General features: G+C 32.5%; 4 protein-coding genes, 2 long non-coding RNA genes and 1 pseudogene across 15 annotated transcripts; 4 read left to right on the top strand and 3 right to left on the bottom strand.

Annotated features, from left to right (window-relative positions):
• Positions 1–4,720: 4,720 nt before the first annotated feature.
• LOC107922208 (uncharacterized) lies at positions 4,721–6,783 on the top strand. The gene is made up of 3 exons (XR_001691202.2): positions 4,721–5,031; positions 5,373–6,142; positions 6,222–6,783. It is a non-coding gene; the product is annotated as an uncharacterized lncRNA (long non-coding RNA).
• Positions 6,784–6,892: 109 nt separating this feature from the next.
• Positions 6,893–9,551, bottom strand: LOC107922207 (transmembrane protein 245). Its single transcript, XM_016852110.2, has 2 exons — positions 7,385–9,551; positions 6,893–7,298 (listed from the first exon to the last, which is right to left on the bottom strand). The coding sequence occupies exons 1-2, from the start codon at positions 9,248–9,250 to the stop codon at positions 7,203–7,205; spliced, it is 1,962 nt and encodes a 653-aa protein (XP_016707599.1). The 5' UTR covers positions 9,251–9,551; the 3' UTR covers positions 6,893–7,202.
• An 11,171-nt stretch (positions 9,552–20,722) lies between these two features.
• Positions 20,723–23,165, top strand: LOC107921718 (nucleotide-sugar uncharacterized transporter 2-like; annotated as a pseudogene).
• Positions 23,166–23,237: 72 nt separating this feature from the next.
• On the bottom strand, positions 23,238–28,693 carry LOC107922511 (GBF-interacting protein 1-like). Of its 5 annotated transcripts, none has more exons than XM_016852589.2 (9): positions 28,292–28,693; positions 27,652–27,695; positions 27,299–27,347; positions 27,064–27,190; positions 26,386–26,942; positions 25,580–25,847; positions 24,875–25,163; positions 24,097–24,539; positions 23,238–23,985 (listed from the first exon to the last, which is right to left on the bottom strand). In XM_016852589.2, exons 1-9 carry the CDS (start codon positions 28,500–28,502, stop codon positions 23,682–23,684), a joined length of 2,292 nt encoding a protein of 763 aa, XP_016708078.1. In that variant the 5' UTR covers positions 28,503–28,693; the 3' UTR covers positions 23,238–23,681. The 5 variants fall into 5 exon arrangements, with proteins under 5 accessions (XP_016708078.1, XP_016708076.1, XP_016708079.1 ...); XM_016852587.2 differs by having other exon boundaries at positions 27,293–27,347; positions 28,292–28,692; XM_016852590.2 differs by having other exon boundaries at positions 27,064–27,181; positions 27,293–27,347; positions 28,292–28,692.
• Positions 28,694–30,555: 1,862 nt separating this feature from the next.
• Positions 30,556–34,402, bottom strand: LOC107922617 (uncharacterized). 6 transcript variants are annotated; one of them, XR_005909319.1, is made up of 5 exons: positions 33,693–34,402; positions 33,220–33,486; positions 32,501–32,569; positions 30,754–31,886; positions 30,556–30,630 (listed from the first exon to the last, which is right to left on the bottom strand). It is a non-coding gene; the product is annotated as an uncharacterized lncRNA (long non-coding RNA). The 6 variants fall into 6 exon arrangements; XR_001691368.2 differs by lacking the exon at positions 32,501–32,569 and having other exon boundaries at positions 30,754–30,839; positions 31,776–31,886; positions 33,693–34,400; XR_001691366.2 differs by lacking the exon at positions 32,501–32,569 and having other exon boundaries at positions 30,754–31,422; positions 31,758–31,886; positions 33,693–34,396.
• Positions 34,403–38,894: 4,492 nt separating this feature from the next.
• Positions 38,895–44,300, top strand: LOC107922470 (26S rRNA (cytosine-C(5))-methyltransferase NOP2B). Its single transcript, XM_016852519.2, has 18 exons — positions 38,895–38,951; positions 39,036–39,325; positions 39,776–39,948; positions 40,040–40,103; positions 40,187–40,320; positions 40,485–40,568; positions 40,656–40,730; positions 40,819–40,890; positions 40,993–41,066; positions 41,736–41,788; positions 42,034–42,143; positions 42,561–42,629; positions 42,718–42,792; positions 42,957–43,049; positions 43,134–43,213; positions 43,291–43,390; positions 43,506–43,825; positions 43,917–44,300. The coding sequence occupies exons 2-18, from the start codon at positions 39,043–39,045 to the stop codon at positions 43,981–43,983; spliced, it is 1,926 nt and encodes a 641-aa protein (XP_016708008.1). The 5' UTR covers positions 38,895–38,951; positions 39,036–39,042; the 3' UTR covers positions 43,984–44,300.
• A 1,309-nt stretch (positions 44,301–45,609) lies between these two features.
• On the top strand, positions 45,610–48,660 carry LOC107922651 (DNA-directed RNA polymerases I and III subunit RPAC1). The gene is made up of 9 exons (XM_016852776.2): positions 45,610–45,963; positions 46,252–46,437; positions 46,579–46,708; positions 46,807–46,887; positions 46,998–47,197; positions 47,433–47,528; positions 47,648–47,741; positions 47,981–48,097; positions 48,258–48,660. Exons 1-9 carry the CDS (start codon positions 45,829–45,831, stop codon positions 48,359–48,361), a joined length of 1,143 nt encoding a protein of 380 aa, XP_016708265.1. The 5' UTR covers positions 45,610–45,828; the 3' UTR covers positions 48,362–48,660.
• Positions 48,661–56,180: the final 7,520 nt, after the last annotated feature.

Genomic DNA, 56,180 nt, shown 5'->3' with positions numbered 1-56,180 from the left:
AATCATGCACAAAGCTATAATTCCACCTTTCAATCATATAACATAGGTGTAAAAGCTACCTAATGTCAATCATTTTCACAAAGTTTTTAACACTTACAAGCCAACTACTATATATACATATAGTCATTTACAAAAGTAACCAAAACACAACATAAGTAAAAATGACATTAAACTCTATACATACATTCTCAGATCCACACACCAATCAATCATATCAACCATATATAAACCTACCTCAAGCTATATATTACAAAGTACTTAGAAAGTGACCAAAAGATATAATCTTGCCAAACCATTATAAGTTCAAACAAACAAAATATATACACAAAAGGCATATTCATGCCAAGTTAATCATTAGCATATTCAAAAACTTTCATTATATAAAGTCCTGTACATACCATTTATAATCATACCCAAAATAACCAACAACTCTAAAATGATTGCTAGATAGTGTGATAAAACTCCGATAAGATTCTAATCTGTCGAGCTTTCAATGATCTACAAAACAGAGAAAGAACAATGACGTAAGCAAGTAGTGCTTGTAAGCTAGTATAAACTTAAACAATAACTTATGTTTTCAAACTCGAATGTAAACTATGCATAACATCATTACCATGCTCATAAGATTAAATAACTCATATTTTCATCACCAAACTCACAAGTTAGTAAGTTCATACATAATTCATATACTTTCAACCCCATCATGGAACATATCATGAATGAGTTCCCATATACATACCACCCATCACATATTTAGTTATGTCCCTTTTCATTCTAGTTGCATTCATCAAATTTACCTTTTCATAAGATTATAAACAATCATCAATTTGTATACATACCTTTCCATTAACCTTTACTTACCCATTGAACCATTTAGAATTACATCAGATACTCGGGAATGCTCACACATAGTGTGTCTTTTCATGTAACCATAACTTTTTCTTTTCATTAATGCTCACACAAGCTGTAAAATGGGCCTGCTCACACGAGTTGTGGGTCAGAATGTTAGCTACACAATACTGTTAATACGAGCTGTGGAGAATTCACAATAAATGCAGGTCAGCCATCGATAGGACATTCAAGACCAGCACCCAAAATCGTATAACCCTAATGACATGTCATTTGTATCCTAAGAATTCTTAAGGTTCAAACGGGATTATTTAATTATCAATTATTCAAAACATCGATATATTTTTGAGTCAATTTATATTTAACATAATGTAACAGATAATCAAATCAAACTATCATTAATAAGATTATAATTCATACAAACTTACCTTAATACTATGATTATTTGGACAGAATCAAAAACTAATCCAACACCTTAGTTTTGTCTCGATTTAAGTCTGGTTGTTACGTATCTTGATCATGCAATGAAACAAGCCTAGCCAAAACTTCAAACCCATTCTTCACTGGTATTTTCGGTTGAAACAAGCAAAAATGAAGAAGATGATATCATTTTAGTGATTTATTTTAGGTTTATTTAATTAATTACAATTTTACCTTTAGCTAATAGACTTATAAAATAACTAAATCATGTCCATCATTGTCCACCACATTTATAAATGGCATAATTATCATCAAAACCCATTAATTTATATTTTTAAGTCCATTTAATCCATGTAATTAATAGAAACCATCTTTTGTGTCTTTTACGGTTTAGTCCTTTTTACCTAATAACCATTTAAACTTTAAAATTTTATAACAAAAATTTAATACGACCTTAGTATAATCCTACATACATTAAATAAACATTAAAATATTTATTCATTCGTCAGAATTGTGGTTCCGTAACCACTGTTTCCAACATCACTGAAAACAAGCTATTACAGTATGTTAGTTGCAAACCAGAATGACAGATAAAAGTAATCACTGGTAGGGCATGCTAGTTGCTAACCAGATGAGAATGTATGATGGGACACTGGTAGAACATGATAATTGTTAACTAGTTTAGCAGCCACTAGTAAGGTATGTTAATTACTAACCAGTTGGCATAAGTGTTAGGTTGATAGGGCAAGTTAGTTGCTAACCAGCCTAACGATATGGGTGTTACCTATGGTAGGACATGCTAATTGTTAACCATGGCAAAGAGCTCTAAACCCACAGGAATACATAAGTGTTTGAAATGATATGATATGTAAGATTTGTTCTGATATGTGGGATTTGAGGTTCAACCCGAGGAAGGTTATGAATAGAGTAAGTTAAATTGATTCCGTATGTGATGTTTGATACGTGTACTATTGATAGAAAAGAAAGGGTTAATTGTTAAGAAATATGTTTTGATCCCTGTTGTTGTATTGGTAATGTAGCGCAATTGTAATAATTGAATATGTTTATATGGAATATGCCCTAGTAAGTCTTGAAAGTATGTAAGAATTCACCTGAAGGGATGTTTATGATATAAAGGTAAGTATGAGAAAGATTGTGTTGGAGAAGAAATATCAACTCTATTAAAGTTATAGTTCTCTTTGGAGGGAAAGACATAAGTATACCCCCAATGTTATGAAAGAAGGTATGTGCCTAATAGAAAAGTTCGCCTGAAAGGTTATCCGCCATGGTTAAGTGTTCGCTAATGAAATGAGAGTGTTCGCCAGTGTGTCTTGGCGTGTAGAGTTCAATGTATTAGACTGTGCTATGATCTTGTAGTGTAGTCCGTTCTTATTTAAGTGTTGAATTTTCTTTGCTAGAACTCACTAAGTTCTTTTGAACTTACCCATTTATCTTTCCACTCCTTCCAGGTGGACTGTCATCGTAGACTTGTTAAAGGGACTCAGCAAGTAGAAGCAATCTCTGTAGTAAGCTTCATTTGTTTCTGTGTTGTAACATGCATATGTTTTGGGAGTGGCATGTAAATCTGTTCTAAAATTGAATTTGTAATAAAGTATTTATCTTATTTGGTTACAGTTTTATAAGAATGTAACCTTTTGAGGGCTTAGATAATCTCTATAAAGTAATTTTTACTTGTGTATGCCAAATTGTCTTTAAAGGTATTATTTCTGCCAGTATTGTATTTCAATGAATTGATTTCAATTAAAAGTTTAAACTTGTTTACTTTTATCATATGGCGTATACTAAAGTATTAAATTGCGTCTTTGTTATGCATCACAATTGAGTTAAAATCGAACTAATCATATGTTTGTTTTTTGTCTAGGTAACACTTCAGTCAACCTTCGGAGATTGGGGTGTTACATAAACATATTCAATTTTTTCTTCACCGAAAAACTCGGGTGACTGAAAATTCAAAAACTCGTCGAAAAACCCATCCAAATCTTATTTTCAGCAACAAAACCTAGATTCTGACGAACTTATCTCCTTTTTAAACCTTGATTTTGATTCATTTCTCATCCTTATTCAAAACCTATGCATTATTTTCTTTAAAATAACTTTTTTCCATTCTTTTCTATTTATTTTGCATAAAATAATAAATGTTGGGTGAATATTTATAATAAAAAAACTGATAAAGCATGAAATACAATTACTAAAAAAAAGTTAAGAAGAAAAATTACGATAAGATGATTGTACCGAAAACTCATCTAACAATTAAAAAATGCACTAAAAGTAAGGAAAGAACTGTGGGAAGGCAGAGAGCATAAAAGAAATTAGAAAATTTTTAATTTAATTAAATTTTTTTATATTTTAATTTTAATTTGAATGTGCTATGTGTCACAAAATAATTAGTTAAGATTTTTTTTTAATATTTGAGGTAATTTGGGTAACGAAATATGATTTAGGTATCACTTTGAGTAACATAATATAATTTAAGTACCATTTGTGATTAAAAATAATTTAAGTACCAACTTAAGAAACATAATATAATTTGGATACCATTTTCTGATTTAACCCATAAAATTTTAACAAATAATAACACTTCGAAAGCATGTAGCTTTGAAAACTAGTATTAAATAAATTTAAATTGTACAAATTTAACTTGTACTATAAGCTATATCACATGCATAAGTAGGCTTCATCATGGGTCAGGTCGGAGGCCCACCTAAAAAGTAAGAAGATTTGGGTAAAAATATAAGTCCAAAAAATAGATTTGGCAAAAAAATGAGGCCCATTTTTTAAATGAGTCAGGCCTTATGTAAGTTTTTTTGGTCCCGACCCAAATTTTAACAAAAAACCTATTGTTTTTTTGTTGTTGTTTTCACTGTTTTGAAGTTGCTTCACTATTATATTGTTACTATTTTGTTGTTATTGTTTAGATATTATATAAATCTTATTTTATTATTAATTTTGTTACTATTTTAGAGGTATTTGCTTGTTAAATTGCACATATATTAGTGTTATTTAAGTATAAATAATTTTTTAATTTATTTTCAATTTGTTAAGAAATATTTATTTTAATATTTTTAGTGTATCTGATGTATTATTTTTGGTAAATTTATTTTTATATAAAAATACTAATGTAAAAAAATTAATACAGGTGAGCTGGATTAAACTCGGACTTTAGTATTTTTATTCGGGCCGAATTGAGTAAAATTTTAGGCTCATCCGAATCATACCTGAACTTAAAAAATGAGCCTAAAATTCTATTGAGGCTCGACCAAATATCACCCATATCACCTTTATACATAAATATTTAAAATAGAAATTTGTGTTTCAAAAAGTAAAATGTATATTTCGAAATTAATTAATAATAACGTATAAAATATAAACCATATTAAAACAAAAGTATATAAAAACTTTGAGCCTCGTCTTTCTCTTCTGACCCAAAGCTCTTTTTCCTTCAAGTTTCGGACGGACTAGCAATTCAATTAAGCTAATTTTTGAAACCCTAAGATTAAGTTTATGATTGATTTATACTTGAGTTATCTGCTCTGTATCTATGCGTCACTCTGCTGTATTTAAAACCATAAGTTTTTGCTTTCATATATATCTGAAGAAGACATATGACAACCGCTGCTAGACCCACATGGCAAACTGCCAAAGGTGGAAACGAATAAGGTGATACTCTGATTTTTGGCCCATCTCAGAAGTACTCGTCCATGGACCTTGCTGCTCATACTACTCTAATACTCTAAAGCATAGGTCAGTCTCTTTTAAGACTTCTTTATACTTCATCATATCTATATGTGCGTGTTTCATGGGCTGTTCTAACTTCAAACATCATGTTGGTGGTTTTTTGGTTAATTAGAGTATCTAATTTCTGTAGATAGAAAGGTAATGATTGAAGCGGATAATGATGCTGTGAATATGTATTGTTGTTCTTGTGTTCTTCTCCCGTGTTTACAAAGCCTTGGCTTTAGAGAATTTCCATATTTAAAATCCATGCTTCTTGGCATTTAGAGATGCGCTAAGGTCCTATGGTATACTTGTATTGCACCCAAGTTCATTGTTTATCTATTTGTTTTTGCATATGTAAAATGCAGAAAAGAGGGGCAGGACAGACAAGATGATCGTTGCAGAAGAGAAACCTCCGTGCTGAGCTTGAAGAGCGTGAACGGAGACATTTCTCATCAAAGGACAAATCCAAGCATGCTACTAACTGTTCTTTGTATATTGCATGAATTTTTTTCTATTACAATGGTTTCCAAAGGTGACGGGTTGCGCAAAGGAGCCCATGATTTGATGATTCATCTTGTTCAACTTTGGTCATTTAGCCCAACAGAACTGACACATTATTTAGAGAGACTGAAGCTCCATCTATTTAGCCTAGTAAATAGGTAAAACTTCAGTAATTTGTATTTAGAGGATGTAAGAATCTCAAGTTGTACATTGTCTTTAATCTTAACCAGTGATCTATTTTAAACTAGACCGTTGGATCATGGTGAGCTCAAGTATAAATAGAAGTCTTTCCTTCATTTATAATCATCCAGTTCTAATTCTTCAAAGTAATAGAATACTTTAAGAGCATTTATTGAAACACTTGTGCGTTTAGCTTACACAAGTATATAGCAGACGATAGAGATTATCATAAGGAAACCATCTTCTTTTGGAAGCTGAACTCTCAACCTACTCATATTATCAAATTATTGGGCTATAAAAGCATTTTACTAACTGGATAAGTCACTCGTAGGGGCAAAGAGGGAGACTGAAGATCGAATATTGATGCCGATGATTCTGATGTGGAGGTCAACAGTGATGAGTTATGATTGCATAATTTCTGGAATCTATTAAAGCATAATTCCTGCTATTGTTGGTAACTAAAGGATTCTGCTGTGTTCTACTTGTTATTTTTTATTACCATTTCATAATTTTTCTTAAATTATTTGTCGTAGTGATGATGAAGAAGCTCTATTGGCTGAGCTTGAACGAATAAAGAAAGAGAAAGCAGAGGAGAAACTCCGTCAGTTAAACAAAATATGACCCAATGATAAATGTTGTGTTGTTGCTATATTACGCTGTAGGCTTGAAAATCAGCACATCCCGCTAGTGTCATCCAAGTAAAGCCTGGTATTCGAAATGAGCGAGAAATTACTTTCCTAATTTTGTTATATATCTATACATGGTTTAGGTGGGATGATGATGTCGTCTTCAAGAACCAGGTTCGAGTTGAAACCAAGCCTCAAAAGTGCTTCATTAATGATACCATAAGGAATGACTTTCACAGGAAATTCCTGCTCAAATACATTAAGTAATTCATCACTTTAATGCCATAGCAATTAGGGAATGAAGTGGATTTGAAGATGCTGTATTTTTTTCTAGAAAACATGATGTATTTATCTCCTACGGCTATGGCTGCTGTTGTAAAAATACTAAATGGTCATTCAAATGGCAATGATGTATGCATTCTTGATTTGGTTGAGACTTAATGAAATACAAGCAGAGTTTTTTCATTGACTTTTCCCTTGTAATCTTTCTCCTTGGGATGTATTATTTGGTGCTGCCTGTAACAGAAAAATAAAGAAACAAGTCCACCACCTTCACACATTTTCTCTCAACTCAAATATTGCCTTTCACCAGTTCTTACTTGTTTAAATACAGAACTCAAACATTGGCTTCACCAGTTATTACATGTTTAAATACTGAATCAAAGAATATACGATATTGCTTTCTTTCTGAGCAAACACGAGGATACATAACCATTGCCACTGATTTCAAAGGGATATAAAAAAATGTAATAAACATAGCATGTAGATTGAAGCACTGTTCAAGTAGCGAAGAATTGTGGTTTGAAGTTGTTGGAAACCAGTGGTACTAATATACATTAGCTCCCTCCACCATGGAAGCAAACCCGTTGAAGGGTATGGTGTGTTCTTCTAGTCTTTTTTCTTAGGTTCTTCCAGAACAAATTCCACATAGAGATCTTTCAAAGCGATCACAACCGTCGTAATCAATGGTCCCATAATTGCTCCCTGTGGAAGAAGGAAGGAGACACTCATTTGAGTACTGTTTGATGAAGATTTTTAAAGATTTAAAGGAATCAGTTGTTAAAAGTTACCTCAACTGCAGAAGGGAACAATGTCATTCCACCAATGATGCTAAGCCCTGTAAGGTAGGCACTGTAACCAGGTATGCTCTCCTGGATTTCAGTAGCACCATAATCCATAAGTACAATGTGACTAATGGAGAAGACCACAGCTACTATGTATCTACTTTCAAGCACTAGCTCTATAGCTGCAGGAATTGTTGCAAACCAAGGTGGAAAGATAGGCAACAAGGGGCTGATGAAAGCAAGCACTGTTGACATATACACAAAGTGTATTTCAAACAGTCTAAACATAAGCCATGTAAGACATCCTTGAAAGAATGCAATCTCAGCTGTTGCCAAAAGCACGCCAGAAATAGCTTCATCAAGAACTTCCACGCATCTAATCCTAGCCGGTTTTGATATTGGAATCATAGACATTACTTGTTCTGTTACTCCACCAGATTCTGATGTGATAAGGTAATATAGAACCCAAAAGAACACCATCAACTGAGATACAAAATTGAACACCTCAGCAGCTCCGTAGAGGATGGAATTGCCGATGGTGAACATGATCTTCGCGCCTCCACCTAAAACAGAAGCACTGCTTGCTAGCACCCGTTGCGAAACATCTGCCCCTTTAACAGCAAACCCTTTAGCCTTTTGCACCAAATCCTCCCGAGTGATTATCAATTCTCTGAAAATCGCATCGACTTCGGTGTAAATTTGCCCCCACTCGCGATTGCTAACCCTCTTCCTCAAACTCAAAAACTTTTCCGTATAAGGAGAGGGGGTCATCAAAGCTGTCGATCGTACTGATGAACTGGTGGTTGAAGTTATGACGAAATGCTTAATTCCGGTCACAAACTCCGTCATATTATACTGCATTGCCAAGTTATCGATCTGCTCGGAAACTGTTTCATAGAACTGAGTAGTGTACTTATCCACCATTCCAGGGACATCATTCTCTTCCATCCATCTTTTAACACCCATCCTCTCAGCATAGTTACTCTCTTCCACATGAGATTTCACCGAAACCACGGCATCTTTTCCCTCAACACCGATCTTATACGAGAAAAATGTAGCTCCAGCAAAGAACCCCACAAACAAACCAATTATCAGCCCAATAGCCACAATAGTATCCAATCTTTTAAGTATCCTAGTAGTGAAATACGCACTCATTCTACTTCTCCTGAAACTGTTACTCCTAAATGATGAAACAGCAGACAATGAATCATCTATGTTTTTAGTACTAATCACAAACCCCAACACAATTATGCCTAATGACCCAACACCACCAATTCTCTCATAGGCAATCACAAACACAGCGAAAGCTACTAACCACCTAACTAGCATTGGAAACCCACTTCTCTTGCGCCTTGAAAGATTAGATTTTGGTCTTTTAAGGAACACCCTCAAACAGACATCCTTAATATCAACAAGGGTACCTATAAAAGCCTTGAAGACAGCAACAGGAACAGCAAGAACAGTTTCAGTGAGGCCTAGTCTCAAAGGTTCGCTCCAAAATCCCACAAGGGTTTCTTGTATACCTCTTAAAGGAATCGAACACAAGATAGCCCACTGAATTGGCCTAAAATACTCTTGCAAAAGCTTGCAAATCGCATATAAAATGAATATGGTGAAGGCAAGGCCAGCATGAGCCATGGCTATGTAAAGAGCCAACCGTACCTGGGGATCACCCGAGAGGCTGTTTTTGTGATCTGGGTCGGTTGAGTTCGGAGTCTGGGGTGGCGCGTGATGTTGGTTGGGAGGCGCGTCGCTGTTGCCTGGTGCTGGAGAAGGCTTCCTTACTGATGCAGATCGGAACATGTCTTGCCATGGAAGAGTTGAGGAGCTTGGTTTGGGTTTTGGTTCACTTGAATATGGAACCAACTCCATGTCCAGGACAGTTTTTCGAACACAGAAAGATCAAGTCTTTGCAGAAGAAGAGAGAGAAAGTTCCTTTGAGAAAATAAATAGAGAGAGAGAGAGAGCCAATGAAGAACTGACACAGAAGCAACAGATAGATAGTGAACATGAGAGAGAGATTGGCTGGCATCCTTTTATGGTGTCAGTAACTTCTTGACTTCCAGGGGAAAGGGCTTTGTGGGGTTGCATGTATCATGTTAATGTACCACAACTACAATTCACAGAGGATTTTGTATACCATTCTCATGACCTGTATTTGCAAATTTGCATGTGTCCAGTTCTAACTTAAGTCTTACTTTCCTTTTTTATGGCCTTTTGTTAGAAGAACTTTAAAACAAAAATGGTCATATTTCCTATTTCAGAAGTTGCATAATTTGTGCAAGATAAGTATAATTAAAACCAGAAAAGTGGGCTTTTATTTCCTTAATAACTTGTAAATAAATAACATTATGGTAATATTTTATATGCCACTTAATCAATAAATCAAGTCAAATAGTTTGATGGAATTAACAAATTATCAAATTATAGTAGAAGGACTAAATTCATAAAAAATGGATAGTACAACAACCTTTTATAGAATTAGACCAATCATTATTTGAGAATAAAAATTAATTTTGTAGGTCAACATTCAACACGTTTTTTTTTTAATTTTATTTGAATTCAACACGGATTTTTGTAAATTGAGCGTCTGGATTATAAAAGATTGAAGGAATGAAGCAGCAAGTTGTTGAGATTCCATGCCATGCAGCCATGGTGGTATTTGGTGTTCAACCCAACATCATTTTACCTCCTACCTTTATTTAATATGATAAACTATTGTTTTTATATAATATATTAATAAATATTATAATCGTCCCAGACAAAAAAAAATTCATTTTAGGAATCTAAAATAAAAAGGTTGCAATTTAACCGCCGGGGTTGCGTAGTTCAATCATTTTGATCATTCCCATTAAAATCATAAACGTTAAGATGATGTGGCAGTTAAAAAATCAGTATAATAAAAATTTTAGCTTTCATCATTTACCTATTATATTAATTTAGTCATAATTTTAAAAAATTAACCCTCAAAATTTACAAATGATCTCAATTTGATCCTAATTTTAAAAACTTCAAAAAAATAATATATAAAAGTACATAAATATTTTTAAAAAAAATTTTATTTTTATAATTTTAAATTATTTGTTGAAGTAACATATAAGACATATGGTGTTATGTTAGCATAATGTGCACATTAGTGGCGAAGCCAGAAGGGCTGGTAGGGGCTCTGACCCTCCTAAAATGAAAATTTTTTTTATTTATGCCTCTTTATAATTTATAAAATTTTAAATTAGTAATGGTAATATTACACTTTGACCCTCAAAATAATAAAAAATTTATTTAATCATTTAAAATTTATAAAGATATAGACTATTAAATTAGTAAAATTATATTTTTACCATCGTAAAAATATAGGTTAAGAGTCAAATTTAACTAAAATAATAATAAAGGTCAAATTGACAAAAAAAATGTAAACGTTAAGAGCTAAATTTATCATTATGCCTTTTTTTATGTTATCTATGTTTTTATTTTTAATCATTTCCTTTTATTCTATCAAATATAAATATAATCTACTAAATTTTAATTACTATTTAAGATAAATATTATTTTAATATGTATAATATTAATATAAATATTGTAATACTCAATTTTAGCCCGAGCTCACAAAAAAATAATAAACCCAAAATAATAAAATAAAATCTAAGTCCAGTACAAAATTATATCATTTGGCCCGATCGGAATGGTCCATTACTTGAAAAGGTTGAAGGTCCATCTACAAGCTTATGGAAACATAATCTTCAAGGATGTGCAATCTTAGATATGATATATGAAATCTTAGATATGATATGCAATCTTAGAAGATATGATTTTGTGATCTTAGAGATTTAATTTGTAGATACCCTTTAATCTTAGCCGTTGATGTAATTGATCTGTACCGTTGGATTTGGGGAGGCTCAACTATAAATAGAGGCATCTCCCTTCATTGTGGGGAGAGGAAAAAATCAACAAAAAAAGGGGGAAAACGATTGGCAGTTTTTTAAATGTGGTTTACTGTTTTTTTTTACTTACTTATTTACGATTTTAAAAAAGGGAGAACGTGACACCATTGCGAATTTTATTTATTTATTTTAGCCCTAATAAAGTGACGCGTTTCAAATGATGGAGATATTTTCCCATTCGAGCCCTGTGAGTTATTCGCGCCTTTTAATTGGGCCCTTCATTTTTTTTCCTTTAATTCTGTTTGGAGTTCAATTTAAATCCTTGTTAATTCAATGTGCTTGATTTCTTATATCACTATTTTTTTTAAAATATATTTAATTTTGAATCTAATACTATTTTAATGATTAAGCTTAGTATTTTCCATTTTATTTTACGTTTTATATGTATTATGGCTATAAGTTTATTGAATTATATGTATATATTACCCTTTTAAAAAAAATTATAATGTATCATTATTTTGAAATTCAATATATATTGCTATTATTTCGATTTATCACATTTTTTTTATATTTTAGGTAAATTCAACATAATTTGTATATATTCTTTGATATCCCTATTTTGTAATATATTTTCGAAATTCACTTTACATATTTATATGTCTTAAAGATTTATATGAAAATGTTTTTATACAATACTATTTTACATATACATATATAATTTGTAATAAATTATTTTTATTCTATATATTATTGATTTCATATTATTTTATCTATTACCTTTAAATTCTCTCTTAAATAGGTTTATGTATTTTCTTTCGAATTCATTTATTATTTATCATTCATTGTGTATGTTTTATTTACAAATTATCGCTCCATGTTGTATATTATCATTTATCGCATTCTATTCGCTTAAAAGGCTATGTTCGATATCATTCAAGCATCAAAATCATTTTATTCAAAAATTTTCAAAATTGAGATAATACTCGTATCTAGGATTTTCAAGAAAATTGAGCCCTAACGTATTGGGTTCCGATTTTCTTCGTTAAATCTAACGATCGAGAGTTGCTCATTAATCAAAAAATAAAATGAAAAGCTTGTTGTCGGGAATTTAATATGTTGTATCCTAACGTATTGGATGTGACGTATTGATTTCTCGAGACAAATATTTTTTTTAAAAAATGATAACAAAGGAAATATTCCAAGTTTAGGATTTTGAGAAATTGTGCCCTAACGTATTGGGCCGCGATTTCTTAAATCTTAAATAAATGGATCTTCTTTTAAATTTTTATTATAAGAGTATTTTGGACTAAATCATTTTTGAGGAAATAGAATGTCGTGCCCTAACGCATTGGGTGTGACATTTTCTTTCTCTGAAATGATAAGAGTCTTAATAAGTAACGTTTTTTAGTTTTTCTTAAGGATCATATTTTTAAATTTTCGACATTAAGACACTAATTAATTAACTAGGTACCAATTTTAGGCGTTACGAGGGTGCTAATCCTTCCTCGTACGTAACCGACTCCCGAATCCATTTTTCTAAAACTCGTAGACCAAAGCTATTGTTTAGGTGATCCAATCACACCTCAATAAAAAATTCGTGGCGACTCCCAATTTTTGTTTTTTTTTAAGTCGACAACTAATTTTTGTTTTTTTTCCAAAATAAAAAAATGGTTTCGACAAATATAATTTTATCATTCTCGTTATATGTACATACACTTTAATTTAATGTCTTTAATAGTCTATTTTCTATTTTTAATTAACCATCACAATGGTATTGGAATCCAAACATATCTTGTTATTCATTTTAATCTCACTATTATAGTAATTAACCTCATTACTACCATTATTTTTAATCTCATTGGAATCATCCTCATCCCGCCCATCAAAATGAAACCTTTAATCATAACTAAATGTAATTATCGTCTCCAAACCATTTTGATTCTTCTCTTTTGTTTTACCCAGCAACGATAATAGCTTCCGAGTTTATTATTGCCCGTCTTTTTCTTCCTCCCACCAACTTTTTTTTTCTTTTTTCTCCTTATTTTCTCCACGCTCTCTCTTTTTTCAGTTTGTAAGTTATAGATCTATTTTTTGGGTATATTTACTATCTTCACAAGTTGTGATGGATAGATGATGGTACCTATTGATGTTAATGAAATAGAACTGTAATGGAATAGAATTGTAATTAATAATTCAATTGTTTGGTTCAATGGGATGGAATAGAGCTGTAATAGTATTTTTGTGTTTGGTTGAATAGAATAGATGTTGTGATAGCATAAGGAAAAAGACTTAAATGACCAAAGTACCCTTAGCAGAAGTTTTGTTATTGTTATTAAATTTTAATAAGATTATTATTAAATATAATTTAATAAAAAAATAATAAATAATTTAATCATTTTTTAACATAATTATTAAATATAATTTAATAAATAATATATAATTTAATAACATTCTTAATTCAAGTGCTTGATTCAATGGAATGGAACATGAGTCGAACTAAACTAAATTATAACATGATCTCAACAAAATAAAAATAGAACTATTAAGACCGCAGCCAAATATAAAAAAGCATTTTTATTTTTTAATATAATTGTGACCATCTTTTTAATTTAATTTTCCATTTTTTATTTTCTTTTTGTGGTAGGGTAAAACCAACTATCCAATGTATTAAAAAGTCTAATATTCTCTTTCTCTATTTTACAAAAAATACAAAAATATATATATACAAAAATTAAGAAGTTAGCTTAGCCTAAAATACTTATAATATATGCACACACATATATATATATAAAAGAATAAGAATTATAAACATCCTATTATGTATATTTACATATGCATTCATAACTTTACACTATAAATGCAGCGTAGCATTGCATATAGCAATTGTATGAATAATGGCCTTCCCTTCCCTTGCTTTGCTGCTTTGGTCTGCTCAGTCCAACATGTACTTGTAATTTATACACATATATGCATGTATTAGAAAATGTAATTATAAACATCCCTTCTTGTGCGCCAAATAGTAGTCACCCACAGTCAAGAAGACAAGTTCTCCCTGAGTCACTTCCACTGTACCCTGATTTTCAATGCATTCAACTTTACCTGCAATCCTACAAAACCAAACAATAAAATAATATCTTATTATACCCCAGGAAGCGAACCTTACAAATTACTCAGAGAAAACTTGACGCATGTTTTCTAATAAAACCAACGATATCGCGGACCCACAGCTAGTTTAAGGATTCGCGAACCACAACCCGGTGAGCTTCAGGCTTCCACATCAATAATCTTAAAACACATAACTAATTTGTCCCCACCATAAAAGGATCATGTAAACAGTTCACATTGGTTGCTTTCTTCTTCTCAACCTCCCTTGGCAGAATCTCTGATTTCTCTCCACAAAACTGTAATTTCCTCCCAACCTTCAGACTCATTCCCTTCATTCTACCTTCATCTTCTTCCCCTATTCACCTCAACGGTTAACATATTTCAATCCATCTAAATTTCTCTATCTATGCAGCCACTTCTTCATAACCAAAACAAACCTGCCCATTTCCATGTTCAAACTCCAACTTCAAACAATAGTAGTCTCTTAATAGAAGATAAACCTGTAGGCTTTGAGCAAGTTATAATTAAGATAATAAAATGTCCAAATAACTCCAACCAGAAAACTTTTGGAACAAATAGCATTGATCAATAAGTCACTGATGAGGTATAATTACTGAGAAATATTAGAATAATTACAACAAAGATGAAGAATACCTTTCCTTCTTATTGAGGAAGATTACAATAGTGAATGCTTTCCTCTACTCCATCACAAACTTTTCGCATGTTTTGATAAGAACCTCAGTGAAAAACGGTGTAAAAGAGGCCATAACCTTACATGAAGTTAGAAGCACCTAAAACCGTAGTGCATATTTCTAAGCATGTAAATAAGTTGTGACTTAACATATGATAGCAGGTTAGAAGAAATGATTTGCCACTACAAAAATGGAAAAAGTAGTACATGTGCCGAAACCATTTTTTTGTAAGGGGGTCGACTTTTATTTTGAAAATGAAAACGAAAATAGGAGTCGCCACCGATCATTTTTATGAGGTGTGATCAGGTCACCTCGTAATTTAATCATTTCAATAAAAGTTTAAATTTACTAAAACGATAATTTTTTGTCTACAAAATCCAGAAAAACGGGTTCGGGAGTCTGTTACGCACGAGGAAGGATTAGCACCCTCGATACGCCCAAAATCGATACCTAATTGATTAATTAATGTCTTAATGTCGAAAATTAGAAATTTGAAAAGAATTTAAAATATGATCCCTCTCTTTTATTAACACGCCATTTATTTTAAAAGAATTTGCTTGAATAAATAGAAAAGAAAGTTAAAGACCCTCTTGTCTCGAGGTAACAAAATGTCACATCCCGTAAGTTAAGACACGACACTTGGAACCCTCGAGAATAAGCTTGCCTTTAATTTTTATTGAAATTTCATGTATTTTGAAATTTAAAAGGGTATTTTGCTATTTAGGTTTAACGAGAAAATTGAAACCCCATAAGTCAGGGTACAATTTCTTGAATCTCCAAAACGCGAAATATTGTCTTATTATAAAAATTTTCCTTTTTTGAATAATAGCGAGTACAATACTTGAACGAGGTGCATTTATTTTATTAGGGATAAAATAGAACAATTTATTATAGGTATAAAAAAAATTAAATGCAACTTTTGAAGTGATTAAATGAGATAGGATGATAATATAGAATATGGAATAACAATTTATGAATAAAATGTTACATTAATGAATGACAATAATATGAAAACACGAACAAATTAATTATAGTACACATGATGGCAATAATCACACAATGTACCTCATTTTTAATACTAATTAATAATCAAAGACAAATGAAATAAAATAATATACAAAAAAAATTTAAAGTAAATAATAAAAAATTTAAAATAAATAATATAAAAAAAAGGTTCAAAATAAAAAAATGTAAAAAAATTAACATAAATAAAATATAAAATAGTTTGAAATAAATAATTTAAAGCAATTTAAAATAAACATTACATAAAATAGTTTAAAAGAAATAATATGTAAAAAAATCTAAAATAAATAAATATATAACAGTTTAAGATAAAAATAATATATAAAGCAGTTCAAAATAAATAATACGTGAAACAATTTGAAATAAATAATACCAAATAGTATAATATAAATAATATATAAAATTTAAAATAAATAAAATATAAAACTGTTAAAAATAATAATATATATAAAGAAATTAAACAGAATAAATAAATAACAAATTAAAGGATTAAAATCAGACAGATTAGGGACTAAATCATAATAAAAATAAAATTTAAAAGTAAAAATTATGACAAAATAAACAAGTGAGGATTAAGAATAAAAAACGCGAAAAGGCCGAGGACCAAATGGGCAAAAAAAACCTAAATCCAGACACGTGTCCATTTTCCAGCCCTTTAGTGGGTCAAGGACCCAATTGAAAACTGAACAAAATTCTATGGTCAATTTTAAAAAAAAATAAACAAAAGGAGTAAATTAAAAAAATAGAAATGCGAACGGACCAGGGTTGTAAATAACCCATTTAACGAAAACGCACGGATCCCCCTGGAGCGGGTCGGGTCGCGCACGGGTGGTCTTATACAGCGCCGTTTATGGCCACTGAAACAGGCTTTAAACAACACCGTTTCGCATCCTTTATAAAAGTAAAAGTTTTTATTTCATTCTGCAATTTTCTTTAAAAAAAAACTCTCATAATCTTCTCAACCCTCTCTCCCTCTCCAGAATCCGGCCAGGGGTCCAGCCATCGGCGACCGCTCCACCATCCGTGGTGGTCGAAAAAAGACAAAACCACCCTTTTTTTTCTCTCAACCCTCCAAAATATCCAAATCTGGGTCCAAGATTCTTGAAATACTAACAAAAAAGCCCAAAAATCCAAGAAACATGTCGGTTTCCGGTCACCTATCCTCGGAGGTGGCTTCCTCAGCCGTCCACGGTGTTGAAAACTCGAACACCAGGTGAGTTTCTTCTCCCTTCTCCCTTTTCCCTTTTTATTTTTATTATTTGTATGTAAAAATAAAAAATGAAATAATCAAACAAGAATTTAAAAATGTAAGTAAAAATCACCTCTGAAATTTGTTTTCTGTTTCTTTTTTTTATTTTTTGTTCGTTCGTAAAAAAAATACAAAGATGAGATTTAGGCTTTTATAGCCTGATACAACTTTTTTAGTTTCTAAGCTTTGTCTGTTTGCTATTTATTGCTACTATTGCTCGCATACTTCTCTGTCATTGCATTCAATTTTTTTTGCAAGTGTCAGACGAGTGTGATGATGCGCGTGGATGTGGAGGTGGCTGGCGTGTGGCGGCCAGGAGTGGACTTAGGTGCGACGCGCCTAGGGTTAAGGGAGTTAGGGTTTTTTGCTGAAATGTTTAAGTTGTGGGCTAATCGAGCCTCTAGGGTTTTTTATTATTATTGGGCATTTGAGCTTGTAAATTTTTTTGGACTATGGAATGTTTATTTTTTTTTTATTTTGGGTTTTATTTATTTAGTTTTGGGCCCAGGCAAATTGGACCTATTACAACATGCATTACAAAGAGTAGAGAAAGCCATACGACAGTTTTCTTCTCCAATACAACCTTTTAATCTCTTACGGTTGAATCTTACATATATATATATATATATATATATAAGCATGCCCTAGAAAGAATCTCACTCAGGACACAAGGAAAGACAGGAGGGCAACTATATTATATGATGCCTCATTTCTACAATTAAAAGTTCATTCTAGAAGTTATGAGGAAGATAGGGGGAAAGGATATGGACTAATAGTTGCTAAATTATTAGCTCTGTCTAGCCTGAACCTGGACTTTATATTGTTCATTACTATGTTCTTTTGGGTCAGAGACATTACCATGCTTACCATCAAAGACATGACACTCTAAAGGCACCAAGAAAATGTGTTCCACAAAATAAATAAACCAGCAAATATATTCATAGCCTAACTCCCATATCATTGACACTATTTCCAGTTAAAGTTACGGAAATTAAAAATAAAAAATAAGATATGATGTCAAGCAAAAATTAAAAGATAATATATAGTTGTATATCTACCATCCTTGATCAAGAAATAGTTTTTCCCTTGCAAGCAAAGTTGGCGTAGCATAAATACCCAAAAGTGCATAGCCTCGACTCTGGAAAGAAAAATGTCAACAAAGAGGTATTGGTTTTCAACTAATAACCAGTGAATGTTTGTATAAACCAACATCAATTCATCCAAGCTCCCCATTTTCGCCTTTTTACTTCCATGATTGCAAATAAATAAAAGGTATTGACTGCAATATGTCTTAATCTCTAAGTTCAAAATTTATTGCATTTCAACGAAAGAGAAAAATGGGTGCTCTGTAACAAAATTTCAGCCAAAGATAGAGAGAGAGGAGAAAAAGGGATGTTCTGTAACATTCCAACCTAACTAAACATCTTTTAAGTTTTAATCTAACATCAAAAGAATTTAAAACGATAGGAAATGTGTATAGGTTAAAAAATGTGCGCAAACAACTTACTGGGAAATAACTAATTCACTCACAGAATTAAGCTAACACATACTAAATGAAAATAAGAAAGTCAAACACATCATCCGAGTGAACCTGTTGACAAAGACCATAAATTGTAAATTCAATGTTCTTTTCAACCTTGATAGACACAGAAGGGCAGGCATTCAAGAAAGGAACACTAGCAAGAAGCCGCAACCAACAAAAAAGAGGAGGTAAAGATGTTGGATTTTCAGAAAAATACAAAACCTGCTCATACAAGAAAAATATCGTTGTTGAAAAAGTTGTAGATGCCCGACCAACGATAGAACAGCTTGACTCTGGATCCAGCTATATTAAGACACATTCTGCAATTATAAATATTGGCAGACTGATACCAATATCAGATGGCCCTTAATGTCCCCAACCAGGGAAAGATTAAAAAGATTCCACACAAGAAAGTCAACAAAGAAAGAAATTTCACGGGGAAAAGAATAAAGCTAAAATAAAATGCAAATTGAACGCACAAACAAGGAAAACAACACAAAACGAAATAAGAGTTATTCCTAGAACAGTTGAAAGTGATGGTTTTCAGCATCATGTTTTGCATGGCATCTTGAATTCTTTAAAGTTTATAATCCTATGTACCCATAAGAGAAAGCGAAACTTCATCTCCCCAAAAGACAGTGATTTGGGAGTTGAGTTGTAGTTTATTTTTTAGAAAATTTAAAGAAAAACCATTACCAGAAATCCCTTCTAAAACAAAATTTGATGATTGCAAGAATAGAAACTAAACGAAATTAAACTTGAAAAAAAAAATCTGCTAACCAGAAAGTGCATTGTTTTGATAAAAGAAACAACTTTGAACGCATTTGTAGAGAAAGTGTGAAGGAAATTTTGAGAAGAGTTTTCTTTATTTCTATTGGTGATGGTCAGAATGGCTATTCAAAGCCATTACCACAAAATCCGTATTACGCATTTGAGGGAATAGAAACACTTTAAGTGATTCGACCGAATGAAGAAACCGTGAACCAAACAACAACATGACTATTCATCTAAGAATAGGCCATTCCCCCAACCAAACGTGGCCTTACAGTGTAACGTTGAAGAATGCAAGGTAGTTTAAAGTCTAAGGATATTTTGGATAATCGGATACTACTTGAGCTAGCTAGGCTGTCTTTAAAAATGAAAAATCCAATATTTTACGTTTTCAACACGATATAATCCTTTTAACTTGTCCCATTAATAATGAATAAATAAGTGAATTGAATCCATGAAACATTCGATCTTTGCTCATTAAACATTACCAATGTGGCATCAAAACCATTAGAGTTGCCTCCTTATCATGAGCTTCCCCCCCATGGGATTGCTGTAATTGGCTCATTTCCCGAGAGTACTTACCGCTCATACATGCACATATAGGTTGACGATTTCTTTCTAGTAATTTGCAATTATAACAAATATTAATTGAAAAACATCCATATCAGATCATCCAAAAAAAGAAAGAACGTACTAAAACAAACATCCTATGAACGTAGTAAAACAAACATCCTATGTTGTCTTGTCAGTTGTCACCCACCCTTGTAACCTTTGCATGTAAGAAACTCGACATGTGGCATCATGTTACCATTTCATTGCTCCATCCGTTCCCTACAGTTTATCAACAGAGCACAGCAAATATCTAATCTCATATTTTCAATTTCAGTTTTTCATTAACTTTAATAGGACACTTGTTCATGTCAATCTAAAACTATTTTCTCTGTGAAGTTCAAATCTTTCATTTGATCTTCTTTTTTTTCAGTCTGATTTATTACAACACCCATTTTCTTGCCTTTATCCCAAAGTTTTTCTCTTTTCAAATATATATAAATTGATGGTTCGTTGTGATAATGTGTGATTCAATATCTGTGTTGAAATCGTTGGTTTGATTCTGTATTATTAGATGGAAGAAAGGTTATCCAAAGGAAAGACAGTGATGCAGGCGAAGCAGGTTTGTCTGAATCCCTTGAAAAACCTCCATTGTCTTATGTCCCCATTCTTTACAGACAAGCCTGTAAATCGTTGTTGTTTCCATGTTAATGTCAATGTCAATGTGTGTGTGTGTGTGTGTGTGTGTGTGTCTATGTCTTTGATCTCCTTCATTTTTAATTATTCATTTAAAATGGGGTTATTATTTTTGTCTTGCAATATGTATTTTGTGTGGGGGGGTAAAAGGCCAAAGGGGTTTCGATTACATATATTGTAATGTAATAGAGGTTTAGTTGATTTGGACCTCTTCTCTGTCATCTTCTTCCTATTGGTTTCCCTTAGATGTTTTGATTTTAATTAAATTCTTTATCTTAAGGTCCTTTTTATTAAAAGAAATTTACTATTTTCTTGTAGTTTTTTTTTAAGTGATTTTTATCTTGTGTTGAACTGCTACTACTTCAAAGTAATTGAAGCAGCCGTCAGTGTTGATTGTTGTTTTCACTTTACAGTGTTGATGGTCGTGAGGATTTAAACTTTTGTGGTTCAGGAAAACAATGAATGTTTTACTTCTGCTAAATGGTCTTAAAGGTAGCTTATCTGTTCCTTAGATACCACCATTAAAATCTTGGTACATGACATATTGATCTTTGTAAGGCTGTACATGAATTTTCTGGTCTGCTAATGACTTGGGGGTGTGACCTTTTTGATGGATTAGTTTAGCTCTCAAAAAAATTCAAATTTTTTTTCAGGTAGAGCATTGGAAGAGCTCAGAAGTTCCCTCTACAATGAGCTTAGGACTTCAGAAGGAGCGAAGCGCCAACAGCAACGGTTTTGCGGACCAGTGGTGGCGATGTCCTTCAATTTCTTGTTGCTGTTGGGATTATACTGACTAACAAACTAGTTAGTCCCTTTGATCTTTGTTTTTAGAATATTAAGCAGTGATGTCTCAGTAAGTAATCTTATGTTGTTTACTATTGCAGGTGATGGGGAGGCTTGAATTTAATTTCCCAATCTTCTTAACCTTAATACATTACTCCATAGATTGGATCTTACTAGCATTTTTCAAGACAATGTCATTGCTTCCAGTTTCCCCTCCTAAAACTACTCCTTTCTCCTCTCTTTTCTCTTTGATAATGGCATTTGCCTCTGGCCTTGCCAATACCTGCCTAAAGTATAACAGGTCTGCTTTTTTGCCTCAGGTTTATGAAAATACTAACTGCCATTGGTCCAGTTTCCTCACAATTCAGCCCATGGTGCAGTGTTGGTTTTTACCAAATGGCTAAAATCGCGGTCACTCCGACCATCGTTTTTGCAGAATTCATTCGCTTCAGGAAAACCATTTCTTTCAAAAAGGTATTGTTCGCCTGCTCTTGGAAACATTCCCTTCAAATCTTTTCCTATTATCTGGTTCTCTCAGTGAGTTATCGCGGTTTTGCAGGTTTTGGCTCTAGCAGTCGTGTTGGCAGGTATAGCAGTAGCCACTGTAACCGATTTAGAGTTCAATGTTTTCGGTGCATGTATCGCCATAGCATGGATAATCCCGAGTGCTATAAACAAAATTCTCTGGTCTAATTTACAACAAGAAGCCAACTGGACATCCCTCGCGTAAGTAGTCAAAATGATCGAGTAATATCCATGTTCTTCTCTTGTCTCTTTTAAGTGTATTGAGAAAACAAGTTCCAAATGCATGCAGGCTGATGTGGAAGACAACCCCAATCACAATTTTCTTTTTATTAGCCTTGATGCCATGGTTGGATCCACCAGGAGTGTTATCATTCAAATGGGATATAAACAACTCAACAGCAGTTCTCACATTAGCTCTACTTGGTTTCCTCTTACAATGGTCTGGTGCTCTGGCTGTAGGGTGAGTGTACAGTTTCTCTCCCTTTTTTTAGGACAGCATTGTTTTTGTTTGTGTTTTGTTAATGTTTGTCCTTGTAGAGCAACATCTGCAACCTCTCATGTGGTGTTGGGGCAATTCAAAACATGTGTGATAGTTGTGGGAGGATATCTACTTTTCAATTCGGATCCGGGGTTCGTCAGCCGTTGTGGAGCTGTTGCTGCCTTGGGAGGAACGTCAGTTTACACCTCACTTAGTTTGAAAGAGACGAATCATCAAAGTTCAAGTAAGCAGCTGCCCACACAAATTCCTCTACCAAAGTCCAAAACCAGTGAAAATGGCAGTGAAGGCTGAACAGTAACTAGTACTAGTAATGTTGTGTAAAAATTGAAGAAAGAACCACCCCAGTTTTCTCTTTATTCTTCTATTATGCTCCAACAAAGGAATTCTGGATGCATGTAAGATATCAGATTTTGTATAAACAAAGAAACAAAGACTGAAAGAAGCTTAGAATTTCTTCTTTTCTTATTATTATTCAAGATTTGATTTGTTTAAGTAGACATTTTACTCGAATCATAGAGTTTTCAGACAGCTGCTGCATTCATGGAAAAGGTACTTCATTGTCCATAATAGGGAAGAATTGATGATGAAATCTTAAATAACCTCATAATAAAATGTCAATGATATGATATGATCATCAGGGAATTATACAATGAAGCTAGAATAACTCTCTCATATACCAATTACATACAGCTTGTATCCCTATTCAAAATTTATCATACAGATGAGTCATGAGTGAGACTTTAGAATGGAAAATTTAGCCAAATCAGTCCCACCTAATCATGCTATTGACCTCTTAGATTCCTACAGAGTATCTTTTGAGAATAATAACTAGTTCCAATAGAAACCCAGACATGTCAGCAACATCTTTCCTTCAACAGATATTACCCTAATTGATATTATCTCAGATGCCCTTAATAATTTTACCCTCAGAATGCAGGCCAGTGTTTCACCCTCTTAAAAGCTCCTCCATGGATTTTCTACCTTGTCGCATTGTTGAGAGAATTGAACAGTTCAGTAATTAGAGTTCCGGTTCATCTGTGCAAGTTGAGGCTGCTGATAAGCACCAGTAAGGGCACTCGCAGTTTCAACAGCTGCAGCTATGGGCTGAGACTGTTGTAGCAGATTATTAACATTGGAAGGAGAAGCTAATGTTTGTGGTGGCTGATAAAGTCCAGCAAAGGCACCATGACCAGCCTGTGCAGCAGGAGAGAAGGGAACCTGTTGGCCGTAAAGAGAGAGGTTGTACAAAGAATTAACCTGCAAGTTGGTTAAATCTTTGCCCCAGTGCAGGCATCCAGAGAGCCGAACCTTCATTCTGCAAAAAAAAAGAGGGAAAGAAAAGAAGAGGACAACCCAAAGCATTGTGTTAAAATTGCTAACAGGAAGTTGCCAAAAGACAAAGTATAAAAGGAAAAGGAAAACAAACCCAACCAGTGATCCAGTTGTGTATATATGATTTTCCTTCAATTGCGATGCTGCAAGATCCTCCTTACTAGCAGAGCTTCCAGAGGTAACTGATGGAACAGATAAATTGAAACCAACAGGTGGAGAAGTCAATTGACCATATCCTGATGGAATTGTAAGGAGAGCAGGATTTCCTGCATTGCTTCCAGGCTTTAACTGTGAAAGAGGGAATTTGACCCCAGGTGGCATGTACATGTTCCCAGTTGAAGGTTGCTGAGGGACCCCACTCGAGTTTAAAAACTGATGCGGTGGATAATGCATATAAAATGGTGGAAAATAGTGCAGATAAGGGAAGTAATTAGGTGGAAATGGTTGTCGGTAAAGGTGAACTGCTGGTGGGGCAGCAGTAACTGTGCTCTGAACAGGTGGTGCTGAATTGCCAGACGGATCTGAAGAATTCCCATTCTACAAATATGACAAATGAGCGTAATAAGTACCTTTATAAAGTATAGACTAACATCTGTCATCACTATGAAAAACGAAAAACAAAACAAGTTAATTTACTTAGGTCCACCAAGTCTATGATAACTTTTTCTCAGTCATCTTCCAACCTACTAAAGCATCAGGAACTTAATAACACCGAGGAAACTACAAATACCAAGTGCTAAAAGTCTAAAACAATACTTAAAGCATAGTACAAGGTGTCAAAGGTTTTAAAGAATGTTTGAATCATTCTGGTGTAATTTAACCAGTTACATCAAAAAATATGACAGCAACAAGGAAGAAGCATATGAGCTTACGACAAAGTTTGCAGGGCGAGAAACATCATGCGCCTGAGCCTCAAGCCCATCAAACTGCACAAAGTGGCTTGCTGATGCAGGCATTAAACCAAATCCATATCTTGGGTCATTTGGAATGACACTCTGATTACCCTCTGAGTGCAAACGCATTTCTTGAGTTGACTGATCAACTTTCAAGTTTGCATCAGATGAAATAATGTCATCTGATTTGGGTGCTTTTTCAAAATCAGGAGGAGGTTGTGGTTGATCAGCACTATCACCTTCCATAGCTGATAGCATACCTTTGCTTCTGCGGAAATCATAAAGGCTCAATAATATCTAAAATATTAAAACGAAAAACAAAATAGATAACTGCAAATATTGCCTACAGATCCCACTGCTTTAGCAGTATATATGATAGCAAATTAGGCACATTTATAACCTTGGATATTCATCCAAACATGTTTTCCTCAATAATCCCACTTTGATCCTTTTAAAACAGTTCAATGGCAAAACATCAGGTCTCAATTATCAATCACCCATGGCTCCTTAATTGCTTTAATCAACTAAAGGAGAATTTACACTAATATAGAAAAAAAAACTCGGAACCAACTCTTGAGATGAATAAAACGATTTTGGAAATATTTGATACTTTCTAGCAGAAGAAAAACAATCCATCAAACAAAATATAAATTCCAATAAAAGTAGAAACTAATTTCAACCAACCTAGAAGAAGGCTCTTCAGCAGTTTCATCACTACCCTGAGAAGTTTCAATAGGATATGCAGCGGTAATCTCCGCACTAGTACCAATACCATGTCTTGTTACCTGTCCAAAACTAGCATCAAAGCTTCCAAAAGTTAAGCCATCTGTTAATGCTTCAGAGACTCGGAAGTGGGTGGGAAAAGTAACATGTTGACCATTGGGAAAATTTGAATCAGCAAGCAATTGAGAATTTGCTTTATCAGTGACGGCTGCAATCTCAGATGTGACCACTGTTTCAGAAACAAGAACCAACAGAAATCTCCAATTAGAAGGGGGGAGAGAGGGGACATCAAAAAGTGCAGAAAAATAATCTTAATGTATAAGACCCTTTTATGTCAATATCTAGGTGAGGGATGCTTCAAAAGCAGGAACATTAGAGAAAAATAAACAAATGCATTAGAGACACTTATGCTTACAGTAAGCACTGTATCATTATCATTAAAGAAAAAAAGAGGAAAACAATTAGAAAAAAGGCAGTGCAAAGCATGATAATTAATACATAATCCAGAGACAACTTGCAATGCAAGAAAATTGCAAGGAGTTAAGCAGGATAACCCAACAGGATCTTTTAACATTCCTCTCACGGCAAGCCAGCAAGGAAACGGAAAAATGGTGAAGTCATATAACTCAAATAATATACACTGCCAAAGAGATTCATGCATTGCAAAATACAATATTGTACTTTAAAAGGAGGATACAATGGAAGACCAAAAAACTACAACATGATCGTAATTTATGGTGTCACAAATCAAACAGAAGTGTTAATACCTTGTAGCAATGCAGGCTCTATAGGCTTGGACTGCTTAGTCTGTTCAGCAACCTTTGATTTCCTAGGAGGATTCTTTTCATGCATTGAGCTCCGAATTTCCGAGGCTGTTTTCTCTGTGTTAGATAGATTAATATCAAAGGGAGCATTCTTGTTTCCTTGAATATGATCTGTTTCAGCTGATTCTAGTTGGCATCCAGATTCTTGTTCTGTTGTACCCGCATCACCAACATGCCATGACTCAGTTGGCACCAACAAAGGATCTGAAGCAGATGAATAGACACCAGACAAGGTTGTGGAAGTGGCAGAAGTTGGTGAGGCACTAGATATTGACGAGAACTTCTCTTGATCTCTGGTCAGAGAGCTAAAGGACTGAGCAGAAATGTTGGCAGGAGCTTCTGTAACAGTCAGTTGCACTGAAATTGTAGTTGGACCGACTAAAGGTAAGCCGTCCTTAGTTTCACTATTAACACCAGCAACAGACAATGGCAGTCCATGTCCCTGATTGGAGATCCCATTTGGCAAAGTCTTAGTGCCATTTGGAATAGTGGTTGGTGTTCTGCAGAAGAACAAAACAAATTTTAGGTAAATATAACAATTTTTTCTCTAAAACCAACCAATTAATAAGCGCATAAAATTCATATTTAGAAACAAAAAATAACATCATTATGCATATTTACTTAGTCATGCAAGGTGCTGCATTATTTTTCACTTTCTGAGATGCTGGAAAAGACGCAGAACCTCTATCTGAGGTATGAATAACTCCATTTTCCTTTGGAGCAGATGCATTCCTTGCACCTACAACATCTTAAAATCACAAAGCTTGTTCGGTTGGCAACTTATAAACAAGAAAAATACTTTAAATTTGTACACTGATGCATAAATATGAGAGGAGGAAAAGAATAACACCTTTACCATAGTTCCCTCGTCTACCCCGCCCCGCTGGTCCTTTTGTACCAGCTATCTGCACAAAAGAAAAATTGAGTTATAATTCACAATTCACTAAGCTAACTAGAGTAAAATCCAACCAAAAGTTCCTTCAACTAAACCAAATTCTGCTAAGTAATACTCTTGACACATTATAGCAGTTCAGCATCCTTTTTAGTTTTTATTTTACAGCTAGTAATTTTACCAAGCAAACACCTAAAGACCTATATAACCAATAGAATCATTGATAACCAGAATTTTAACTGCAGTTTGAAAGAATAGAAGATCAAAATGAAGATAAGTTCATATTTTCACCCATTGGAAAGGAAAACAACACTTGCCTCCTTTTTCTTTTCACGTTTTCTTTTCACCTCATGAAATGTATCTGCCAACCAAACAATGTGATCGTCATGCTTTCAAAAGTAAACTGCAAGATACATTAAGCAAAATCAAAGTATGCAACAGCCTGAATAAGCATTTGCAATTTTGCATGCATTTAAGTTAATAGTGAACATTTAGAATCAAAAGAAGAAAAATACACTGATAAATCAAAAGAAAGCACACGGGACATTGAACCATTGAATTTCTTTAATCTACTCCCAATTCCAAGAAACCAAACACATGCTTCCTCGAGAAAACAAGACCCAAGTAACAAAACAGTGCAAAGTTCACTTTCTATTAGCTAAACGCATAAAAACAAGCCAATCCCACTTCTCAAAATCCCAACTTTCTTCACTCTGCCAACACTAAACATTGCACAATCCACTTTCTATTGGCATAAAACATATGAAAGTGCCCAAGACCCCATCTCTCAAAAATCCCAATTCTTGAACTCTTCAACAAAAAATACAAAAGCCGTAGAGAGGAAAAAAATAAACAGATCATAAACCAAGCTAACTCTCAGACATAGCAAAACACTAAAAAAGGAGCATGAAACCCCGTGAAAACAGGAAAAGAAACAATGAAATCTTCATTCGGTACCGAGATAAAGAAGCTTTTGGGCAGTTTCATTAGGATCCATAAAACACTCATTGAGGACTGCATAGATTTCTTCATCGCTGTGTTGCTTCCCTGTGATCTCCCTTATGCTTTGGATCGTGTTCTTTGCATTGTCAGGGATCGACACCGCAGACCCCTCACCTACGCCGCCGCCGCCGCCGCCGCCGCCGCCGCCGCTACCTTTGTTGCTCATGGTGGCAGAGAAACAAAACAGAAGAAAGAGGCAAAAACAAGGATAGTTTATAATAACTAGGACATGGTAGTATAACAGGGAAAAGGATGAAAAATAGTTTGAACAAACTGTATGTAATTTCTTTTTAGTTCTTTTTAGGAGAAAGCAGCATTTACCCTTCAGCTATTTTTCTTTTTCAATTTTATAAAAATGAAAATATACAACTCCGACAACAAAATAACAAATACTGGTGAAAGATAAATTTTACCAACATAACTAAAATTTTAGCCACAATATTATTAGAGTATTATGACATATTGATAATTAATTTTATCAAAAATCAAACACGATTTAATATTATAATATATGAAATATATAATTTAAAAATGATTTATTAAGTAATTAATATTAATATATATAAACTCATAGTGGTTAATATTATGGCATATAAAATAGCATAACCGTTCATTTAAATTAGTGCAAAATTTAGTGGCTTTATCATCTTCTCTAATATTTTTTTACAATTAATATTTTAACCATGAAATTTGTTAGGATATTTGTAAGTAGATTTTTGAATCAATCTGATATTGTCATCATATCAATTTAAAATATTATTTATGTTAATATATATTTAAAGGTGAAAAAAATTAAATAAAATAATAGTTAGAATTTTTTAATTTATGACAAATTTGACCTGAATGATCTATATAAATCGAAAATGGAATATGATGGTGGAAAAATATGAACATCATATATAAAATAAATATAATTATATGTTATTAACCCAAATAAAAAAACGATCTAATTTGGTTAAGTTTTATTGGGCTTTAGTTATTAAATAAAGTATTGGTCAAATATGTGTAGATACTCTAATAATTAATTTTAAATTGATGATGGGTTGATTAAAGATTAAGGTTAATCTGTAAATGTTATGTATTAGGGTTATGGTCTCGAGTGTACATATATGTAACTTTTCTAATATATCATCTTTAAAAAAAAAGAGTCGCTTTCTCTAGATTACTTATATACTAAGGCTTAGTTTGGATGGGCGGTGTGTTTAGCTCCGGTGAGGTTAAAAACAGCGGTGGCGGTGAAATTAGTTACTGTAGCGGTAAGATTGGGTACTGTAGCAGTGAGATTAGAAACAGCGGTAGAGTGTGTGTTTGGATTCAAATGCAGCTGTAGCGGTGAGGTGAAAATAGAAAATGACTTTTAAGGACATTAGATTAAAAATGATATATAATAGAAGTTTTTAAAATTATTTAACAATTACAAAATTAATAAATGATTAAAAATTAGTACAATTATATTTATTTTCAATAATAAATAATTAAAAATGAATTATTACAATTACATAAATATGCTACTGCTGGTTTTTACTAATTCCTAGCCCATAAGTTGCTGAACAGCTCAGTTTAACAATAAGGTTTAACAGTGTTACTCAATTGGACTAATTCTGTTATCTATGTTTGTATGAAATTTTGCCTACATACTAAATCCTTTAAAATGTTTTACTAATTTGAACAATATTATAAGACATTGGGGGTGATAAAATTTAACTTAAACTTTAAGTTTGATTTAGTTTAACATTGGAGTTATAAGATTAAAGACGTCAAAATATGACTTTATAACATTAGCAATTGTTAAATCCCTGTTTAACCTACAATCAATCAAAACATTGTTTCAACAGAAATTGGATAAAATATTTTTTAAAATGTAACATTCATATTTTCATATCTTTATACTTTTCATTTCATTCTTACCATTTATATAATAAATCAAATTTAAATATATAATTTCTGTTTCATTTATATTGAAACCCAAGGCATACACTTCAAATTTAGATCCATGTTTCCAACATCACACTAGTGTATTTGTCCAATAGATTGGAATATTCATCAGAAGAGAAAATGCAAAATGATTCACATTTGAGCTAAAGATGAAACAATGCAATGATGAATGAAAAATGATTCATTTCTTAATTTCAGAAGAAATCCAATAGAAACCACATGTTCAATTCTTCATCAATATATCTGATTCATTTCTTATTGTTCATGGTTCAAAAACCATTAAAAGCTTGAACGAGTCAATTATATCATTCATCATCCAACTACTGTTGCATCTGGATTAATACAAGCATGCTGATTAACTGAAAAAGAAAAACCAAACAAATAAACAAAATGTGGACAACAACCCTTATTAATGTCGGAAACCTCAAAACTGCAACCCCTTTTAACTTCAAGTGTCTCAAGAAATTGCTATACTACAATACCTGCATTTGTTCAATAACAAGCTACTAAGAGAGTGAATCAGATGGGACTGGTGCACCATTAAATTCAGCCATAAGTGCTCAGAGGCCTGTTCACATGCCAGAAACATTTTTAAAATCGGTAATATCAGCTTCGTAACAACATAAGTATAAGATACAATCTCACTGAGATTACTGGTGCAAGGAATTATATATGGATTACAGATTAATATAACATGTAAGCCTTTTCCAACTATTGGAAGGTCAGCTATACAGACCATATAGCAATACTACACTATTTTATCCTTTGAGACTGAATTATCGGTAAAGCTAAGAAAAAGTGAGGTCCTTTCTTGTAGGTTCAAATATGAATCTAACTTGAAACAAAACAAACATACAAAACAATTCAAGAAATCTGGTGATAAAAAATAGTGCTTTTAAATATCTTGAACCCTCGTACTTATAATTTATAACCAGAATTGAAGAATGGAAGGAATTTCTAGAATGTAACCATGCCCTTATAGTATATGGATGGTATAAAATCCAAGATATATACAAGCATCCTCCACCCGAAGATAGTAGAAATGCTCCACTGTAGTTTACTTTGCATTGCAAATAGAGAGAGAGCAACTTTATAGATCCAATCTCTATGGAATACAAATAACAAGAACATGCAGGAGGATCCAACCTTTTCTGCTAACACCAGAAGTTCAGAAATGAAACTTGGCCTTAGAAATATATTCAATGGAATAAAGTAAGAAACTCCAAATGCTAATAATATCATATAAAACAAGAAAATAACAGGATCAAATCAAATGTAAAAAAGGACTAGAGAGCTACTTAAGTTAAACTGGCACTTAAAAACGTTGCAGCTCTACTATACGTCCAAGAAACACCCTTCATGTGGTATATATTACAACCATGCATATACGAACATGGCAACTTACTGATCTTTCAGCATTATTATCAAGAGTGATATATGTTCTGTTATGAATAGAATGAAATTGGAGAAGGAAGAAAACATTTACCCATTAAAACTTTGTTACCTTCTCTTCCAAACCAATGACTTTAGAAGCCAATACATTAGCACGTTCATCAGCTGCATTACATTCCAGTCGTGCATTTGCATATTCCATTTTAAAAAACTCGAGCTCTGCCTGCAATACCAAACACCAGACATAGCAAGAATAAAAAAAAGGTATACGCTGAAATAAAATGTTGTTGACATTTTAAAAAGTATTTGTAACAAGCTCCCTAACAATTTGAACATCACCAGACAAAGAACACAAGAAAATAAAATGCAGATCAGCATACATACAACATAGCATTTTAAAATACAGCATAAAACTGAATTCATCCTGTGCACCATCCTTTGCAACAAAAGAAAACCATTCAAAACAAAGACTTATTGATTGAATCCAGGAAAAAATAGACAAGCTCCACCTTTAATCCTATAGTTAACATCTCCATTAATCTCTCCTATCTTTCTTATTTAAACTGCCCCTAGGTACTTAGAACAACTCTTGACAATCAAATTGCTTCTTCAAATAAATGTACACAGCTATAGACTCGATTTTCAATCTATACTCAATTGCAGTTATATATTGCAAAAAAGAAAAACACTAGAAGATGCAACTAATATTGTACAACAATATTTGTTCACAAAAATTTAGATTTGAATCAATCAAAGTGTGATGAAGCTATAGTATACAAACAAATGAATATTTGGTTTCCAAACATGTAAAAAAATTGTCATGCAAAAAAAGCATACTTGTGTGTTAATCCAAATCAAGGGAAAAAACTGGCAAGAATCAAGCCTCTTCTTTCTTTCTCAAGGTTGCTGTAAAATAATAGGTATAATGAAAAAACAGCTAAGAACAGGATTTAAGAGTAATCAAAGAGTTTGATGAGATTCAATAAGAAATGTATTTAGCATAATCTGAACAGCAGCTTCATAGATAGCTCCATCATAATGCATAACAAATTGACTAGATCCTACGCCAAGGCGCATAACAAATTGTTCACAACAAAGTTGTTCTCAAAAAGTGCTCATGCAAAAAACAATATTTTTCGAAACTTCTATTAATTTGACAGTTAGCTACACCCTCAAAATTTTTAGCCCTCGTACCGAGCCAAAAATAACATTATTTCTATTTCCTTCTTTACAAAACATATGATTAGCTTTGGTTTCAAGTTTCATGAAAGATGCAGCCCATAATCTAGAAAGAGCAATGTCATTGAACCAAAACATTGTAACATAATAGGAAAGAAATCGTAGATTCATTCCAAGTTCTTATTTGAACCATGTCTAAGCAAACAACACAAGCATAATATGGCAACCATAGATGCAACTTTAGATTTAACTTTTTTTCACCCATATATTCCAATCTTTTAACATACTATTTTAAGAGTTGTAACTCAAGATGGAGAAATTTTCACTGTCATCACAGAAGTTTCCTCAGGAAACAGAGAGATTAAAGTCTTTTTTACCACATGTGTACATGCCATCGCATTCCCCTACAATTCCACAATCAAGTATTGCCGGCGTTGACTTTTGAGCCATCTAGAGTGTACTTCTCCATGAGGTGGCTCAATTTAGCATCAAACTCCTTTTCAAGCTCAACTTCTTCCTGCCAATGCCTCTCTCTCATGCCAACCATCTTCTTTTCGTGTGCTTTGATCAGCTTATCCCTCTCTGCCACAAAAGCCTGCATCTCTTCATCCTAGAACTTTATGAATTTTGCAATTTCATCCGCCCTACAAATAATTTTTCAAAAGATATGAAAAGAAAAATACACGAATATCTCATAACTTCAACAGGTAAACAGAAAAGAGATATCTAGCAGCATTTCATCTTATGAGATTAAACCATCTGTTTTTATGTGAAACGGTCATATACTGTAAGATTACCAGTATCAATCAAATTACACAAGGAAATTCATAGAAGTATCAAAATTATGTACCTGCGCTTGTATTCCTCTGCATTTGAAGGATTGGGGTTAGACTGCTTGACCTTCTCACGCTCTTGCTGTTGCAGCTTCTCAAAACTCTCTTCCTTCTCATCCCTCGCTTCATGGATAAATTTGATTCGTTCCTTGAAGAATTGCTCTTGGAAATCCATCTGAAAAGGGCAAAAGAAGAAACACAGTTAACATGAAGCAGAAAAAGAATTACTATTCTATCAAGTAGAAAATTCCTAGGGAGGACAATCGCATACTTATCTTTGTCTACTTCCAAGTTAATGACTGAAGATCCAACAAAAACAGCATAATTCATCTTCTAATTCATTAAAACAGCATAATCCACAATTCCACAATTCCAAGTTAATGACTGAAAACCCAATAGATAATATGTAATCTTCATCGGCTACTACACTTTCTCTCAATTTGATGACAATCAGCATAATTCATTAAAATAAAAATATTAGAAATCAAAGAACGACCATCGCCTTAAGCCAAGACCCAGCGAAAATTTCATGGTAGATTTGCATAAGAAAGAGAGAAAGAAAGGAAACAAAACAGAATATGCTGAGAAGAGAAGATGAAGAACGGAAGAAGATATGGGTAAAAGAGGAAAAGAAAAAGCAACTGAAGTTGCTAAATTTTGCCTGGAGCAAAAGGCTCCAGTCTGGAATTAAGCCTCCAGTGAGGTAAAATGCATTTTCAAAGTACTGAACAGTGCTTTCCAAATAACCTTGCTGTTTACTAACATTTCAGTTGCAAATTTTTTTTAGCTTAAAAAAGCCAACGTACTGAGATGCAGTTGCATCTAAAGGAGGCCTAAGACCGTAAGATCCGTAGATTTCAAGAAATCGATGAATCCAGGTACGTTTTCGGATCTAATTTTGTTATTGATTTATTCTTGATGATTTGATATGACATATTCTAATTTATGGTTTGTTAAGTTTTATATCAAATATTATTTTACGATTCTAACAATTGGTATCAAAGCCTCATTATGTCGAATCATTGAGAATGAATTGATTCTCTATTATTTTTGGATTGATTCATTTTTTAGATTTTATAGATTTAACATTTCGGGTATATATATGTTGGTGGTTGAAGATCTACATTAAAGTTTTTTAGATCTTGATTATTTTGAATTTTTTTTAGGATTTTGATCTTTAATTCTTTATTTTGATAGGTTTTGAATGTTTGTGCTCTAATTTTTATCCTACAATCAAATAATAGTGGTGTGGATTGAATTCTATGACTCTATTGGTTATTCAGCAATTGAGAGTTCAATATTAACAAGTTTTAATTTTATTTGGTAATTGTAAATGCATTAGAATTTTAGTTTTACTAAAACTATAATTAATGCATATTATGGTGCATATATATGTAAATTTATTTTGTGCTATAAAAAAACGATGTTATCATTCGTTGGAAGGGTTCTTTTCGCTTCAGTGTTCATTCTCTCTACTTGGCAAGAGTAAGCCTCTCTTCAGATCCATGAAAGCTTTTGTAAATGTCTAAAAGTTTATTTAAACTTTAACTAATGATAGATTTACTTCTCTCTCTCTCATTAAAGAAAATGGTGATTAATTGTGGTGTTTTATTTAAACAGATCTTTCTAGCTTTATCTGTAAAGCTAATGCAAATTAAGGAGGTGTTAAGAGTAAAATTTTAAATATGTATTATTGATCTAGCTTGCTAGAATTGCCTAGATGTTTAATTCTTGGGGTTGCTATATATATATATATATATGTATAACTTAAGTGTTTATGATTATTAATAAGTTTTCAGTTTTGTGTGTATTATATTAAGATTATTGATAAACTTTAATGGATTTCATTATGATTTTTTGTGAATTTGTTGGTTTGATAGAGATTCATTGAAGTTGTTTTTTTATATGAATATTTATTCAATATTTTGTATGCTTTGAAAATACGTGTTTAAAGAATTTGGTTTTAAGTTTGGTTTTATAAAATTTGATTCTGGATTTTAATTGTAAAATTTTGATAGGTGTTTGTTTAAGTATTAAAAAGATCACTTAAAGATTAAGGTTTTTGGTTTTTTATTGCGTTATTAAGAAAAACTTATTTTGGGTTATTCCAGAAATTGTAGTGCAATCAGAAATTTCAGTTCTAACCATTGACTGTTATGAAGATTTTAAATTTGAATATTGGTATGTTTATATATTTTTTAAAATAACTTAATTGAAATAATAAGTTGCCAAAGTGGCCTCTTTTGTTCAAATTATTTTGTTTTAAAATATAAAAGGTTGTGTGCATATAACTTAAGCTACGTTAATATTGATCGGCCCAAAGGAAGGTTAATAATTAACAAAATTACACGTGCAATTGTAGTAATTAACATGTGACGATTATTCGGTTTTACGAACAATAAATCGACCCAAAAGAATATTTATTGTTCGACATATTCTTATTGATAGTGTTTGATTACTACAACAAGATATCACTTACAAGTTAATATTTTTATCCAAAGATGAAATATTATTGGAGTGTCCGATATCTTGAGATAGGATTTACCTTTATTCAAATTATTTTGGTTTAAATTTGAAATATTTTGAAATAAATAAATTCAGATTTTGGCTTTGAGAATTAATTAATGGTGTCTAATATTTTAAATAGATTAGTTGAAACAAAATGTAACTAAAGTGACCTATTTTGGGTAGATTGATTTATTTAAAATATCAAAACGATTATATGTTTTTGTGATTCATACATTTATTAATTGACCCAAAGGTAAGTTAATATTTGGCATAATTTCAACATTTGTGGTGATAAATGTGTTACAATTTTAAGGTACTTTATGTGAGTAATAAGTTAGCCCAAAGGTTGGTTCATTATTTGATTGCTACAACAAAAATATTGCTTATAACTAATATTTATGTCCAAAAACTTTATATTAATATTGTGTTTGGTATCTTGATATGGGATTAGCCATTGTTTTGGATTTAATGTTTACTTGTGAATATTCATGTGAGCTTGTTTTTATCTATTTTGTTCTATATTCAGCTAGTTTATCTTCTGCTACCACAATCTCTGCTAATATAAATTATATACACATGCTTAATGGGACCAATTTTAATGAATGAAAAAGACACTTATAGTGTTTAGTTGTATTAACATAGACATTGCACTAAGGGAATAACAAATTACAATTCTCACTGCAGCAAGCACCACTAATGTTAAAAGAGATTCTAAAAGGTGGTACAATCTAGACTAAATTCAACAAACTTAATTAACTAGACTAAACCCACACATCACAGTTGCATATAATGGTACTTCAAGACCCATGCATGATGATCTCAAATATGATTATTTAAGACCTAAGGCCTCCATTTTTGCCAACTGAATCAATGCCTCATTGGCATTAACTTATTAGTATTAAATAAACAATAAATAATAAGTATTATTTTGAATGCATTAAGTATTTTATATTAAATACATTAATTATTTTATACACTATTATTTAATAGTTTTAATTTTAATCTATAAAAATCAAGAAAAAACATATATTAAATCAATAAAACACAAAATGAATTGTAGAAACAATTTAAAAAGATAAATAATTATGTCGATTGAGTTTTGGCTCGATTGATATTGACATTGTTACCAATGCAAGAGGACATGAGTGCACTGTCTTTCTATTTATGGGTTGGGACTATGGATAGTTTTAGGTATTGTATCAAAAATAGCAGATATGATCAGAACCTATAACGAGATTATTAAAAAAAATCATGTATTAAATTTCCTAATAAATTATAATTTTTATCATGTTATTTTTTAAATCTAATGTTTATAATGGTCACTCTATAATCTCTTTGTAATTCACTTAACCTCTTTATAATTCACCTCACTATCACTTGTACATTTGCATTTAAACATATATTTTACTATTAATTTTAATTTCACCGCTACTGAAATTAATTTCATCCCCACCGTTATTTTTAACTTCATCGAAACTAATCTTACTTCCCATTTAAATGGATCTTAAAAGTGAGAAAAATATCATTTGGTAGGGATAAAAAAATGTGAGAAAAGTTTGCTATCCATAATTTTTTAATCTTTATTTTGTTTTTATTTATTTATCCAAATATTAAATAAATAAACCATTCAAAATAATTATATAAATAAATTATTATTTGATACAATACCATAGAAATAAAATCCAGAATCCTGATAAATGTTTCTTAAAGAATGTTTTAAAATCAAAAAAAAAAAATTTGTTATTACCATTCTAACCCTATAGAAATTATGATTATTTTTTAAAAGTATTTTCTGAAAATAAAGTGGACCCAATTTATTACGTGGACAATGTGTACTTGTACTTTTATAAAATGTTCAATGTATTACCTAAATTATTAATATGTGTTTTATTATTATATCTATATTCTCATAAAATGTCTAATATGGTATTTATACTTTGAAAATATCGAATGTGGTATATGAACTATTAATAAGTGTTAACACCGTTAATAAATTGCTAAACCAATTAATGAAAATTCGACATGTAAATTTTTCTTTTCAAACCATTGAATACATATGGATAATATAGTATGAAAACAAAATAAAAAAATAAATTTAAAAAATAAATTAATAAAAAATAAGTAAATATTAAATTTACATAAACAAAAACCTCATATTTTCAATTTAAGTAAATGGTCATTTTTTTTCAAGAGTTTTCATTTGAAATAACATTTTAATTGAATTTTAAATAATATTTTTTATTATCCTTGAAAGTAATGTACTTTCATGTAAATTTAGTAGTTACTTTTTTAACTAATCATATATTTAGTTATTTTAAAATTAGATTAAATTCTTTTGGTTTTATTTAGCTTTTTCACTAACAATATTAACATCAATTGTTATAATAAAAGACATATTGGTAGTTTAGGTGCCAAATTGGATATTTTCAAAGTACACGTACCACATTAAATATTTTATGAAAGTAAAAGTACCTTAATAAAACACATATTGATAGTTTAGGTGCTACATTGGATATTTTCAAAGCATAGGTGCCACATTGATATTTTTACAAAAGTACAAGTACTAAATTTGACATTATCCCTTATTCTTTTAAATTTCTCAAAACCCAAACTCATAAACCAAAACCCAAACCTTAAAAATTGGCTGACCCAAATTCAGCCCAAAAGCCATGGCGTCTTCTTATGTTTCAGATACTATTATTACACATATAATGCTTAAACCCTAGAGAGCTTCAAAAAACTGAAAAAAGAAAAACCCTAATTTTCAGGTAAAACTTCAGTGTTACTTTAGGTATTGCTATTGAGTAGAAGAGCTTAAACTCCTGTGTTTGTGTGCGATTTTTTGTTTTCAGTTTCAAAATGGCAGCTAATAAGAACAAAGGAGCAAAATCGAAGCACCCGCCTCTAAAAAAAAAGCAAAGAAACCATCTTTTCACTGAGAAAAAACGACCCACCAAAAAAGATGAGGTCTTTGATGATGTTTCTGATGGCCAGAGCGAAGAAGAACAATTAGAAGAAGCAGAAGACTTATTGGATGGGGATGAACAAGTGTCTGATTTTGATGATGCCTCTGATATTTCAGATGATGATGATGCTCCCTTGGCTGATGATTTCCTTAAAGGAAGTGATGATGAAGATGAAGGTACCCATTTGTTAATTCCCTGTAAATTCTTTATTTACATTAGTTACATCGAATTTAATGCCTTATAGCAAATATGATTTTGAGCTTCAAGCCTTTTGTTTATTCAATAGTTTCTTGTAGGTGCAACTTTGATTTGTGTGCGAAGTACTGCTTAATAATGGTCCTTGATGAGTTTATGCTTTAGGAACTGAAAATTCTAGTTTGCATCTATCTTGTTCTTCAAGTACCCATATCATGAAAGTGGACATTGGCATGTGGGTGCCTGCCACCCATGCAATTAAAAACTTGGGATAAATGGAACTCAATCATATCAGTGACATATAAGAGTCCTAGCAAACATAGCTTCCATTGCATTAGCATGGTAGAAATGTTAGCATGTTTCATAAATTTCTCTGCATTTCGTGCTATCTGGTTCATAGTGATTACCATTGTTGTATCATGATGTTGCAGACAGAGGTTCTGGTTCTACATCAGGTTCTGGTTCCGATTCAGATGGAACTGATATTGAGGAGAAGTCAAGGGCTATTGATGAACAAAGGGAGAGGGAAGAAGAAGATGCACAAGCAGAAATGCAGTTGAACATTAAAGAAGAGTCTGATGAGTTTAGATTGCCAACAAAAGAGGTCTTCTTTTGAATTTGATTTTATTTCCTGTTATTACTAATTTAATTCTGCGAAGGTGCTTATATTTCCTTCCTTTCATGTTACCGATCAGGAACTGGAAGCAGAGCAACAACGTCCACCTGATCTTGCAAATCTTCAGATGAGAATAAAAGATAGTCAGTGGTTTTTCTGCTAATGTTCTATCTCATGGTTAGCCATTTATCATATAATTTGCTAAGAGTTTGTCATTTATTTGTAGTTGTTCGAGTGCTCTCAAAATTTAAGGAATTGAGGCAAGAGGGAAACACAAGGAAGGATTATGTTGACCAACTTAAAATGGATTTGGGTTCATACTATGGCTACAATGAATTCCTCATAGGGGTTTTGGTGGATGTAATGATCATCTTGTTCTAATTTTCGTTGTCTGCAATACTTTTGTCTTTTTGCACTGCATGTTTCTTCCTCTTCCCATTTTTGAAGTAAGGGAGGGAGAGGGTTATTCTTTAAAAAAAGTTTATTGATCAATTATTATGTTAAATCTGCCATCTCTTCTACAGATGTTTCCAGTTGTGGAACTCATGGAACTTATTGAAGCTTTTGAAAAGCCTCGACCTACATGTATCAGGGCAAACACTTTAAGGGTAAATATACATTTCTCTGTTGCTGTCTTCATCTTTGATTTGTGCATTTTCAGGTCAACTATAGCTATAATCTCCTTCGAAATGCAGACTCGCAGGAGGGATCTAGCTGATACTCTCTCCAAAAGAGGAGTAGAACTAGACCAATTAAGCAAGTGGTCAAAAGTAAGAACTACCTTGTTTTAAATTTTCATTTATCTGAGACCTCTATTTCTAATGGAGTGCATAACGAATGCTGATTTTCAATTTTTAGGTCGGATTGGTGGTGTATAATTCACATGTGCCTATTGGTGCCACTCCAGAGTATTTGGCTGGCTTTTACTATGTATGTGTTCTTTCATTATACATTTTCCATCCTATTTCTTTAATTGTTTTGTAGAAGTAAGTGTTGTGGCACTTTCATTTACCTATCTTCTTTCTCCAACAGATACAAGGTGCAAGCTCCTTTTTGCCTGTTATGGCTCTTGCTCCTCAGGAAAAGGAACGAGTAGTTGATATGGCGTGAGTTACTCCATTCTATGAACTGCTGTTATCATTGCCTTGCCTTTTCATTTGTTGATTTCTTTTTTTGAAGAAAATCTTCCTTGTGAGCTGTATTTTAGGAAACTGATGTTGGGAGTTTATAATGTTTTGCAATATCCATATTGCAGATCTGTGCTAGGAGAGATGCTTTTTTTTTCCGGTTGACATGATTATAAGATGTGCAGTCTTGCAGACATTCCATTTTGACATTGTAACTCATTTTGAGGCTAATCCATATAATTAAGCAGAAAATTCAGATTACACTGACACGAGTTTGTGGTTGGGGTCAGACACTAATAGACATTCACTGCATTAAGGTGCTTCATTGCTGTTTACAGTTATATATATCGTATAAGCTCGACCTCAACCTTAAACTCAAAGTCCAGATGTTTAATCAGATGGATGCTTTTACACGCTATATATGGTGTGTACTTGGACTACTGTGAAATCCCAAACATTCTTCCAACTACTAGTTTGTTCCTTCACTTGGTAGCCATGATGCCTGTTGTGCTCATTTATATTAGATAATGTTAAATTGCTTTTGTTTTTTCCAGATACAATCATCCCATAAAAAAATAAAAGTATAAAACTCATCTTTTGTAAAGATCATCATTCTCTCCTTTTTTATTATAATTGTGCCTGTTGCAGAGCTGCACCTGGTGGTAAAACAACTTATGTTGCTGCTCTCATGAAAAATAGTGGTATGTTAGTCTATGTTTCATTCAAACCGTTGAATTTTGTTTTTGACTCTTTGTGATTTTCTATTTTGTTTAATTTTACCTTTTTAATTTGCTTGTCAATGTTGAATATATAGTTTGGAAGGTTGAGTTGGTTGAATAAAACATAAATAATTATCCTTTTATAGTGGTGATATGGTCTTTGTTCAATATGTCTTTTACTATTGTTTCCAAATTCCTTTCTAATATTTTGTTGGTATTGTGGCCAGGGTTAATTTTTGCAAATGAAATGAAGGAAACAAGGCTGAAGTCACTTACTGCAAATTTGCATCGCATGGGAGTGGCAAACACAATAGTTTGTAACTATGATGGGAGGGAGGTTAGCATCTCTCTGCCCCTCAAGAGAATACAGTACTAATCATGATAAGTTGATGAGTTGATGTTTCAAGCTCAAGAGCTTCAAAAGCATAAAGGCTTTACTTGGTATGAAGGATGAAGAGGAGTGAGAATGGATACTTTGTTAATCAAATTGTATTCATGACTACTTTCTTACTTTGTAGCTTAACCATTAGGTTAACAAATTCTCAATTCTCACTCCTTTCCATCCTTTATACCAATCAGAGCCAAAGTGTTGAATCCTGTTTCTTTCCTTTTTCTTTAAGTTCTTCTTTCTGGGTGCCTCAGATGAGTTGTAGGTTAAAAACAAAGTGCCTAAACTTATCCTTCATATTTTCTTGAGGGTCGTATACACTTAGGAGACAGAATTCTAATTCTCTGCTTTTGTGTTAATGTTCAGCTTCCCAAGGTTTTGGGTCAGAATTCGGTTGATAGAGTGTTGTTGGATGCCCCTTGTAGTGGTACAGGAGTAAGCATTTGTTTTAACCTTATTCCGCATTTGGTGTATTGCTCACTGCTTTGTGCTCGCATTTAATGATCTCTACTCTATGGTTTAGGTTATAACCAAAGATCCATCCGTTAAAACCTCTAAAAGTTTAGATGACATACAAAAATGTGCCCATTTGCAGAAGGTACGTACTTTCGGTGTGCTTTTTTCCTTTTTGGTTGTATTTTGGAACTACAGTAATTATCCTAAGTTCGGAGTCAGCAGAAAAGGAGATAAATTGATTCTTTTGTTATATCTTGCATATGCTAAGAGATTAATTCATGCCATCACAAATCTTTTGGTTTGTAGCAATTGATACTTGCTGCTATTGATATGGTTGATGCAAATTCCAAAACTGGCGGATACATCGTTTACTCAACATGCTCCATGATGGTTCCAGAGGTTTGTTTAAGGAATGCCCTTCTGGTTTTCCAACCATTCAAATTTTGTTCAGTCTTTTTCTCATTTTGACTTGTATCTCTATAGAATGAAGCTGTCATTGACTATGCACTCAAGAAGAGAGATGTCAAAGTAGTTCCATGTGGACTCGACTTTGGGTGTCCAGGGTAATGATCATTTTTCTTTGACATTCTCCCGGACGAGACTGATTTTTTTATCTAACGTTGTTTCCTCCTTTAACCAGATATATCCGATTTAGGGAGCATCGGTTTCATACATCCTTAGAAAACACAAGGCGGTTTTATCCTCATGTACATAATATGGACGGCTTTTTTGTGGCAAAGGTAAATTTCAAACGTAAATTACATAATGTCATTCACCCTAAGGTGATCTCAGTTCCAAGCACTTTTTCCACATTGTTTATATATTGATATTTCTGTCCTCTTTGACTTTCTTTAGTTGAAGAAAATGAGCAATACAAAGAAGAATCTTGTAAGTTCTGATGGTTCAGAAACAGTAGAGCAAACTCAGAGGCCAGAGGAGATCCATAGTGATGAGGACAACAAAAAAGAGATTGAACAACAAAAGATTAAGAAACAAAGCCCGAAAGGGAAAAAGAAGAGCTTAAAGGCGAAAGGGTTATCTGGAAACGGAAAGGTTGAATCACCACCAACATTGAAAAACCGGGACAGAAGCGAAAATGGGAAGGTAGAATTGGCAGCGACATCGAAAAAGAGGAAAAGAAAATTTCCTTCTAAAGAGGAAATCTCAAAAGCAAGGTTAGATATGGCTTGTCTCAATCCTTTTTAAAAAGTTGGTTTATGGTGAATATGATGAGAAACCTTGTTGAAATCTTTGGTCATGTTGTAGGGAAGAGAAGAGAAAGGCAATGAGGGGGCAAAAGAAGCAACCAAAGGAAGACAAGACTGGAATATGATGATGCTTCTTTTGGTACCATTATGCTTACAGCATGCAGTGATTTGAGAACTAAAACTGGATGACTGCATGAATGTTTACTATTTAATCAAAGTTCTGTTTTTGTTGTTTATTGTTTTCCACCTTAATTGAAGTTTTGTTTTCATTTTATTTCTTAGTTTAATTTTGTTATTTATTTTAGCACCGATTGTTATTTTGCCTTTTTAATCTTGAACCTTAAGGAGTAAAACTAGGACAGCGTTTGCGTTTTATTCAAAGAGTGTATGATGACGGTTATGGTAGAATATTTGATATATTATATTATTATTATTTTGTTTAGTTTATTTGGTCCAAATTTAAGATTACATAAAAGCAAGCTTAGTCCTTTTAATATTGATCCAAATTTTGGAATTATACATGAAATCTAAAGTCATAACGAAATTATAACATCATTTAAGATTACCAAATGTGATCCCATTTCACAATGTAATCTAAGGCGAGTGTTTTTCTTGTTCTTTAAATTTTAGTAGAAATGGGAAGCAAAAACTATGAAAATGTATTGTGATAATGACATTTTACAAAGAGAGTGGTTGTTTCCTTTTACCAATAAATAAGGCTTAAAGGGTATGTTTTCAAATTTTACGTATATGTTGATAATTTAATATTCTAATTAAAGCATCAATTTCAATTTTAGACCATAATATAAGGATATCTTATAAATTAACCCTAACTAAAATGCTAAACAGTCTTGTTTTTATTTTTATTTTTTTGAGAAAAGTAAACTACTTAGAAGTGGGTTAATTGGATTTGAAAAATCAAGGTAAAATAATATTTCAGCTCATTATTTTTATTTCCATTTTTAAAAAAAATTAAGATTACTAGATCACAATAAAAACCAATCTTATATTTTTTTTATAATTAAAATTCAATAATTTATTTATTTTTTAACAATCTCATTATATCATATCTTTTTAATATAATACTTAGAACTATCTAGGGGTGTGCAAATTTCAGGTAAAACCGAATTAATTCGGTTGGGGTCGGTTAATAATTTTTTTAAAAGTTCAGTTAACGGTTAATTCGGTTCGAAATCGATTAATTAACCGAATCAACCAAAAATTTTTATTTTTTATATACATTTTACATATATTAAATTTGACTAATTCAGTTAAATTTTGATATGTTTTATACTTCTTTTAACAAAAAAAATATAAATTTCAGTTAATTCGGTTAACCTACAGAACTAACCAAAAAAATTCGATTTGATTAACGGTTAAGAATTTAAAATGGTCAGTTAATTCTGTTAATGGTAGTTCTGATTGGTTAACCGATTAAACACCCTTAGGACTGCCTATAACCTCTCATCAACTCATAAATAGGAGAATAATGCGTTTTAGCGCACTCAAACCCACGTGTTCCTACATTGACAATAATACTCATACTAATTGAGTTTAGACTCAATCAACAAATTCAATAATTTATTTAATATAATTAAAACACCTAAAATATTTCTCTCTCATAAGCTTTTTTGAATTTGATTTGATATGTGAAAAAAAATGAATGTATGATAAATGTTATTTAACTTTTTTAATTTTTACTGTATTTTATAATATATTTATAAAAAAATTAACCTGTTTGTGAAATTAGAATACTTCAAAAACAATGTATGAAATAATTTTTTTAAAAATAATGTCTAATTTTTTTTAAAATTCTACCAATTATGTATTAAGCGTTGCGAGGGCTGAGGATTTCCTAAAACCCTAAACATACGCGTTTCTCCTCAACCGTGTAGATAGCTAAAACCCCTTTCTTTTCAGCTCCCATTTAAACCCTAAATTCCTAACAGCAAAATCTAAGCAACAAAGCAATGGCAGAGGGGGCAGGAGAAGAAAAGAAGAAATTTTCAATCTGGGATTTGCCAGATGTGCCAGTGGGTCAACTTCCACCGCATCTTGAACTCCAACGAAGTCGTGTTTCATGCAATAAGGACGCCCCTATCCATGTATTTCTCTCTTACCCCCTTTTTTTTTATCACCTAAAGCACACATCTTCAGTTGAAATTTTTTCATGAACACCTTTTATTCATATATGGAGTGTTAAGAAACAGTGGTTTCTTGGGGTTGTTTAATTGGGTAATTAAAAAAATGGAGCCTTTTTCCTTATTTGGGGTTTGGGTTAGTTTCTTTGTATCATCTGTCTTGTTCTGTTCTTAAGGTTATGAAATTTGTGGGTCTCTTTATTTGTATTATAATTAAACGTCTTATGTTTTGGGGGCTTTTGTTGCTTGTAGACTGAGAGTATTCAATATTCTGGCGCTTATGCATCGATGGGAATTGATAATAGTTCACGACTTGACCGATTCTCTAACAACTTTAGAGTTGAAGTGGTTCGACTCAATGAAGATGACATGGAGTTTGATATGATCGGTATTGATGCAGCTATTGCCAATTCATTCAGGAGGATCCTTATAGCTGAGGTCTGTGACTTTTTGGTCTACCTCTTTTCAGTGCTAACATATGCTATGTTAATGACATTATTGCATGCTATCATATGCTAGCTATGTTAGCTTGCAGCATATTGTCTGTGCTGGTACTGATAGAACTGATTATGCTTGCAGCTTCCTACAATGGCAATTGAAAAAGTTCTCATTGCAAACAACACATCAATAATCCAAGATGAAGTTCTTGCTCATAGGTTGGGCCTCGTTCCAATCCGTGTTGACCCAAGGCTTTTTGATTATCTTTCAGGTTTAATTCATTTTTTTTGGTTGATGGTTTATCTGAATTTATGGAGTTTACCCTTAGGGCACTTGTTAATTCTTTACTTTTGTCTCTTTCAATTGTAGAAAATGATCAGCCAAATGAAAAGAACACCGTTGTTTTCAAACTCCATGTTCAGTGTAAAAGAGGTAGTCCACGTATTACAGGTACGGTTTTGGGCCTTATCAGTGAAACATGAAACCTTTTTACTTGAATGAAATTAATAGGTCTTCCCTTTATAGCTTTGCCTTGTTTCTAATGATGTATAATAATGCAGTTAAATCGGATGCATTAAAGTGGTTGCCTAATGGGAGTGAACTGGTTAAGGAAACAAGAAATGCAACTTCAGATTCATCATCAAAGCCTGAAACATACACTTACTTTGGTTGCAGTCAAGAGACCATTCCAGAATTTGTCAAGAACCCCATTATCCCTAAGTATCCAGATATTATTATTGCTAAACTTGGCCCTGGACAGGTATATTTTACATGCTTTTGTTTGTTTCAAAAATTGCTCATAAAGCATGTCAAGATGGCAGATCATGCCTTAGGTTTAGAAAAAATCTCTTCGCGAGCTAAATGTGGTGCTAGTAGATTAAGAAGGTTTTGTGTACTGCTCTCATTAGTTCAGGATCCGTTTTGAAGTTGTTAGAAGTTAATCTAATCCTTATGAAGTTTTTCGAGTGTACTAAAAGTTCCAACTTTTTTGCTAGGAAATTGAACTGGAAGCACATGCTGTTAAAGGCATTGGGAAAACACATGCAAAGTGGTCCCCAGTGGCCACTGCTTGGTATCGGATGCTTCCTGAGGTAAGGATAGACTGTAACTGTAGATTTCTTCTTTTCTAAACCTTCTTCATTTCTTTCGTTTATTCTATCTCATTTTGACTCTATATTATTACAATATTATGATATATTTATATATTTAGGTTGTATTATTGGAAGATATCGAAGATGACCTTGCTGAAGAACTCAAAAGCAAATGCCCAGTTAATGTGTTTGATATAGAAGATCTTGGAAAAGGTACTTCTGTTCATTATGATTTGTTGTCTATATGGTGTAAATTTTGGTAATTATGTTTTTTTCCTCTATAAAAGGGTTTTCCAGTATTCCGTTACTAAATGTGGATTATATTCCTCTAATAGTGGGGTCAGTAGCTATGTGATAGTGCTGACCGGTTCTGCTTGATATGCTTTAGCATGTGAAGTTAGGAGATATTGTTTTAGGTACATTTCCTAATGAAGAATTTGGCTGCCAAGCAGGTAGGAGAAGGGCAACTGTAGCAAGGCCACGTGCGTGCACACTTTGCAGAGAATGCATAAGAGGTGACGATTGGGAGAAACGTGTGGCACTGCGCCGTGTTAAAGATCATTTCATATGTAAGTAATGTGGGGCTACTCTATGTCTTCTGCATGCGTTGTCAAAATTAGTTCTAGATTTCTTTAATGCCATTGCTTGATTAATATATTTTCATTGATTTCAAACCAACTTAAGGTTAGGCACAGCTTGAGATTAATATGTTTTTCTCCCCTTTTCTAGTCACCATTGAATCTACTGGAGCATTACCTCCTGAAGTTCTATTTACTGAAGCAGTGAAGATTTTAGAAGACAAGTGTGAACGCGTGATAACGGAGCTCTCATGATGCTTTTAATATGGTTAGTAAGGATGAGAGAAGCAATGGATTCTCTATTAATCCAAGGAGATTTTCTTGCCTCTTAGCAAATCTTTTTCATTTCTCATCTTTTGGTTCATGGATGGGATTTGGAGGGGCAGATGGTATGATTCACATATATATATAAAAAGAGTGGATTTTTGTGAGTTAATGTGTAATGAGAGGGATAGATTATTGGTGATGGGCTTTTTACATTTTTGGTCTTGAATTAATATATAGTTGTAATACAAGGATCCATGGTTTAACCTTATGAAGTAGCCAATTCATCAGCTTTGCTTTTAGTGGCATAAAAACAGTAAAATTGCATCAGTTCTCTGATGAATGATTGATTGGTTATTAGTACAGTGATTAGATCAGTGGATTTTTTTAGGGCAGAAAGAATATATTTATATTAAAAATACAATTAATGAACAAATGTCAAAACAAACCCATTAAATATAGTAATAGTGAAAGGGACTTTGATTTTTAGATTTCTCTTGTCTTTTTATGATTATATCTCGATCAATGTTTTATAACTTGCAAATATTTTATATAATATATATAGATGGATCAGTACGCCACTTTTCTCATACACTTTAATGATGTGATTATGTGGTCTTGGATTCAAGAATGAGATATGAGACACAAAGCAAGAAAGAAAATAGAAGAAACATATGCAATAGTGTAAGAATACAAAGACAATCTCGTTGTCGTTTCCAGACAATATCAATTTCCATCGAACCACCTAACCACAATTTATTTTTCAAACAAGCATAATAAACTTTACAAGCCTAAAAGGTTTTCCCCCCCTCAAAAATTAAAACCAACCTTCTAATTCTTGTTACTAAACCAGTAACTTATTAATCATAAAATTAAAATTTCAATATCTGAAAGTAGTAATCATCCAAACATGACCCTCTCCAGTTAGGTTTGGACAGGATCAAAGTGGGGTAACTCACTTAACCACTATTAACCAAAATTCGCTTGACTTGATATCTAGCTATTGTCACTGTTACTATTAGAGGGTTAGTTGCACAAGCATCCAACACAGCATTTCATCCTTATTATCAAAGTTTACATTCTAGGATTCCAATTGGCGAGGGTTTTCCATTGATGTACTTATCTACATAGCGCTCTGTAAGTGTGCTTTTCTTTTTGACTTTGAAGGGGTTCATTCTTCATTACTTCCCTCTAATAGGTTTCTTACCTTAGGATTTATATTAGTTGCCTCTTCGGGAAGTTCATGGATTGTGTTGAGGAGGCTGTTGAAGGTCTTGGGCTATAAACTATTTCAACTTACCATGTCGAATTGCACTTTCAATGGTGTCTTTCGAATAGACACAGTTTTTTTTTCTAATGCCCAATATAATTATGGAATTGACAATGCTCAAAGGACAGTCACCTTAACTGACTGGACCTCATTGGAAGGGGTTGCTTAAGAATTCCTTGCCCATTGACTTGATTAAGTATATAAGCTTTGGAAGCATTTAAAGGGGCGTTCGAGTCAAAACCTTTCATACGAAGCTCTATCTACTTGCTTAGCCACTAGGATAACTGGTTTGATTCATGATGTTTCATGGATTGAGATGACTGAGGGAAACGTTCCTCCCATGTGGACTTCTGAATTAAAAGCTCACGCTGGTATGTCTCTACTTCTAGGTCTACCTCGTCTTGGACAGTCGAATTTGTCCTACGTTGAATCATGATGTGGGTGAGGTGTGTTTGACCGAACTATTTATACTATTTCCATGTACATGTTAGCTTTTTCATACAAACTGTGAAGTTTATCAGGCTTTTCATTTGTCAAAGCATATTTTAGGTACTCATGCTCTGCACCAGATATAAAGGCTTGGATTGCCCACTCATCACTTAAGTTTTTGGTTACCATTGTTGCTATGTTAAAATGACGAATGTATTCTCTAAGAGGTTTGCCTCTATTTTGCTTAACTAAAAGCATATCTGTGGGGCTTTTAAGGATTATGCAAAGTGACCATAAAGTGACCATAAATAGAGATTGATACCAAGTTCTTCCATGATTTGCAAGGGTTACTAAAAAGACTCTACATTTAAGCACATCAGTGGCACACATGATATCCATGTAATTGTTGTATTGTTAACAAGTGATCATGTGGGTCTCTTTGAGAGGTCTAAAGGTGGGTGGTAACTCTTCAACCGTGATATCTGAAGCCATAAGGTTATTTGGAGAAAGTTTCCATTCTCCATCATCTAATTTTGTACACTATAAGGTTTGTAGTTTTTTAATGGATTCCATTTGGTAGTGTTTGTAGCAAAATTTGAAGATTATTTATTCGGGATGCTTTTGCTGGTGACCAAGATGAGAAGAGGTTGCTTCTTCATTATTTTGAGCGGAATTTCGGGTTGTTCGTAATTCTTACATAAATTGGGGGTGATCGTAAGGTTAGTTGCCAATTCTGCTCTTATTGTTGTTGTAGCCGTTCCTGCATCATTCCATTTGTTCCTAGAGTTCAAAGATTTGCTGGGTATTAGAATTCAAGTCAGGTGTGGTTTGATCATCAGGCGACGGGAGTATGTTTGAATTCCCGATGGTGGTGATGGGAAAATACTTTAGGAGAGTTGCCACAGTATTTTCTCTGGGGGCAAGGTTTGTTTGACCATATAGGTCCAACGGATTGTAAGGTTGATTGTTGGCTGAAGGGTAACTTTCTAGATTTAAAGGTCGGTGATTTGGGATAGTATTACACAGGGTGAGTAAGTTCATGTTCACCGCACCTATTATTGATGTTGGCCGGTGAAGCAGGTAAAAAGATGAAACTTAGAAAATGTACGAGGTTCATACAGTGTGACTTGTATCGAAAGCTTAGGGTTTAACAAAAGAGATCCCTTTTCTTGATAAGTAATAGTATATATATACACTCTAGCAAAGAAAAGAAATATATACACGCACATCTTTAAACATGTATCTCTCTTAGGTACTCATGATGTGAGTCATGTATTTTTATTAACACATATAAGTAAGATTTATATCCTGATTTCCGTGTCACCTCATCAACCCTTCATAATCTGTACTGTGAATAACAGAATTTTGCTACTAAAAGATAATAGGCTTTGGCAGGTCAAAACACTTAACATAATCCCAATGAAGCAAGACAAAACAGGGTAAAACATAACATATATTAATGGAGGTTGGTAAATTGACAATTAAACCAAATGGGTCAGTCCAAAAATTTACATTTCTTTGAACTTACCCTATGCGACTAAAGGACTAAAATCTAGATAATGAAGCAGTTTAGTGGGGGCATAATTAGGTATTTGGCAAATCAAATTTATGAAATTTGAGAAAAATATTGTTTTGTTCACATCTCAACAATAATTCATTGACAAGAATCCTGGGGGGTCCTCTTGCTTTTATTTATTTATTTATAATCAATCTAGACCTTATACTTTGCAAAGTATAATTTAATATTTGTTAAAAATTATCTTTTGTAAATTTATGGATAAATTTTGCTATTAAGCCTTATACTTTGCAAAAGTTGTGGACTTTAATTTGGTTATTTTAGTTAATATACCTTTCAAAATTTAAAATTTCAATAATTGCCAAACGGTTAAATTCATTAAATTAAATTATGTTATTTTCAAAATTTGATGCGACCAACATATTATCATATGTGTAATATATACTGCGTTAGCTTATTATTCCCACATGGTACTCACTAAACAATTAATAGGTGTTTTTGTAACTCAAAATAGTGTAGGGATTATTTATAAAATAAAACCAAATAAACTTACAGAGAAGAGAAGATTGTTTTTGAATATTTTAAAGAAAACTCTTTGGAAAATCATCCAACCAACCAAGGGAGAGGTTTAAAAGACTTGTAAGGATTGGATTTTAAATTAAGGAATATTAATTTATTAATTCAATATCATACAAAGTTTAATTCCAAGATGATAAGATAAAAGGATATTCAAGTCTAAACTGCACTGCCTATATAAACGCTAACCAAGAGTTTTTGAGATTTTTATTCTCTCCGTTTTGGGATATTTTTATTGCGTAGTTATCCTAAATTTTATTGGAGATGCAATGTACCAAAATTTTTAGTGTCCATAAAAATTCTATTTCCGAAATATAAGTACGAGAGAATAAGTCATTATTGAATTAATTAGACATAGGAAGGAAGCATAAAAAATGATAAAATTTTAAATTAGAAAATTTGAGTATGGATTAAATTGAATGTGAGTAATCAAGTGAAGGAGTAGATGAGTAAATTGTCCAAGTTAGCAAACTACTCATGGCCATAAAGGAATGAAATGTTAGACATGGGAAGGGATGATACAAGAGGTAAAATATGTCGTAAATACGTCTATAACCCATCTAAACATATTCAAGTAATGAGATAAAATTCTTTACTTTATTTATAATCAGTAAATCATTAAATGAAATAATTAAGAAAACTTAATTCATTGAATGTAACACATTTATTAATTCAATGTAAAGGAGCTTATAAATAGCACCTTCTAAGTGAAAATTAAACAATGAAAATTCTCCCGTATTTTTCATTAACTTTTTACTTAGTATTATTGTTTTATTAATTTTTCTATAACACGTTATCAGCACAAGTTTCTACGAGTTCATAGTGAAGTTTACGTCATTTCGACTTTATATAATTTGCCCGTATAACTCCCGTTAAACTATATACGGTATACGTATTTTCATAATTCTTTTATTTTATTTTCTAGATGAAATATTGGCTTTGGGTAACATTTGCACATTTATTTTTACAACTAAAATCTAATAATGATAATTATATATACATGTTTTTTTTATTAAAAGAAATTTCAATTAATGTAATTTGTGTTAAGTTATTATTATGACTATTCATCTCTATGCCAATATTTGACATACATATTATTATTTAGCAAATTTAGTATATATAATTGAATTATTTTCCCATTGGGAATGCTTATTATTTTACTAATATGTTCTTTTTATTATTTTGATTCAAGTGGTTATAATGTCAAATCTTGCCAAACTTGAATTTGCGGCCTTAGACATCTTAGGCAAGAATTATTTGTCACGGGTGTTAAATGCTGAAATTCACCTAGATGCTAAAGGTCTAGGAAATACTATATTAGCAGATAAAGAAGCATCTAATCAAGATAAGGTAAAAGTAATGATTTTCATACGTCATCATTTACATGAAGGATTAAAAGTAGAATATCTCAATGTGAAAGACCTCCTTGAGTTGTGGAAAATTTTGAAAGAACGATTTGACCATCAGAAAACGGTGATACTCTCTAAAGCTCGTTATGGTTGGATGCACTTATGGTTGCAAGATTTTAAGACTTTAAGTGAATACAATTCAGAACTTTTCAAAATTAGTTCTCAACTAAAATCATATGGAGAAAACATAATTGATGAGGACTTATTAGAGAAAACATTTTCAACATTTCATGCTACTAATGTGCTCCTGCAACAACAATACCGTGAAAAAGGTTTTAAAATGTATTTTGGATTGATTTCATGCCTTTTGGTGGCTGAACAAAATAATGAGCTGTTGATGAAAAATCATGGAATTCATCCCATTGGTTCTACACCATTCCCTGAAGTGAATGTAGCAATACACAATAATTATGAAAATAGAAAATATAAAGGCTGCGACCGTGGTTGAGGACGTATTAATAATCGTTATCATGGTGGTCATAAAAATGATACATCTAACCACCAGAAAAAGAATAACAATGAAAGACAAGAAAGAAGTGATCAAAATAATTCTTTAAAGATTGTTAAGAATATATGCTACCGATGTGGTATGAAGAGGCATTGGTCACGTACCTGTCATATGCCTGAGCATTTAGTGAAACGTTATCAATCATCCATTAAAAAGAAGGGAAAACATATGGAGACAAATTTTATATCCCAAAATGATGAAATGGAGGCAAAAGATGAAAATATTCACTATAATACTAAAACTGACCATGCCTACGAGGGTGATAAATTTAATAACCTTTATAATATAACTCACCTAGATGTAGCAGATTTCTTTGAGAATCATTAAAAAATTGATGTTATTTTGACATTTTTATGTTGTTTTAAGTATATTTTATTTTCTTGCATAAAGAATAATTTATATATTTAATAAATATTTGCAAGGTTTCTCATGTTATATTTTGTTTGTTTGTATGAAGAATATGAATATTCAACAAATTTTCGATTGACCCAAAACCAATAGAGACACGTGTCTTGCAGATAGCGCTACAATACATACGATACTCCAAGATAAAAAAATATTTTTCTCATTTGACAATGAGTAATGCCCATGTTAATACAATATCGGGTAGTTCAAAACTTATTGAAGGCTCTGGAAGAGCTATTATATTATTACCTAAAGGTACCAAATTTGTCATTGATGATGCTTTATATTCTACTAAGTCTCAAAGAATTTTTTTTTATTTTTAAATATATTTGTCTTAATAGATATCATATTGAGACTATGAATGAGAAAAATATTGAATATCTATATATTACAAATGTTGAATGTGGAAAGAAATATGTTTTGGAAAGGCTACCTGCTTTTTCATCATGTTTATATTATACACATATTAGTGCAATTGAGTCATATGTTACTACAAACCAGAAGTTTGTAGAACCATATACTTTTACTATTTGGCATGACCGATTAGGCCCTCCTGATCTATTATGATGTGAAGAATCATCGAGAATTAAATTGGACGCCCATTAAAGAACCAAAAGATTCTTGAATTCAAGGATTTATTTCGTGTCGCTTGTTCTCAAGGAAAATTGATTATTAGACCATCACCAGCTAAAGTTGGGATTGAATCTCCCACATTTCTGGAACGTATTCAAGGTATTATATGCGGGCCCATTCATCCACCATGTGGACCATTAAGATATTTTATGGTATTAATAGATGCATCTAGTATGTGGTCACATGTGTGTTTATTATCGACTCGTAACCTGGCGTTTGTGAGACTACTTGCTCAAATGATTCGATTAAAAACACAATTTTCAGATTATGCAGTCAAAACTATTTGTCTTGATAATGCTAGTGAGTTTACATCCCAAGCTTTTAATGATTATTGTATGTCAATTAGGATAAAAGTTGAACATCCTGTATCTCATGTTCACACACAAAACGGTTTAGCTGAATCGTTTATCAAACGCCTCCAACTAATAGCTCGGCCATTACTTATGAGAATAAAACTCCCTGTTACAGCTTGGGGATATGCTATTTTGCATGCAACAACACTTGTACGCTTAAGGCCAACAAGTTATAATAAGTACTTCCTATTACAATTGGCTTTTGGTCAGGAGCCAAATATTTCCCATTTAAGAATTTTTAGATGTGCAATATATGTTCCAATTGCTCTACCACAACGCACAAAGATGGGTCCTCAAAGGAGGTTGGGAATATATGTTGGTTATGAATCTCCTTCTATAATTAAATATGTTGAACCATTAACTAGAGATTTATTTACGGTATGATTTATTGATTGTCATTTTGATGAAACGACATTTCCAACATTAGGGGGAGAGAAAATACAACTGGTAAAAGAAATTACATGGAATGGATCATCATTATCTTGATTAGATCCTTGCACAAGTCAACATGAACAAGAAGTTTAAAGGATCATACATTTGCAAAACATCGCCAATCAACTGCCAGATTCATTTATTGACCTAAAGAGAATGACAAAATCTTACATACCAACTGAAAATGCTCCAATACGAATTGATATCATAATAGGGAAAAGTTTTAGTGTAAAAGAAAGTAATCCACGCTTGAAGCATGGAAGGCCAATCGATTCCAAA

This window comes from Gossypium hirsutum, chromosome D01 (assembly GCF_007990345.1).
Source record: "Gossypium hirsutum isolate 1008001.06 chromosome D01, Gossypium_hirsutum_v2.1, whole genome shotgun sequence".
Lineage (NCBI taxonomy): Eukaryota > Viridiplantae > Streptophyta > Magnoliopsida > Malvales > Malvaceae > Gossypium > Gossypium hirsutum.
Note: the sequence above shows the minus strand (reverse complement) of the source record. Positions and strands in the feature narration are given on the sequence as shown.

Bases quoted from the DNA above. Each gene is read 5' to 3' on its own strand.
- LOC107922470 (XM_016852519.2), top strand. From the start codon at position 39,043: ATGGCAGCTAATAAGAACAAAGGAGCAAAATCGAAGCACCCGCCTCTA. The intron at 43,214-43,290 runs GTAATGATCATT...TCCTTTAACCAG, and splicing joins CTCGACTTTGGGTGTCCAGG to ATATATCCGATTTAGGGAGC. The intron at 43,391-43,505 runs GTAAATTTCAAA...GACTTTCTTTAG, and splicing joins ACGGCTTTTTTGTGGCAAAG to TTGAAGAAAATGAGCAATAC.
- LOC107922511 (XM_016852587.2), bottom strand. From the start codon at position 28,502: ATGAGCAACAAAGGTAGCGGCGGCGGCGGCGGCGGCGGCGGCGGCGGC. The intron at 27,348-27,651 runs GCAAGTGTTGTT...TCTTTTGTGCAG, and splicing joins AACGTGAAAAGAAAAAGGAG to ATAGCTGGTACAAAAGGACC. The intron at 26,943-27,063 runs GTAAATATGCAT...GTTCTTCTGCAG, and splicing joins GCAGCACCTTGCATGACTAA to AACACCAACCACTATTCCAA.
- LOC107922651 (XM_016852776.2), top strand. From the start codon at position 45,829: ATGGCAGAGGGGGCAGGAGAAGAAAAGAAGAAATTTTCAATCTGGGAT. The intron at 46,709-46,806 runs GTTTAATTCATT...TTTCAATTGTAG, and splicing joins GCTTTTTGATTATCTTTCAG to AAAATGATCAGCCAAATGAA. The intron at 48,098-48,257 runs GTAAGTAATGTG...CCCCTTTTCTAG, and splicing joins TGTTAAAGATCATTTCATAT to TCACCATTGAATCTACTGGA.
- LOC107922207 (XM_016852110.2), bottom strand. From the start codon at position 9,250: ATGGAGTTGGTTCCATATTCAAGTGAACCAAAACCCAAACCAAGCTCC. The intron at 7,299-7,384 runs GTAACTTTTAAC...CTTCTTCCACAG, and splicing joins TGTTCCCTTCTGCAGTTGAG to GGAGCAATTATGGGACCATT.